At 53.6% G+C, this 70,526-nt stretch overlaps 1 protein-coding gene across 2 annotated transcripts; it reads right to left on the reverse strand.

Moving 5' to 3' along the window:
• Nucleotides 1-3,205: 3,205 nt before the first annotated feature.
• On the reverse strand, nt 3,206-58,325 carry ADCYAP1R1 (ADCYAP receptor type I). Of its 2 annotated transcripts, XM_075558214.1 has the most exons (17): nt 58,222-58,325; nt 55,558-55,689; nt 53,934-54,042; nt 39,683-39,790; nt 36,604-36,624; nt 35,431-35,472; nt 29,453-29,562; nt 28,661-28,758; nt 28,068-28,200; nt 26,544-26,697; nt 26,142-26,202; nt 25,427-25,496; nt 22,797-22,888; nt 14,278-14,361; nt 10,763-10,892; nt 9,343-9,384; nt 3,206-7,817 (listed from the first exon to the last, which is right to left on the reverse strand). In XM_075558214.1, exons 2-17 carry the CDS (start codon nt 55,615-55,617, stop codon nt 7,629-7,631), a joined length of 1,503 nt encoding a protein of 500 aa, XP_075414329.1. In that variant the 5' UTR covers nt 55,618-55,689; nt 58,222-58,325; the 3' UTR covers nt 3,206-7,628. The 2 variants fall into 2 exon arrangements, with proteins under 2 accessions (XP_075414329.1, XP_075414327.1); XM_075558212.1 differs by lacking the exon at nt 14,278-14,361.
• Nucleotides 58,326-70,526: the final 12,201 nt, after the last annotated feature.

Raw genomic sequence — 70,526 nt, forward strand, 5'->3', positions numbered from 1 at the left:
GGACAGTGGATGATACATTGGGCTTCTAACTGCAAGGTCAGTAGTTCTAAACCAGCAGCCTTCATGGGAGTAAGATGAGGCTTGCTACTTCTGTAAAGGGTGACACTCTGGGAAGCCCACAGGGCAGGTCTATGCTGTCTTAGAGGGCTGCGTTGAGTCAGAATCTGCTTGATGGCAGGGAGTTTGCTTTGAGATATTGGGGGTTGTACCTTTTTCTAGTGTCCATTCTAAAATATTAAAACATATACACACATTCATTTTGCAGCCAAATGTTAACTTAAAGTTCTGAGTGGTTTCTAAAGGCCCACGCAATTAAATGCACTTTATTAGAAAGTGGATTTTGTCATATCTAGTGAGTTTAAAAGTTAATGCTTTATCATTTTTCTCCCTTTGAGTCCATTTAAAAATTTTTACTTTCTTTTCCACTGCGTTTTTTCTGATTCACTTTGTTCTTATGTTTTCTAAACATGAAATTCAGGACAGATAAATCTGTGGAGACACTCACTGGACAGTGCCTTGGGAGTGTGGTAGGAGAGGTTGGGGGAGGTGGGGAGAGAATAACATGAGTGCAAGAAAGAAGAAAATGTTCTAACATGAATTGCGGTAATGATCGTACTATTCTGGAGCTAATTGAACAAATGAATTGTGTGATGTTGGATCATGTGCCAATTAAACTGTTTTTTTTAATTAAATGCACGTTGAACAGCATGAAAGCTGCATCTGACTTTGTTCACAAGAGAGAAATGAGGCCATGCAGGACTCACTCCCGCCTTCGTAACTTGGAACTGTCTGTGGTGCTGGCCGCCGAAGCTCAGTTGCCTCTCTCCATGGTACCAGCATCCAGGAGTGCATGCCACGCCAGGCGTCCATGTTTTAAAGGTGTCCGTGATTTTCACGGAGGCCATCGTTAACATTATAGGAATGGATGCCTTTGCCCAAGAAGAGAGAGTCTCAACATAGGAGTGTTGAAGGGAAAGCAACAAGGGATGGAAGCTCAAAGACAGGACCATCAAAGGAGCCTGGTGTCAGGGACACACTGAGTGCAGATCAGAGGGAAAGAGGCAGGGAGACCTGGGGTTTGTGAGAGGGGAGCAATGGTGTTGGCAGGTGGGGAGTAGGGGTGGTGGATGGGCTATCTGGGTAGGAAGGAAGAGGACAGTGACTGAAAGGACTAGCCATGAGAGAATGCCCATCACCGGACTAGGACAAAGTCCCCTCTCACGCAGTTGGTAGGAGATACACTGACTACAGTCCCTGAAATCCCAGCCCACTCAAGAATCCGGATAAACTTAAGTCGGTATAAATGGTGTGTGTGTGTGTGTGTGTGTGTGTGTGTGTGTGCTTCTGAGTCCACGGGTGTGGGGAAATACCGTGTGTGTTTTTCCATTTAAAGTAAATACTCTTCATCTACAAATGGGGTTTTGGGGGGCAGGTGAGAGGAGGCCAGCGTCCAGCCTGCTTGGCTGAGTTGAACACTTTCATCCAGCTTCCCAAGTGGAGACTGGGTCCCCCAACAACGTGGCTGCTGCTATCAGAGCTGAGATCTGGCAGGACATCGTCAGAAGCCAGGCAATTTTCACCCAACCCATGAGAAATCTTCAGCGAGTACCATACTAGGGCCAGGTGGGAGGATTTGGGATTAAGGTTGGTAAGTGATTGTTTATTGAAATGCCTTGGTTGTAATTGCAAGAGAGAGGGAGGTAGGATCCTGACTCACTTCACACACCCGTCGACCACAATCCGGGCCCAACCACAGGTCTCAGTCAAAGCAGGATGTAAGTACAGCCACCGCAGCGCGGGCTCTCTGGTGCCCCCTTGACCTTGCTGGATCATTACGCAGCTCAGTGCACTGCCTCTGGCTGGCACTCCCGCTCACCCCCTCCTTATTTACGGAGGAGGCGTAACCTGCAGGATCTGCCAGAAGAGGTTCTAATAAGGGTGGGAGGTTCCAGGTGCGCAGGCTTCTTCATCTCAGGTAGATCTTCCCTGGCTTTCCCACCCCACCCCTAGTTGTTGCTGCTATTAGCTGCTACTGAGCTGGCCCCCAACTTCCAGGAGCCCCAAGCATAATAAACAGAAATGCTTCCCGAGTCTGTGATATGCCCCTAGCCGACTGGACCGTTTTAATCCACTGGCTGATGTTTGGAAACAGACTGCAAGGCTTTACTCCCCAGTCAGGAAACTACTGAAACCTGTGAACTTCACACGGGGGGCATTGGCTAGGAATCAAACCCAGGTCTCAGGGGGTGATGGAATGCGAGCCTTCTGCCGCTGGACCATTACCGTGCCCCACCCCTCCTCCCCTCCGATCCGTCAACTTTATTTTCATCATGACACTCGCCTAGTCTAAGTCTCTTCCTTCCCTTCCTGTGGTTTTGCTCTGTTCTGTAACATTCCAGCAGAATTCCAGCCTCCCTTTTCACAGCTGATCCAATGGACTCGCGTGAGACTTTATTCAGATATGACCTCGTGTGAGAAAAGTGTGGGGAGGGCGGCAGCAGGACTCTCTGCTTTCAGGAAGAGTGCCAATTCTGTGGTTGCGTCTGTGGCACAGGACAGACCACTGGGCTGGAAGCAGCAGGCGTGCAGGCTGTACCCTCCTGGGCTCCGTGGCATGAAATGGCCCAGGAATCCTTTTGTGGTTTCTTCTGCCTTGGCAGAATTAAACTTCCCAGTATCCCTGCCTAAACTCCTTATCAACCACAATGACCTTCTGGTGCAAGCAACTGACATTTCTGATGAATGTAAACACGGCTGTGAGGGCACGTGGTGACCCAAAGAACCTCAATGGTTCTGAGTCCCTGGCTACTTGGGAGACAAGGCCCATTGTAAGCAGGCATTGGGAGTCCTGGGGGTCATTCCCATGGGGAAATATGAAGGCCATGAGCCATCAACCATTATTTGGTGGGTTTCTTCCATTTCTAGGAGAAATTTCCAAGTGACCTTGACTCCACTCCAGCTGCATGATCCTGGTGGGTATTTCGGCGACCAAGATAAGTTTAACTTCTCAAGCCCATGCTAATCCCACTCAAGCTCATTCTTCTACCTCTCGCATGGGCTGAGTATGACCACAGGGCTGAAAGACGCCATGACTCTGGAGTGCCCAGGTCTTACAGGACCCCACCCCTTCCACCACCTCTCCTCCCCACCCAGTGACGTCTGCCAACCCACTGGGAAAAGTGCTAAGACATTTATTGAATCATCTACATAAGTTGACATCCTTAAAATCTGGACCAAGTAGTCAGCACAGCATGAACGGCGACAGCAACAGCAGTGAGATCTGCAGGGACGTATCTTGACCGTGGGAGATGAAACCCAGGCTGGGCCAGCTCCCAGGAGTGAGCTCGGGAACATGTCGCTTGGGATGCCAAGGGCTGTGCCACTTGAGCCCTGACAGAAGCAAAGCTACAGCAGACAGACAGACACCAGACAAGCCACACATCCCGGAACTTGGAGCTCAAGGAAAAGAGGAGTTATGCATGACAGCCCACTGGCGAGATAGTCCAGATCCTTGAAAGGATTCTGAAAGGCTCACATGGAAATGTTGCATCATGTCTCCCCATCCTAACCCCAAGAGCAAAAGCAGACAGCTGACAAAGAGAATGCTGGAATTCTGTGTTTCCCAGAGCCTCCTGGCTGCCCCCTTGTCCCCAATGCTGGTGGTGTGAATGAATGGGGCAAAGGTTAATCTGGGAGGGCTCAAAGCAGTAGCCATAGACAAATAGCAAAGCGGTCTTCCAAGAGGGTCAGGGCTTCATCCCAGTAGCCAGTCCCCACGTAGACTGCTTCCAAAGGACGTTACACACAGGAAGATGTGACTTGAACCCTTTCTCCAACCAGTGGGGTAGACCAGGCAAAGCTTGTCTGCGCATGTCTCAGATGAAGAGGCTGAGGTCCAGAGAGGTGAGGCCTTGGACTCTCACCGGTGGGGAAGCTGGTTAGTAAGCAGGCTTCTCCCACATCGCACCTCATGTCCTGAAATTCTGTATCTCCAGCGCCCCTCCCATGCAACACTGCATGTCTATTGGATGTCTTACTGGGTGTGCCATTCTAGCTCAAGTGGGGGCTGTGCACATCCGTATCTGTGGACTATTACACAGCAGACTGGACACGAGCGCCATGCTGGATATCCCTGCAAAGTGTTTTCTTATGCATCAAACAGGAAACTTTGATCTGAGGAACTCCAAGCTTCCTCCCAGCTCTACGACTTTTGTGGATCCCGTCACCCCCACCCGTGCACTCTCTCTGTGGAAAATCAGTCCCTGACAAAACTGGGAGAAAACCTCATTCCCCATTCCCTGCTCAAGGCTCTTCCAACTGGGCCCGTGGATCCTGTGCTCAAGTAGGGACTCATAGTGACAAAGGACTCATGGCTTCCACTTTGAAGGGAGCAGGGGTCCTCAGAGAATTTCAGAGAAACCCCCTTTCCATTCTCCTTTCCTGGGACTGACAAGAACCAAGCGAGGAGGTGAGTCAACGGTGGAGGTGGGGGAATGGATACAGAGTATCCCAAGCCTTGGGGCTGACTCTGCTCTCCAGAGAACCTGGGTCAGGGACTTTTTTAGAGAGAAATAACTCTAGATCCATGGCCCAGATTCAAGGAGGGCACAGTTTCCCACTGAGACAAAGAACGTGACTGGTCTTAGCATGGAGACTCATGAAGCCTCAGCAGCACCCGAGTCCCACGCTCTGACCCCATCCCAGGCTCCCTGATAGCTTCAGTATCCCGGACTTGAAATCCTATCTCCACTTGGCGGAGGTCGCTCTCTGGACACTGTTCTGTGTCTGGACAGCCATGAGAAATGGCGCTGTCCCAAGCAGAAGCTAGCCTCCCATGGGCTGGAGTTCCGTTCTTCAGGATTGCATAGAACAAGAATAACCCCTTCGGAAGTACTGGTCCTCTAGAGACATGGAGACAGGCCGCTCTAGGGCTGCCCCTCTAATCCCACCATTCCCAAGTCTCCCAACCCTTCCTCACAAGACATGTGTTTCAGTCCAGAAAAATAGCTCAACCCTACTGGGGGCCCATTCAGAGTCCTGGGCTGGTGTTTAGACAGGGAATTTCAGAGCTGCGATGGCCTGTACAAACCATTCCGACGTACTGCCCACTTTACAGATTTGAAAACAGAGGGTCCAAAAGGGCAGAGTTTAAGCTGTCCCCACACTGCCTGTGACCCTGAAGGCCAGCTGCCTACACTCCTGGAACATTCAGTCACAAGGAAGCAGTCATCCATGCAGACGGGAACCAGAACCTCTGTGAGGACCTAGGCTCGGGCTCAGGCGGCAGCACAGGATCTGGGGGCCAGGGTGGTGTTTTGATCATTGTAGAAGGATACATCTATAAGGACAAGGGTTCCTCTCCCACAGGGAAGACCACTTGCTAGTGGGGGTCATGATAAAGGAGTGGGGCCTCTCCTCAGGGAACAGCTCCTGTAATCCCAAAGTGACCCCTTCCCACTCCACCCCCACAGGAAGCCCTGCTAGGGCCAGGTGTCTGACTCCGTCTGCACATCACCATCACATCCAAGACACCTGTTCAAATGCCCCTGGCCTGGCCCTTCCCTCTGGAACAGAGTACCCCCCGACCCCACCAGTTTCCCCGTGGTACTCAAATGGAAGAGACAGTTACATTTCTAAGAAAGAGAAATACACAGCACCCCCGTACACACACACACACACACGCGCGCGCGCACACACATGCATCTGTGTAGCACACAGCTGCACATCAAAATTGTAGATAAGACACACAATGATGTAACACCAGCCATTTGACCTGCCCGGCTATTGAACTGGATAACTGCCCATGAGCAGAGCCCGGGAAGCACTGTGAGTGCCTCATCTCACAAATGGGGAAACCGAGTCTCACACTGACGTGTTGAGTCCACAGTCTCAGCAGTAGAAGGCTGACTGGTCTCTGACCCCCTAAGCCACAGCACCCTCCATGCTGTGTCCAAAGTGGGAGCAGCAGTGGACGCCTGCCTGGGTGGCCCACCTGTGGGGGACTATGGAGTTGGGTGCATGGGCCCCTGCTTCCCCCTGGTCAGCCTGAGTTCAGGCTGGGAACATGGAAGGCAACTGCTCTCTTCCCTCCACCCCTGCTTTTCCAAAGGCTGGGGACCCAACTGGGCTCTACTGTGCAAGGACACGGCTCATCGAGCAACCGGCCCTTTCCCAGTCAATGACGGCCTCTCCAGGGACAATCCCACCAGTCCCCTAGGCCCTTCTGCTTTATGACACCAGCCAGAGCAGCATGTCCCTGGACCCAAACGCCAGACACTGCAGAACACGATCATGGGACAAGTCTGCACACAGACTTAGACAGACACGCCACCAAGGGCAGACATGGAATCAACTGGGCCCACACGGGGCCATGGCAATGCACAGCGCGTCTCTTTCTTCCCAGAAAGGAGCCCTGCCTCCTTCTCGATTCTTAGGGTAGTGGCCGTGCAGGTGCAGGTGCAGCTGGGGAAGCTGGGCAGGGGTGGGGGCGTGGCCACCCCGCCTCATCAGCATCATCTGCTTAATGAGCTTCTTCTCCAGAAATTGTCGTGCCCCCTGGTGGCCCAAAGGTCCCAGAAAGAGTTCAATAGCGGAGCCCAAGTCCCAGGAGCTGCTGGCTGAGGCTCCTCACTGTCCACAGATGGCGGGTGGGTGAAGAGGATGCTCGGCTTCGGAATTTGCTGACATCACAGGAAGGTGGCTGGCTCATTGGTTCATCCTAGTCATGGCTTTGACGTGCGAAGTGGGGAGCAGGAAGCTGAGGGGCTCTAGGGTGGGCATGTTCAGAGATACCACCTCTGGGGCCATCTCTCACCTGCTGTCACTGAAGCTGGGAGCAGGAGGGGCAGAAGGGAGACTGCAGAATCCCTGCCCGTCTTGAGGTGGTGGTGGGGGATGATGGAAATAAGAGGGCTTCTCCCACAGATCTCCCAAACTCCTTCCATCAGACCCTCCACATACCAGGCTCTCGATTCTTCTTCTTGGGCCACGGGGAAAGCACCAGAGCTTTCTCTGACCCACAGCCTCTGTCCATGGTCAAGTCTCTGTCCCACTGGCCAGTACCCAGCAGTCTGGCATCCAGAGCCCTGGACGCTGGAGAAGCATGAGGAGGCCCCTGATCTGGGGTCATGCTGCCCCTCTGGCCAGCTCAAAAGCTGGGCCCAGGACAGGAAGGGCAGTGCATGGTTAGCAGACTCCCACGGGGGCGCACCCGGAATCAGACACTGCTGGGGCAGGACTATCTGTTTGACCTCCGCTCACAGGGGTCAGGCCGCCATGGAGGCTGGTGGAAATGCAGTGGAGATGGAGCTGGGGGCCTAGCTGGACGTGAGCAAGGACACTGGACCAAGGGGCAAGGCAGGTGGCAACTTTTCCAAATTGGAGGAGTTATTTACAGGTCTGGGGTCAGGACCCAGGGAGCCAGGGCTGGAAGAGGCCAGTGTCAAAAATTAAGAGGGGACATAACGGTCTGTGCCCTGCATCCTTATCCCCTCATCCAGGAGCCAAGCCAGCAGCTCAGGCCAGCCAGGGGAAGGGAAGAGGTGCAAACACGCATGGGCCACGCACCACTCTCCTGCCCACCGCCCCCACCTGTGCTATGGAGGAGAGGAGGGGACACGGGGTGGGACTCAGGTGGCCAGGTTGTCAGCCGGGAGGCCAGACATGCGGATCTGGGAGCTGCTTTTGCTCAGGATGGAGAGTTGGGTGCCCCCATTGACACCACTGCTGGCCAGGGATGGGTGCCGGTGCTTGAAGTCCATGGTGAAATAGCGGTTCACCTTCCAGCTCCGCCACTTGCGCTTGATCTCCGCCTGTACCTGCAGGGAGGAAGCTAGCCGTTACTCCCAGGGACAGCCACCTGTCAGACCCCCGCACGGCCAACCCCACATCAAGCAGCCCTTGGCTCCCTGCTGATGTGCCCAGATGCAATCTGCTGTCCAGGGGTCACAGGGATGTAGCCACACAGTTGGCCTTCATACCACTAGCTGTGCAAAGCCCTTCCAATGGCGTCTGTGGACCTCGGCTCCTGACACTGAACATCCTACAGTCAGAAGCTAATCCCTGGTGGCCTCTCAAAGGATCTTTGTAAAGCAGCCCCCAGGACAGGTAGGTCAAGGAAGGGACCATCTGCTGTTGGCTGCACATTACAAGCCCTGGAAACTTCTAAATACCCAGAGGTTCGATACCAAGCCCCCAAATAAGTACATCAATCTCTCAGGGATACGTCCCAGGCATCTGGGGTCCCAGTGTGCAGACAAGGTGGAGAAACATGGCCCCAGGTAGCAGATCTTTGCTTGGTGAGGGGGTGTAGGGTGAGATCCAGTCTCCATCTCTGTGGTGCAAAACTGCCAAGCTGTAGCTTCCCCTACCCCTAACCCCAGCCTCTCCTTGACCTCCCATGCCCACTGCAGGTCCTTGACTGTGGTCACCTGGCACTGAGGTGGACCTCTAACTCATAACTAACTTTTTGTACAGTGGAAGGAAAGGCTGTCGGGCCCTGTGCCATCTCCGGCAGGTGGTAGATCAAACCCAGCCCTGAACAAGCTGCATACCATCCCCCTCAGGGTCTTAGCTTGGCCAGCCCCACCCTGGAGGGTCCTGTCTACCCTAATCTGACACTCCTACAGCGGACCCTGGAGACCAGGGAATCCAACCTTCTGGTTGCTTATAGGCCACAGAGGGAGGGGCTGCCTGAGGTCTTCAAGCCACGTAGTTCAGACCCAACCACTCATGCGGTGATCCCCATCACTCCCTGAACCCATCCCATTCACCAACAGCACCTCTGTTCTGATCACTGCTCCGAAACCTCACCCCAAATAAGCTAGCGGGCCTGTCCCCAAACCATAGCTCTGAAATGAGTTTCCTAAAGGGCCTCAGGCACCTCTTCTAAGGCCCCACTGTCCCTACTCTAGGGAGGCACCAGTTTGGTTGGGGCAGGCTGGCTCTGCCCTCACCCTGCCCATGGTAGCGGTGGGTACCAGGACCTGGCCCTTTTTCTACCTAGCTGTCTATGTCTCCTCAGTAGGCTGTATTGGTGACCACAGACCATGCGACAACCCCCGGCCCATCCACTCAATCCCCTGGAGAGATCCATCCTCTGCCAAACAGATGCCTTCCTTCCCAGCCTAGATGTGGGGCCTTAGATGCACCAGAGGCAAAGTAGGGCCAGAAGGTGTCCACCTGATGCAGGAAGCTGCCTCTTCATCCAGGGAGCCCAGCAGAGCCCTGGCCTGCAGAGGAACCTCTGCATTGGGCTGCCAGCAGGCCACCCACTGCGCTCCCTCCCTGCTCCCCCAGTTGGCCCTGTCTTCTCTGCTTAGAGCCCACGGGTCGGAGTCTTACCTCCCCGTTCAGGAAGCAGTACAGGACAGCCACGACGAAGCCCTGGGGAGAGAGTGCAAGACAGACATGAGAGCTCGCACGTGAGCAGTCTTCCAGCATGCTGCATGGAGGAGGGGCCAGGAAGCAGCACTGGCCTGGCTGCCCTGTGTGGAACGGGGCCATTCCTCCAGAGGCCTGGGGTAGGATGGGCCACGTTCTGCCCTGAGAAGATGGGCCTAGAAGTCCAGTAGTTGGCCACAGTCCCTCCCACTGCCCCCTGATCTGGGATGGCACCTTCCCTGGCTCCCCCACAAAGGCCCATTCTAGCACGTTGCCCACTGCCACTGGCACTGACCTCTGGGTGCCCCCAACCAGCCTGCCGGCTCCCTGAGGACCAGACCTTGCCTCTTCCTCCTCTGTCCCTCCAATCAGAACTGACCTGTGCCATCTTTAGCCCCCACCACCTCCCCTTTCCACCTCCCTCCAGCCCTGCACTCTTGGACATATACACACCCCATGTGGATGAAGTACTGCCCAGTGTAGGCATTTAGTTACGTGACATATATAGATTTACATACATTCCTGGCATTTAGAATTCTTTCCCCGTCAACAGACTAAAGAGAATTATCCCCTCTTATCCCAGAAACGAAGGTCCAGTCAGATCCCAGAATGTGTCATGAGGGTAGAGACGGGGACCCTAGCCCTGGACTCAGGCGGGGACCAGGGCTCTGTCCAGCAGGCACCCAGCCCCACCGGGGCTAACAATGAATGCTGCACTGGTGAAATGGCCTTGAATTGAGACAGCGGCAGGGGGAGGTCAAAGTCAGAGGCACGGAGCACCTTTCAGAGCATGGGAATCAGATGGCACCATCCACAGCTGCAGGAGATGTGTTTCCCGGGGACACTCAAGGAGGTCGCCGGTGCCTGCCTGGACCCACTGTCTCTCCAACCGCCCCTCCCTGGTTTACAGCTCTGTCTCCTTATTCCTTTCATTCGATGAGTTTCTATCTGAACCCCAAGTCGTTTATTTTCACACCACCCACCCAGGCCCTTCAGCTAGCTCCTTGTGTCCAGGTCCTATGCTGGGGACCACGCTCTGTGTAAGGAGTCCTGCCCACCAAAGCCAGTCTGTGGACAGACGTCTCCTGGGGACACTGCACCAGGCCAACAGTAAGGGCTGGGGACATGCCACCTCAGAGCACCCAAGAGCAGCCCAGCTTAGCCATCCAAATGGGTCCCCCACCCATGGGTGTGTCTCCCCCCCCCAGGAAGCCCAGAAGGGAGGAAAACAAAAAGGGTGCTCACAGCTGACCGATGCCTGCTCTAATCCTGTTTCACAGGTGGGACTGGGAAACCCAGAGCATAGTTTAGAGACATCTCCAGAGGCAGCAGCAGGTCTGCAGCCAGGCGCTCCCTGCCCACCCACCCCATGGCAGCCTACCTGGAAGGAGCCCAGCCCCAGCTCAAACACCAGTCTCTCTCTCTTGCTGACGTTCTCGGGGGAGAAGGCGAAGACCGTGTAGTGAATTCCAAACAGCGGGATGAGCAGCAGGGTGGAGCGGGCCAGCCGTCTGTCGGGAGAAAGGGCGACATCTGCCGGGGGTGCCAGGGACCAGAGTGACAGAGGGCAGAGAATCTTGGGCCCAGATCATTTCTCTCCCTAAGATCTGGGCAACCCTGCTGTGTGAACCCCCGCTTATCCTCACCTAACTGGGCCAGCCCAAGGCCTAGGAGAAGAGAGGGTGGCTAACAAAGTTCGGGGCTCCCCTGGACTCTTCTAGGGTGGTAGGGGGGAGACATTCATCCCTAGCCTGCAGAAGATTCTTCCCTGCAGCCACATCTGACCCTACAGAGGCTCCTGCAGTTGGACACCACTGAAAATGAACTTGGGTGTATGCAATTCACAGAGACCTCCCATGTGCTGTGCAGGGAAGTCAGGGCAAAGCCTGGGTGGCACCAGGGGTGTGACGGGTCCTCAAAGAGAACAGATGCCCTCCTGCTCTGCTATGAGGTCCCATAGGCCTCCGTGAGCAGCCCGAGGGTTTGCAGACACTAGGTGGGAACACCTGCTGGGTGATGGGGGATCAGAACAGGAAAGGCTTGGGATGGATTCTCAGAAGGACTTCCCAATGCTGGGCACAGAGAACCATATGTCAGCTACATCAGAGGGGTGTGTGTCAGCAGGAGAGGAGAAGGCTGCTCTGAGGAAGGAGAGGGGGGAGATGGGTCCACGGGGATTTGGCTCCTCCAGAGAAGGGCTCTCTGGGCACTCCCCTATATGCCCAGGGCCTCTGTAGACTGGGCTGTGAATTGAGGGTGCAGGGCAGAGAGGGGCAGGCTGAAACTTCATGATTGTGTGTTTTGATAAGCACATGATCGTGCACCCCAGTGAGGGGTCAGCGCGTTCTTAGAAGCCCTGCAAGGGTGAGATCTTATCTCTTCCCACCATCAAGCTGGCTTCCTCTAAAACTCCAAAACCGAATTCATGGCCATTGAGTCAATGCCAACTCACAGTGACCCTACAGGACAAGGTAGAACTGTCCCTGGGAGCTTCTGAGACTGTAACTCTTTACAGGAGTAGAAAGCCCTGTCATTCTCTCACAGAACAGCAGCTGGTGGTTTTCAACTGCTGACCTTGGGGATTGCAATCTAACTCATAACCCATATGGCCTAGACCTCCCCAAAGAGCCTACTCCTGCACTGAAAAAGTGGCCGGCCCTATTCAGGGCAGGCCCAGGTCCCTGGGGAGTGAGGTGGGAACAGGATGTCCCGCTGGACCTAGGGGAAAGCACAAGAGTGAGGGCAGCCACCGGATCTAACACCACCCCTGTCATCCTATCTCAGAAAATGGTCCCACAACAACGCTGTGAAATGTGGGGACTCTGGATTTCTGGAGATGGTGGCCCATGGTCCCCTGTGAGGCCTACGCTTCCTAGTGCCCATGGAAAGAGAAGGATGGGAGAGGGGCGCGGCAGTGAGGAGGATGGGGGCCGACAAGGAGGAATGGCCTGAGGTCCCCAAGGCTCAGCCTGGAAAATAGAGGCCCCTGGGGCTGGGCCCCTGCCCATCCCACCACCGTCGCCAGCTGCCTTGGTCATCTATTGTGCTCCAGGACACAGGGTGTGAGTGGGCCCCTCCTCTGGACCCAGACAGGGCCTGGGATGTCTGTCTTTCCTTTCCAGCTCTGTTTGTTTGTCTTCTCTCAGGCTCTGTCTCCCTGAAGGCAGGGGTGCTGCCTTCTGATGTCTTTTCTCACCCACAGTGGGTGCCACCCTGACTTCTGGAAAAATGCCTGTTCCGTGAAGGATGGAGTCTCAGATCCCAGAACCAAAACTGCACGCTGCCACTGAATCCACTCCCAAAGGCGGCAGCCGCGTGTGGCTTGGGGTCAGATGGCACTCCCCTCGGTTTCTAAGGGCTGGTTTCTTGGAAGCAGACACCCAGCTCTTTCTTCCAAGGTACCGCTGGGTAGATTTGAACCGCCAACATTTGGGTTACCATCCAAACATTTAACTGTGGTCGGTGAGTGCCACCCAGGGGCCACAGAGGCTGTAAACTTGAGCCTGACTGGGAACTCCATGCAGGCCACCCTGACCTTGATCACCCCCAACCCCAAACCATGCCCAGTGCCTGGTACCAGGAAGGCAGCAGAGAGTGTTTTTATCAGGAACGGACTCCAAGAAATAGCAGAGAGACCTGGTCATGCATTCCCCTGGACATCTTGGGGCTCCTCTGGGGACTTGCCTAGAGTGGTCACTCTAGGCAGAGAAGCTTAATGTAAGGGGCTAAGCAAAGAAAGCAGCTTGCAACACGACTGTAGCATCAGCTCCTACAGCCCTCCCTCCTCGCTTCTCCACCAGCAGGGCCTCATGCATCGGCCCGTGCCTGCAGGGGCTTCTGGGAACTGCAAGGTCAAAGCTCTCTCGCTTTCGTGGTGGCGTCAGACAGAACAGGCTTGGTGGGAGTAGCAGTGAGAAAGGCTCTTCCCCACACACAGGGCAGAGCAGGGACTGGCAGCAAAGGGACCCTACAGTAGAGTGCACGGACAGCCCCTTCCTGCCCGCCGGCGGACAGCGACCTCTGCAGAAGACCCAGCCATCCCGGGGTCCACTGGCAGATGGGGCAGGCCTGGAACCCCTACTCCAGGACTGATCAAGGTCTGGAAAAGGGACCGGATACTCCCCCTTTCAGAACAGTGTCTCAGATACCCCATAATCTGCTTAGGTCAGAGAGCATCCGAGCTCCACCCCAGGCCCTCCTGATCTCAGGGGCCTCCAAGGGGCAGAAAAGCCAAGCATACCAAGAAGAACTTCTATGGGGAGAGACACCTGGATGACAATGGACGGCCTGGGGATGCTGGTGCTCCCTCCTGCCCCCAAGAGGGGCATTGTCGCAGAAAGGTTAGCACTCCTGGGTTCAAGTCATGTGGCCATGAGGGAATCACTTAGCCTCTCAGTGCTTCAGTTTCCTCATCTGCAGCCCGGAGCTGATCCAAGTACCCACCTCCGAGGGGTGTTGTGGGGCTTAAATGGGCTGATCTCGGCTTGGCGTATCTGAGGGCTCTGTGGCTGGAGGCTCCCTGCCTGGCGCAGGGGACTGCCTTACAGGAACTCAGACTCCAGGACCCAGAAACAATGCAAAGACTGAAGCCCAGAGGATTTCCAGCAAGCCACACATCACAGAGGCTCCAGGGCGGATTCCTCCTAAGCCCGGGCCCCACTCCAGTTCCGGCAGCCCACAGTTCCATCCTGCACCCTCCCCTCGGCACCCACGGCACAGGCTGCAGAGGACTCACGAGACACACAGAGCGCCAACATGCAACAGCAGGGGCGGCCGGGCTGGGGGCACTGCTTGGCAGGACTCAAGCCTGAGGCAGCGGAGGTGGTGGCGGCGGCAGCATGCGGCCCCCCTCCCCTCCAGGAGGCCCCGGCCACAGCCACGGCCACGCACACTTACAGAGTAATGGTGGACAGTTCTGACATCTTGCAAGAGTGCTGCTCAGCCCGCTGTGGCTTGCAGTAGCATTTCTGCACGCAGCTGCTGGGTGTGACAAGATTAGCACTTCTGTCAGCTGGGGCATGAGGACAGTGGAGCAACTGGGTCGGGTTTAGGTCAACACAGTTTACGAGGAGGGCTGGGGAGGGGAGAAGGTGTACGTGGGGCCAGGGAGGTCATGGGAAGGATATGAAAGTTGAGGATCAAGACAAGGTCGGCTCTGGACACAGAAATACAAGACTGTTTGTGTGCATACGCACACGCACACGCGCACACACACAGAGACCACTGACCGGTGGAGAGGATTGGAGTGAAAGAATGTGCTTGGGAGGTGGGGGCTGGGGGCTGGTCTCGTGCAGGGAGCCAGAGGCTGGCTGTCTCAAGTCAGCTCCAAGCTGAGAGTACGGCCTGGCTGGGGGGCACTCAGTGAAATGAGCGTCCAGACAGTCATGCCACGGGCCTCACGGACTACACAGCCTGACCTGATTGCACTTGGAATCGAGCCAGCTAAGGGTTTGGCTGTGAAAGCCTCCAGGTGGCCCCTGCTCTGGCTCCTCTCTACCTGTCCTCTTCTCCGGCCACACCATCCCACCGCACCATCTTCTCTCTGAGCCGCAGCACCCTGAGATCAATCATCCAGGGTGGCAAGGGGACACTCAGCTCTAAAGCTGACCACAGCAGCTGCTACCCAACTAGACATAGCTCTTTGTGAGTACAACGGACATGGAGCATGATTGATAGCCTAGTCGCTCCATCGCAGGGACCACGTGTCAAGGGCTCAATGACCGCACAGACGCAGCTCTCCTACCGGGCAGCAGAGACAGGCCCTTCCCATCCCCTTGGAGAGTTCTGCTGGACACCACTGGACTGGGCATTGGAGCCTGCGTTCAGAGGGCAGGGGAAGGGGGTGGAAGCATCACTGGCCACTGTTCTGTTGTCTCGGGATAGAAGTCAGCTTTGCAAGGTCCACAGGGGAGCAGGGAGCCAATAACTGGCAAAAATACAGAGCTTCCAAGTCCTCCGAGAGGGTTCAAGCTAACTCTTGTGGTCTTCGAGGTCCTGCTGACGTCTCGGTTGCCACCAACTGCAGACCCTTCCCCAACAAACAAGAGGCAGATTAAGAGTTGCGCAGTCTTAAATACCCCTCAGAGAGGGTCTTTGGACATGCCGGCAGATTGATACAGCCGAGGAAGCTCCATGCAAGTGAAAACTGACAGACAGGACAAGGGGCCCTTGGCATTCGTGGATGGTTTGATTCCAGCCCGCTGAGAGTAGGCCTGAGGTCCCCCACATGTGGTGATGTGCCATTTCACTGAGGCCAAAATCCCCCTCGCACACATCAAAGGCGGATCCAGCGGGGGCCGCTCCCCCTGCATATAGCACTGGGCGGGCCTCCGTTGGATTTCCGCTTCTCGCTTCAGTCCCTACCACGCTGCCGCCTGGCTGGTGGGCACTGCTGTTTGTGCTTTGCGGCGGAGGGCCATGGAAGATGTTAGGATGCGTTGCTCCTCCTGGACCGCAAAGTGCGTACTTGCTGGGAGCGAGAGTTAGACGTGTAGAGTCTTGGGATGACCAGGTCCTGCTGACTCAGAATTTGTGACTTAAAATCCTGAGGGGTTTCAGATGCATATGAGAGCTCGAGAAGAACTATCTAGAGCAGGGGTCCTCAGACTTTTTAAACAGGGGGCCAGGTCACTGTCCCTCAGACTGCACATATCTTATTTTAAAATAAAAAAAACAAACGGGGCAAAAACACATGGCGGGCCAGATAAATGTCCTCGGCAGGCGGCATGTGGCCCGCGGGCCGTTTGAGGACCCCTGAGACAAGCCTGTGCTTGAGAAGTTGTTTCCTGTGCCCTTAATGAATGTCCAGGTCTGTTTATCTACCCACAAGGACAATGCAGATGAGTGTGTTCTTCTTGACAATTACAAATTGAGCTTAGTTGGTACTATAGTTTATTGTGCCAGCCTGGCCGATAAACACAAGTAGGATTAACTGAAGGGCAGAGGGATAAATGGCTCGGTGAGCCTCGCCTTGCTTGTTCTGTGCCTCAGTTTAAAGGGGTACACTACCTGTGGGATGCCTAGCCTATGGACTGTGTCACTGTAAGTTGAGGTCCCTTTAAGCCCACACGATTGGAATGTTCATCTCTGGAGCTGGGGACTGATAGTTGATGACAGTTTGGGACCTGCCTTGCTGTTTGCTGCCTGGATATATATAGCCCAGCTCTCTCTACAGAAGGGGACTGGCAACTGGCAGCTCTCAAGCCTAAAAGGACTGCTAGTGTCTCACTGCTTTATAATTTAACCGTTAATTTCTTGTATTATCTATCTGTATATAATTTAACAGTTCATTTCTTGAATTATATATCTATCTTTATAATTATATTTATAGATATAATTACTAGCAATCTGGTTTGTCTCTCTAGAGAACCCTGTCCAATACAGTTGGGTCTTCAGAAGGAGAGCTAATCTGGTCTTCAAAGGTGTTACCTTTCTTGCTCAGAATTTAAAAGCATAGACAGACCCCCTTGTAGCTGGTGACCTGACTGACTCATTTTCTTTGTGTGGTTAACTACTGAAAGCAATGTCTAGGAGGCCACAGCCACCTAGGGGCCCTGGGATTACATCCTATGTACCAAGTTCAGGTGTTCAGCCCCAAATTATAAGTATCTGATAGTCTCCTTTAAACCCCTTCTTCCTTGAGCTCCAGGAGTCTGCTGGCCCCTCCTGGGCCCTGGAGGCTTTCACAGTCAATGCAGGCTCTTCTCCCTGATTTCTTCAGAGTATCCTCTGGCTGTTTGAGGGACAACTTGGCTGGATAATCCTCCCCCTAGAAAAGACCCTGAGCCTCTGATGGGGAGGGCAGAAACCAGGAAGTAGCTGAAGGGAGGACCTGGAGCCTGAGAGGCTCTCCATAACCCGAAGCAAACCCACTGTCACTGAGGCAATTCCAACTCAGAGCAAGAGTGTCCAAGCCTCATCTTCCTCCTGTGGAGTGGCTAGTGGGTTTGAACTGCTGGCATTGAGGTTAGCAGCCAAATGCCTAACCAACAGCACTACCGGGGCTCTGTGGGAGGCTCTCTGGGGAAACCAAACTCACTGCCATCGAGTCGATGTCAACCCAAAGCGAGCCTCTAGGACAGGGTAGAAATGTTCCTGGGAGCTTCTGAGACTGTAATTCTTAATGGGAAAAGAAAGACCAGTCTTTCTCCCATGAAGTGACGTGGTTTCAAACTGCTGGCCTTCGGGTAGCAGCCCAATGTGAAACCACAACACCGCCAGGCCTCTTTTCAGGAGAAATCAAAAGCCAAAACCAAATCCCAAGCCCCAGCCTTTGAGTCAATTCTGACTCTTTGGGACCCTCCCAGATCAAATACAACTGCTCCCCCGGGGTACCAAGAGTTTACGGGTACTGCAAACTCCATCTGCCTCCCAAGGAGCAGCTGGGGGGTTTTGAACCATAAACTTGGTGGTTAGTAGCCCGATGCTTTACTTATTACACTACTGGGGCTCCTTCAGGCAAGACAGATCTGGATACAAATGGAAGAGGAGGCCCTTCTCTCCCACACATTCTCCCGGCCCCCAGACCCTCTATGTCCCTGGGTAGAAGGCCTGGGGCTGAACACAAAGCAGCAGAGAACGGTGGTGGCTGGGAAGCCTGAGACGAGGGTGTGAGAAAGAACGAGATGTCAGAACAACCGAAGACAAGGGAAGAGGGACTGAATCAAGAGGAATAAAGGGAACCCAAGGCTAGTGGAAGAGACCGATTCTGGGCTGGCTTGAAGAGAAGCTAAAGAGACTCCCATGAGGCCAGTGGAGGAGCTGCAGGGAACGCGGAGTCAGCCTGAAGCAGAGGGCTGGACATCCCATGGCAGGCGTAGGACCCACGTCCACATCCCGAAGCCAGTGTGCCTGCCCATGGCATTGTGGTGTGTCCGTAGCAAAGGGAACACCATTGCCCTACAGCCAGGGCCTGGCGTTTGTGGTTTCTATGGGCTCCTGCCTGCCTGTACCTCAGGCATCACACCAGGAGAGTCTCAGGTGCCCTTTGTGTGGGCATTGTAGCCCCAGAAACGTTGTTGAAACCTTAGAGGAAGGTACCCGTAGGGGGCCTCGTGAAGGCAGAAGCTGTCGTAATCATCAAGACCTGGCCCCAGTGACCAGCACAGCTCTGCAGTCAGCTGGTCCACAGGACATGGTGGTTTGAGCCGAATGTTCTCCATCCTTCACCCCCCTCCCCGTCCCGTTGCTAAGCTGCCAGATAGCCCTGCACCCATGCCCACAGCCCACGGATGCACTCTTGCCACAGCAGTGCCCCGGCCAGAAGCACAGCTCAGCAGCTCTTAGCAGAATCCCTGCCTCCCTCCCCTCTGGCTCCGCACCAAGCCTGGACCAGTCCCCGCTGGCAGTGGAGCCCCTGAGCTCTCATTTGACCACTGATTAGCTGGGTGGTCTTTGATGGTACCGCGTGCCTTCTCTGGGCCTGAGTTTCTCATCTGCAGAAGTTGGGTAACAGCTCCCTGCTGCCAACCTCGAACAGGAGCGGTGAAGATGAGTTCTCTTCTCTTCAACAGAGGTTGGGAGGTGTGGAGGGGGCGGGGCGGGGGGTCCTGGGAGTGGAAGATCAACATGGATAGGGTACTCCTGGCTGTAGGTGTTCTTGAGATGAATGCTTGCTTCTCTTGCCTACTCAGGGAAGACTGCATCCTGACTCCATGCCGCCACAACCCCGAGGGGACATTCTGCAGACCTCACGGGGCCTTCTGTTCTCCCACCTTTACTTTACGGTGCAGGGCATGGGCATTGTTCTGGGGAACCCCTTCCCCCAGAGGAGATAGAGATGGGCTCTTCCTTCCCCCATCCAGATCCCACATGCCCATCCCACAGTGGGAAAACCCTATGGGAACGAACCCAGCCCCTGAGGCCTCTCATCCCTCTCCTTTTGTGAGCCCACTAGTGTCTCTCACATGTCACTTCTTTCTACCCAAAAGGCAAGCTCACCCTACCCCTGCTTCCAGCCCAAGCACCGACAACAACATTGGACAGAGCTCTAGTCCTTGCCCAGACCAACCTCGCCCCATGCGATACCCACCCATGAACCAGGCCCCGACTCAATCCTATGTTGGCCACTGGCCATGTCTGCCCAGCCCTACACCAAGCCTGGCGCCAGCCAGCCCATTATATTGGGAGCACCAGGTACGATGGCTCAGTGCCCCCCTCCTTCCAGAGAGGCCCCGGCCCCAACAGTCCTCCTGAGGGGGGATCAGAAGCGCTGACTCGGTGTATGGAGGACAAGCCCTTTATCATCTGAGCAGCTGGAACCAACCTACAGAAAAGGGAGTGAATGCTGGTCTGAGGGCAGAGGCAGGGGATCCTCTCGGGCTTTCTTGGGGACTCCCAGGTTTAAATTTGTTCTGGAAACAGAGGGAAAAAAATCAGAGAGCGATTGTGGGCAGATCCAAAGAGGCTTCTCAGGTGTACATACAACTCTGGTGCCCTGAGGTAGAGCCTTTGGCCCCTGGGATCTTCCTTCCCCACCATGCCCTGCCATCTGGCCAAGGCTGACACCTCCCAGTCCAAAGCCAACTCCCCTGATAGGCACTCTGGGGAGCTGCGGGGAGAGGGGCGCCTGGACCCAGGCTGGAACACAAAGGGGCTCTTCTTCCAGGAGGACTTATTCGGACATTCACTTTATACTTGCTTCCCAGTTAGTAATTCCCTGAGGGCAAGAATGCGGGTACAGTCCAGCTGGGAGACTAGGGCCTGCCACCATCGCCCTCTGCCTTCCCTCCTTCCTACCTGATTCACTTCCCCTCCCAGCTCTGAAGTGGGGATTACATTTAACGACTGATGACCGATCCCCCCTCCGGGTGCTTGGAATGATTCTGAACATTAAAAGTGCGTGAGACGAGTGCAGGCGTTTTAAGTGCTGTGTCACTCCGAGCAGACCTGCTATTTGTGTTGCGGGCCCCCTTCCCCAACAGAGTCTCCCCGACCCTGGAAACATTCTCACGTGGGGGACCAAGTTGCCCGCTGTCCTGTATGAGTCCCCAGCTCCCACAGGGACCTAGCTTTCAGGTCACACCCACCTGAGTTTTTCATCTTTGGGTTTTAAGGCTAGCAGAGGCTGACCTTTCTAGAAAGAGCCGTCCGCTGAAACGGCAAGGGGATTATTGGAGACTGCAGAAAGAAACCTGCCAATTGGTTCTTAAAGGACTCTTAAACCTGCCAATTGGTTCTTAAAGGCTTCTTATAGAAACCATGTGCTAGTTGCGAATGGTTCTGATCTGGGGCTTAGAGCAGGCTGACAAGACTTGCTAGCTCCTAGGCCATGAAAATCTCTGTTCCATGGGTCTCTGCCACCAGAGGTTTGCGGGTTTCCCTGTCTGGGCCAAGATGCCTGAGCTGATACAGTATATGAAAACCAAGCCCGCTGCCCTCCAGGCAAGTTCGACTCATAGAAACCCCATAGACCACAGTAGACCTGCCCATTGAGGTTTCCAAGACTTTAAATCTTTGCCCTGTCAGACAGGCTTATCTTTCTCCTGAGGAGCGACTGGTGGGTTTGAACCACTGGTCTTACAGGTTAGCAGTTCAAAGTACAACCCACCCTGCCACCAGGGCTTCTCAAAAGTGCCGTCAAGGTTCAGGGGGGAAATCAAAGTTTGCCACAAGGGTACACTGATACGTGGCAACCCATGTGTGAGAGAGAGAGCAGAATGGGGCGCCCTGGGGTTCTCCATGGCTGTGACCTTCCAGAAGTAGCCCGCCAGACTTCTTTCCTGAGAAGCCTCAGGGAGGACTCGAACTGCCAACCTTTGCCTTAGCACCTGAGCATGTTAACCATTTGAGGCTCCCAGGAATTCCCAGGCTCACTTGTCTCCTTCCTAAGAGTGCCTGCGTGTGTGTCCCTCCCCTGGCAGAGTGAGGTGAAGCTTGGAGGGTCCCCGGGAAGTCATCCCAGGGGGCTTCAGAAGCAGAGGGTTTGGGGACTGTTTCCTACTATGTCACATATGCGTCTAAGCAGAGGGTTTGTCAAAGCTTGCAGAAACAGGAAGGAAGAAAAGGACAGTCAATGAAAGGAAAAAAAGGCATTTCCAGTGCAATGGGATCATTGTGCATGTTGGGAAAACATGAATAAACTCCCCAGACCCTCTGCCAACCCCCTACCTGCCAAGGAAGGGCTGGACAGACAGACAGACTAAGAGCATGGAAGCCACGTGGAGCTTCTGGAGAACTTTGGGGATTTTGTCTCTGCACAGCTCAAGAAATCCCTCCCCCTCAGAGAATGGCTGGGTAGCACTCTGCTGGGGCCCCTCCCCTGTCCCACTTTTTGTCCCACTGGGCAGTCATCCAGATTCTGAGACCCAGGTTGGGGTCTCTGATGCAGACAGGACCATCGAGGTGTGGGTCTGACCTTATAGATCCCTCTAATCTCCTGTTTCCAGGAGCAACTGAATAAGCACATGCTTCCACATCGCCCATGGATAGGTCCCAGAAACTGCCCCCAGAATTGGACTGCGCCCATCTAGCCCCTCCAGCTGACCACAGGGAACAGGTCCTTCTTCTCAGCCTCAGAAATGTCCCCCGCCTCACACACTCAGCTGGCCGTGAGCCTACCCTTGAAACCAAAAATGGAGGTGAAGGAGTCCTAGGCTTTCAGAATTCGATGAGGTTGGGGGTGGGGCTGGGGGGAGAAGAGCAAGGGAGGGAGGGCATTCCCCAGGATAGACTGGGAAGGACATGACTGCCAAACACATGGTGAAAGCAAAGGGCAGTGAAAAGCAAGGCCTGACAGTCCAGAGGAAGCGGTTGCCCCCAAGCCCCATCCATCGTAAGCAAATCTGACTCTCATCTGCTAAGGAAGAGGGAGGCTTCTGAAGTAGTATCGGACACCGAAGTAGCACTCCCTTGAAGGGAAGTGGAGAGGAGAGAGGCCATCTCCTTCTCACGCAGATTAGTGAGAGACTGGCTTTCCAGTGGGCCCGAGCACCTTGTGCAAACGGGGCTGTGCCTGGGGAGAACGGACAACCATGTGGTTCTCATGAACTTGCAGTAGAATGAGATCCCCAAAGGAATTCAACTTCCAAACAATCCAGGCCCGAAGAGCCCTAGGGAATCCAGGGCTTTCCAGCTCAGTTTTCCTAGAGCCTTGAAAGTTCTCTCTCTCTCTTTCTCTCTCTCTCTCTCTCTCTCTCTCTCTCTCTCTCTCTCTCTCTCTCTCTCTCTCTCTGTCCCTCTTTCCCCATGTACTGACCAGGGGGGTTAGGAGCTCCTGGGGGTGGCTAGGGGCTGGGAGGGTAACTGTATTTTGAAGGCAGTTTAATCATTAAACCAAACATCTTGCAATTGTCCCTGCTGGGTGAATGGTCATCAAAGCCCAGGCCTTGTCCTGCCAGTGACCGGAGGGTGGGATGGGTGAGGCCCACCCACAAGGCTGATGGGGGTGACGGGCGTAGTAACACAGTGGTACTTACAAGTAAATGCTGGACTCATTGCCCCCCATGTCTGGAGACTGAAGTTTCTGCACGAGGATGACGATGATGCCGATGAAGAGCACAAAGTTAACCTGAAGACCAAAGGAAACAAACAAACAAATGGAAATAACTCTGGGCAGTGCCCGTCCACACCCACCCCTGCACCCCATGGCTGTTATCCCCCACCCCCACCGCACTCTGTCGAGACCCCAAGCAGACCCCTAATCCAAGATGGTCATGGCAGGAGAACACTTGGCTGTCTTCCCAGCTGCCAACACCACCACTGGAATGGCCGATGACTGAGAAGGAAAAAGAGTCCCAGAGGAAAGAGAATTCCGCATCAGAAATGCCCCGGCCCTGGCACACGCAGCTGGCCACGCTCTCACGCTGGAGACCAAAAAGTTGAGGTGAGGGAGTTGTGTGCTTCCAGAATTAGATGAGGCCAGGGGAGGGATGGGGAGGAGCAAGGGAGGGAAGAAATAGAAAGGAATGTCCTGCATAAAGCAGAAGACTGAGAAACTTCTGGAAAAGAAAGAACAGATGAGATCAGGGAGATGGAAAAATGACCACCGAAAACAGAGAGAAGTTCCTACGGAGGGGAGAACTGATCTCAAAGGAACCCCAGTTCTGAGTCAGTGGTTTGGAGACCAGAAATGGACACCCTGGCATGACTCATCAAAGGCTGCCTGGAAAGTAGTGGTAGCCGCGTTCGCTCGCATACAGTTAAGGATCAGCAACAAAAAAATCTCGAAACAAAATAGGAAGCCGTATTTATGGTGAAAAGGGAGGGGGAGAGACCAAATAAATAGGAACTGGAGCAGAACCAGATCTTGAAATGTGGCCAAAGCAGTATTCAGAGGAAAATGAGGAGCCCGAGCCCACCGCAGGAAGTCATCCACATGCAAAATAAAATAATCAGGCATTCCGATGAAACGGCTATGGAAAAGCCATCACAAGCATAACATATAAAAGAAGAAAGTATCAATACAGATGAAAATTCACAGTCAAGGAATACACTTGATGAAGACAACTAAAGTCTTCAGATGTTTGTTTGTTTGTTTGTTTGTTTGTTTGTTCAGGAGGGCACTGACACCTGTCTCGTTCTACATGGTCTAGGCTCTCAACCGAGACCACAGCTCAGTGGGTATTGCTAAATGCATGCCTTTGTCAATCACCCAGGAGAAAATACAATTAAATAAATCTCAAAGTGAGAAAAAGGACAAAACAAACTATGTATAGAATATTGTTAAATCATAAAAAGGGGGGGAATGGGGGCATATAAACGAGCAAAATTAACTCCAGAAGATGTTGAAAATCTGAATTGATTTCAAAAGAACCCTTAAATATCTCCCAAAATGCACTGAAAGCTACCAGACCCAAAGAAATAGAATTATTGATCGGATTAAGGATGCACATATCTAGTCCACAATGTTATAAAATAATGTCTGGGTCATTCTGCTTATCTTTGGGGCTGTGAAAGCCCTCCATCAAAAGGAACAAGGCTCAGCATCCAAAGGAGGAGAGAGACAGACCAGACAACACCAAAGCTATGTGGCCTTGGCTCTGGACTTACAATGTGTGTAAGGGGGACTACTTGTGTAAGGGGGAAGGTGGCCGTGGCTCAGCTAGCAAGGAAGGAGACAACCTGCTAGAAGACGGAGCAAGAGAAATAAACAGATGAATGCAGAACAAAAAGCAAATTATCAATAAATGTCTGGGGGTTGGGGGAAGCTCAGCTGGACGACTGAACATGCAGAAATACATATTGAAGCAATGGTTCATTACTCCCTAGGAGACAGCATATAATGGCTAACACAAGGTCGGCAGTTCGAAACCACCAGCTGCTCTGTGGGAAAGAGACAAGGCTTTCTACTGTCTAAAGAATTCGTCTCCGAAACCCATAGCGGTGGGTCTACTCTGTCCTATAGGATCACTGAGTCAAGCAACTCAATGACTGTGGGATTGGTTTATGTTTGGTGTTTTAGGAGACTGTGCAAAACTGAAGATGATATTCCAAGTGAGGCTTAACAAGTGATTGGCTGCTAACCCCGAAGGTGGGGAGCTTGAACCCACCAGTGGTGGCAAGAAAGCGAGAGCGTGGAGTCGCTACGAGTTAGCATCAACTGGATTTCGACATGGAGACATGGAAACAGACATGATCGCGAGGTGGTCATCCTCAAACAGTTTTTCCAAAGAAACAAAAGAACCAACAACAAAATCTATTGGAATGGAGTCAATCCAGACTCAGAGAGCCTATCTAAGGTTTCATAAAGCTTTATGGAAGCAGGCAGCCTCGTCTTTCTCGTGTGACGCAGCTAGTGGGTTTGAACCCAAGACCTTATGGTTAGCAGTGCAGCGTTTTACTTGACAAGGCCACAGGGGCTCCTTAGAAAGTAACATTACAGGCATACCCCCTTTGAGCCAGCAATCCCTCTTCCAGAGATTAATGCTAGCTATGCAAAAGAAACCTCCCCACGTGCTCAAACTTGTGCACAGAAATATTCCTGGCAGCCTGTCGCATAGCGAGGACAAATGGAATGACAGGGAGGAGGGTCCGTGTGGGGATGAACTTTCATTCCCACCTCCTCCCGCTGAGCCTTCCCCCTTCTCCCCATCCCAAGGACACTCACCATGATGGAACCAACCACAGGCCCTTTGATCACCCACCACAGAGCCGTGTTGTCATTCATGTCCCAGCAGCTGAAAGATGGGCAAACAGAGGGGTGCAGATAAGGCGAAGTGAGGTCATGTCCGGGGACTGAAGAACCCGCAGGCTAATGTGCACCACTGCCTGAGCTCCCCGGGTGGGTGGGGCTTGGGGAGTGGAAGCAGGGTGCTGGCTGGAAGGAGAGCTCTCCAGCAACTGCAGCTGAGCCTGACCCTACTTTATCAGGTGTCCTTGACCTGAGCCTCGGTCTTCCCCTCTGCCTCCCTGGCAAGCCATCCCTAACTGCCTGCTCATGCAGCCAATGGAGAGAAAGGACAGGGTCTAGAGCCCAAAGCAGGGATACAGGCTCCTGGACAAGGGCTTAGTTTTCTCTGAGACCTGGGGCTCACCGGGGCCGACCTCACCCTCCACCGTCTTCTTCCACTCCTGAAAAGGACAAGAGCCATTACAACCTGGGCCTTAGAAGGAGGGAGGGGACCTGAAGCCTTTCACTTTCTGACACTGGGTTCCAGAAGATGCCTGGGTGGGTGAACCTGAGAAAGGGTTAGGGGTTCAGGCTGGGCCCAGTGCTGGATGGTTAGTTTGGGGCTGTTCCCCTAAAATCAGGTCAACAACGGAGAATTCCTCTGGAAGAATCTCTCTGTGCCTGGGGCCTTGGTGCACACAGGTGTACTCACCCGGAGTCATCGAAGTAGAACCTCAGCACAGCCCACACCGTCACACACACAGTGGGGGTCCCTGGCAGAACAAGGAAAGTAGTCTCAAATAGAAGGAAAACCAACGTGCTTGAGTGCCCCCCTAAGACTTGGTCTCCGGGGACCCACCACCCCCTTCCAGAGTCTAGGGACTCTGATGGATGGAGACATGCCTCCTACTCAGACCCAGCGCCTCTGGGGGCTCCATATCTCCCCTTAGGGCCAACCTCGCCTCTCGGGTGGGCTGTAGGCCACCTCTGCTCCCTCAGACAGGGTGCCCTCGAGGGTAGAAAGAGCAAAGGGGGAGGGGCACAGGAGCCAGCAGCCTATACAGCAGCCCCTGGCCCTGAGGCCTGAGCGAGCCTGACGTCAGGCGTGACCTACCCCAGCCAATAATGGTGTACCAGTAGAAGTATCTTCTCTCCGGGAAGAAGGTCTCCACCAGCAGAGTGAAGAGGTAGAGGCCCTCGATGAACAGCCAGAAGTAGTTGGACACCACGCAGTAGTGGAAGAAAACCATGATGGCCTTGCACTCCACCTGCCCAGAGAGCCTCCAGGTCAGCCTCATGGAAATCCAGCCGCCAGGTTTCAGTGCTACCATAGGAGGGCTACGGCCGCGGTTCTCAACCTGGGGGTCGCAACCCCTTTGGGGGGTCGGACAACCCTTTCACAGGGGCCGCCTGATTCATAACATTTGCAAAAGGACAGTGATGAAATAGCAATTAAAATAATGTTATGGTCCGGGGGTCACCACCCACCACATGAGGAGCTGTATGAAAGGGTGGCATGCAGCATTAGGAAGGTTGAGAACCACTGGGCCAAAGGATCCAAAGGTTCTAGGGATCACATCCTCCTTGGGTGTGAAGACTTGGACATTTCAATATCCTGTGATCCTGTGAGTTGAAGCCCCCCAGGCAAGCACAACGAAATGGGTCAGAGAAGGCAAAAAAGTAAGAGGACAGCCCAGTTCCCTCCCTATCTCCCCCAACTGCTCCCTCGGGGAGGTGAGTGGTTAGAGAAGTCGTGTGAGGTCCTGCAGGACCTGGGGTCCTTGGGATAAAGAGGACCTGGCCAGCACTATGGTGGAAGACACCGCAGGCCTGTCATGGATCAAAAACCAAATGAACCAACCTATGATTCCAACTCACAGCCGTGTACCCACCCAGAGTTCAGAGCCTTCTAGGATGCTCCTTCCACCCTACCACACCCAGCCCATCCACTCTGTGCACCCCCTCCTCCGAGGTACCAGGGGAGAGGGCGGCCTACAAAATCCCAAGTGAGTCAGCACTCCAGCACCAACATGGAGCAGTTAAGTGACTAGAATCCCAAACAAGCTTCCTCTTGGAGCTTGACATCCCAATAGCTCCCATTCCTCAACTGTTCTGCCAAGGACAACGCACACCAGAGAGGAAGAGGTGGACACCATGTGGCTGCAGCCGGTGTCACGTCAGCAACTCTACAGGAGTGTCCTGGCGGAGCAGTGGTTAAGGAGTCCTCCAGCTGCTTACTGAGAGGCTGACCCTTCGAGTCCCCCCAGAGACTCCTTGCAAGAAACTCGCAGCTATTTCCTTGCGAGAAGACCAGCCCTCGAGAACCCCGAGCGAGCGAGCACAGTTCGGCTCTTACACACACAGGGTCACCAGGAGTCAGAACTGCCGGGCAGGTAACTGGTGTGGTGTCTCAGAGCTTCCGTGTACATGTGGGTGTGCAATGCCTTGCTCTTCATAGGAACCTCTTCATAGGAACGCTGGGAGGGTGACATGCCAGGCAGGGAGAGGGGTCTTCTCGTGGTAGCAAGTTGGAAAGGCTTCCCAACACACACACACACACACACACACACACACACACACACACAGGCTGGCCTCTGTCCGGGGCCCTCATGCCTGCCCGTGGGCTTAGCTCACTCACAGTGGAGATGAAGCAGTGGTTGTTATCCTGCTCCGCGTACAGGATCCAGTCCTTGATGAAGACAGAGATGGCCCGCAGCATGAACGACACGAACAGGTTCATGTGGATGAAGTTCCGGGTGCAGTGCAGCTTCCTGAGTGGGAGGAAACAGCAATGAAGCAGCCAACCCAGATGCACTTCAGAGTCTCCACTCGGGGGCCAATGCCACAGCTTTGTCACAGGGGGGCCCACTAACTAGACCATCCCCTCTTGCCCCTGTCTAGCTCCTTACCCACTCCGAGGCCCCCGCCATCAAACCCCACAGCTCCATGCGGCCATATGCCTTCCCTCCTGTGGCCTCTCTGGGTGAGGATCCTAGTTCTCCTTGCCCAGGTTCTTGCAATGGAGCCCCAGACCAGTCAGCTGTCCTCTTGGGGGTCAAGTTTCTCATCTGTCATTCCAGGGATGGGGGCAACACCTTCCAAGGGACCTTTCAGGGCTCATGTCAAGGGGGCAAGTCGAGTGGCGGGACCGAGCAGGGCCTCTGAGACCCTGGCCAGCAACTCTGAGCAGGGGTGGGGCTGGGGAAGAAGCCATTCTGGTGGGAGTCTCACCGGAAGCGACACAGGATGACCATGGCCGTGGTGAGGGTGACGAGGGACGTGCTATAGCCAACGGTGTAGAGGGCTTTCACCGACAGGTAGTAGTAGTCCTGCAATGGGGAGCAAGATATGTGAGGCTCCACATGGTGCCTTGCATGGGCCAGGCCAGAGTTCCCTCCTTGGAACCACACCCAGTCCCCAAAGCCAAGACCTGCCCCCACCAGTCCACCAACCATCTCCTCCTCCCACTTTCACCGCCCCTGAACACCCATCAGTGTTTCCAGCCCCACCTGATGCAGTGTGTACCTCCCCCCCTCCCCCAACCCCCCCAACCCTGCACTGAGCCACTTATCCCCCACTGGGCAGTAACAGACACACAGCACTGTTTAATGCAAGGGTGCTATTGCAGTATGACAAGGGGACTGACCAATCAGACTCGATACCACTCATCGCTGGACAAGGGACTAGGAGGCCCTCTGCTGGGCGCAGTATAAACCCTTCAATTGCCAGGGCACTGGGAGGCCAGGTGTCCTGGTTGCTGATGGGGGCCACAGGATGGGGCAGTGGCTGTCGGGGGCTTGGGGACATTACCCACTGGTTCTCAGCCCTGGCTGAATGAATGAATGCCCTGATCTTAGTGCACTGGCTTGGACACAAGGCAGGCACTTAGGAATGTTGATTAATTATACACCCTGCTCAGAGAACTGAGTTTGCTACAAGTCCATCGGCAGTCAAGGTCCTCAGGGAAATGCTCACCATCCTGGCCTTCACCCCTGCTCCCCACCTGGCAGGGAAGACACTCACCTGGTCCCCAGTCTCGTATTCATACTCAGCAAAGCCACAAGCATCGAAGTAGTGAGGGAAGGGCTCCGACCAGCCCTCTTCTGTGCAGTTCCGGCTCACCACCCCTGTGTCTAGAGTGAGCAGAGGAGCCGGTGAAGCACCAAGGGGCTTCAACAGGCCCTAGCAAATCACTTCTTTAGTGGGAATTCCTGGAAACCCATGTGCCCATCTAGGAAGCTTGGGAACTGAAGATTCAAGAACTCCTCCAGGGTCTGGGAGAATTAGTGGTTGCTGATGGCCTATAATGTGTGAACTCGGTTCTCTTAAAGGGTCGGTGAGGGGAATGCTGAGACCTTCACCCAGGGTGAGAGGATTGAGCTGGGCTGAAATCAGCATCCAGCCCTGTATCCTGCCAAGGCCTGCCAGGGAAAGGCCTCAGCCCTGGGATCCCAGCACGGAGGGTGATGCAGGAAATCAGACTCCTCCAGGGATGCTCATTCAGAAGATGCAGGAGGAATCCCTGGGATCTTCTGGGGGGCTGCGGACTGCTGTCCTCCCCACACCTCACAAAGCACAGCCCCTGGTGATGGAGCTCAGGGCCTCACAGCTGCCGCAATACCCTTATCACCTGCTGGGACAGACCAAGGAGGACTGGCCTTATTGATCTCGGCACCAGACCTCCACTAACCTAGCAGGAGATCTGATTAAGCAATCTAGTTAAGCTTAAAAAAAGAAAGAAAGGTTTTGTCTTTCAGGCTAGTGGGATCTGTTTTCTGTCACTACATTCTCTAATGTTTTTTGTTGCTTTTTTTAATCCACTCTCCAGGCAATGTTTGTGGTTCTCCCAAGAGAGTGGAGCAGTCAAGGCTACTAAGGGTCATTTACTGGCTGCAGAGGGAACGCTGGGCTGCTTCTCCACTCAGCCTTTGGCTGTATTAGCGTTGAATGACTGTCCATTGCAGTGGGGCACAGATGTCCAGGGAGGATGGGGAGAAGGAAGGCACCTGACCCCACTCCAGCTTCTAAGAAGTCAGCCTGGTATACGAGGAAGGGTCATATGCTCACTTTATAAACAGGCACACGGAGATGGTTCTCCTTGTCATGAGTCGTCGCTGCTACTTGCCACCAGGTCATTTCTGATTCATGGCCACCACATGCACGAAGCATGAAACTCCTCCATGAACTCGTCAAGGCTGTGGCCTCTCTGAAACATATCTCCAAGCCAATCTTCAAAGGCGTCTTTGCGTAGGTTCAAGTAGTGGGCAAGCCCTCAACCCTTCACACGGCCCAGGGGTGCCCCTCCCTTTCATGTTGTGGTTAGGCAGCATCTTGTCAGTTCCAGCTTGTAGGGGCTCCGTGAATGGCAGACTGAACCCCTGCCTGTCATCATCAGTATTTCTGTATTTGAGCTCACTGTTGACCCATCTTCCCGAGGAGGGTCTCCCCTCTTGGACATTGACTCGGTTCCCTCCCTGATAACATGTCCAAAGTACATGAGATGAATTCTCACCATCCTTGCTTCTAGGGGGCCTTCTGGCTGTACTTCTCCCGAGACAGATTTGTGTGTGCTTCTGCCAGTCCATGGCATATTCCATATTCTTCAACCGCACCGTAATTCAAAAACATCAAGTCTTCCTCGGTCTTCCTGATCCATCACTTCACTTTTCCCAGCATAGGAGGAAACTGAAAACGTCATGGCGTGGGTCAGGCACACCTTAGGCTTCTAAGGCAAATCTTTGCCTTTTAACGATTTAAGGAAAGGAGATCTTGATGACAGATGTGCTCAGTGCACACTGCCACTTGACATTTTGACGGAAGCTGCTTCCATGGACATTGACAGCGTACTCGAGTAAAGGGGAATTCCCTGACAACGTCAATCTTTCTCTATTGATTGTGATCTTACCTATTGGTCCTGATTTTTGTTTTCTAATGGTGAGATGGAATCCCTTATGAAGGCTGTCATCTTTGATCTTCATCGGTAAATGCTTCAAGTTCTTTTTGTTTTCAGCAAGCAAAAGTTATGTCATTTGTTGTCTTCCGCTAACCTTGACTGATGTCCCTTTCATCTCCATATTGTCCAGAGTCTTGGATAACTTTCACAGTAGATTGATTACGCTGAAAGCACACCATTGTGAAACAATATAGCCCTGATGTTCACTGGTCTTTAAAAATAAACCAACAATTGGTTTTCTAACTCCAGGTTTTTGCAATCTCATTGTAATACTTGACTTTTTCTTCTCAAGCTGACCTTTGAAATCTTGTTTTGCTCTTTTGCGTCGTCATTTCTCTCATTTGCTTTAGACATGCTTTGGTCAAGAACACGTTTCAGAGTTCTTCTGACGTTTATTTTGGTCTTTCTTTTGTGTTTCTTTAATGACCTTTTGTCTTTTTCAGGCTTGATGTCTTTGATGTCACATCACTAGGTAAAAAGTATTCTTGAAATGGTCTCTAAATTCAAGTGCGATAGATATACTCCTGATCTTCGATCACTCCCATTTTACTTTTTAAATTCAGCTTCAACTTGTACTTGAATATGAGCGAGTGATGGTCTGTTTCAGTAAGCTCTGCATCTTTTTTCCCCCCAAACATACGTTCGATTTTATTCCCATGTCCATCTGGCTGTTTACGCTGTCAAAAACAACAGTATTTGCAGCAAATGGCTTCAGAGTAGTTTGGGGTGAATTTCTTTGCAGAGAATATATGAGTCGTTGCAAATTACATTTGCATTGGATGGAATTTGACTGAATCATAAGTCACTGGAATTGCAAAATTCTATAATTCAATCTCCAGAATTGCTTCTATCACCAAGGTCATATTTTCCAACTGCAGATGCTTCCTTGTTTTCAACCTTCGTATTGTAATCAGCAGTATTCAGCAGCAGATCTTGGTTGCATGTTTGATGGGTTTCAGACTGCACGAGTGGTTAAAAACCAGTCTGTTTATCTTGGGCACCAGTGGCTGCCAGGCACATTTGAATAATAGTTATGTTGACTGAGATCCCTTCCTAGTATGGGGATGAGTACTATCGCCGACAAGGTTGTACTTCAGGAGAGCTCATGAAATGTTCATTTTGATGATGGACGTGATGCCATCACTGTGTCCTGCCTACCATAGTCATGTGTGTGTGATTCAAAATGGCAGTCAGTATCAACCCATGTCAGCTCAGGAATGCCTGGGATATTGACCTTTAGTGTTCCGTGTCATGTTCCACAATTTCCAATTTCCCTAGCTTCCTATTTCATGCCTTCCACATTTGAGTTTACAGCGGACCTACGTAGCTCTTTCCTCTCCGTTTGAGCCCTCAGTAAGTGAAGATCCCAAAGCCACATCACAAAGATAGGCTCTGCTTTTAAGAGCCAGCTCTTCCCAGTCTGATCGTGAATGCCTTCCAAATGAAGCGACTCATCGTCTGGCACGCTAGCAGACACTGTCCCATAAAGTTGTCCCTGGCCAATGTTTCTTAGAAGTAGGCTGTCTGATCCTTCCTCGACTGTCTTGGGCTGAAGGGCCCAGAAACCTGCCCACCATGAGTAGCCCGGCTGGTCTTTGAATGATTGGGGTCTACCTTCAAACATCACAGCAAGAAGCCGGCGACTACAACACAACTGCACAGTGCAACAAACTGACTCCCTTTCATAGACACACACTAAAGGAGCACAACCCCCAAACCAACTTGCCATAGAGGCTCGATTCCCACACACGAGAACCCCAAGAGTTGCAAATAGAACTGTATCTTTGTTTTGTGTTGTTTTTATGACTAACAACAGACAGGGAGCCCAGAGACCCTTAGAGGACTCAGAAAATTACGTACAGCAAGAAACATTAGGGAGGAAGGAGCTGGTCCCCCCAGTTGCTGGCAGAATTCTCCTCTCTGTGACCAAGAGCCATCTTCAGGGAGCCAAGAAGGGGAGATGCTTGGGCAGAGGCAGAGGGCAAAGGAGGGGATCCCTCCACGTTTCCAACCATTGTGCCCTCACTGCGTGAAGCTGGAAGGTCTGAGGCCAGGGCTCTTCAGCCAAGAAAGCTAGAAACACCGGTCCAGGGTGTTTAGACGCAGCAAAAGAGGAGTGGGATGATCCGAACGAATGCAGTTTTGCTCAGAAGGAGCCCAGAGCAAAAGCCCGTCTCCGTCATCACTTCCCCCATGCTGAGTTCTCTGACGAAGGAGGTGCATGTTTGGCAGGCTCAGCGAGAGCCAGGCACAGAAGCTCGGCCATCTTTCAGCGCGGCCTGGCTCTGGCTTCCCCTGGCCACCTCCTGCCCAGTCCTCCTCTTTGAGAAGCTCAGAATTCCCTGGCGGCATCACTGAATCAGCCAAGCCCATCCCTCCCAGCCTCCTTGCCTCTGTACTGTGCTTTCAAGAGGGTGGTGGGAAGTGGAGGGGAAGCTGCTTGGAAACACAAGAATAAAAGTGCCCTAGAGATAAAAGGCACTTCCGTTCTCTTTCTTTCCTTCCTTCAGTCTTTCTTGTGTTCCTCACGCATGCAGTGTGGGCTGTGAACGGGTATAAAGGGTTCTGTTCGGCACTGTTCCGCGAATTTGCACCTCTATTGTTCCGACACAAACCTCCGGCACACAGAGTGCTTTCCAGATTGTCAGACCACCCCCCACCCCCCTTCACCCCCACCCCCGCAGTGGGGCAGGGTGGTGCCGAATCCTTGAGATCTACCTGGGTCAGTCTGCTCCAGCAGCTTCACAGGCGAGAGTGCAGAATCTTAGGGAAGGGCTTCCTCTAGGGCAGTGGTTCTCAACCTTCCTAAGGCAGGGACCCTTTAATACAGTTCCTCGTGTCATGGTGACCCTGTTTGTGGGCGTATCTGCGTGGGGGCGGACCCCCCTGGAGACGGACAGGGTTGTTTGACCCCCAAAGGGGTTGCGACCCCCAGGTTGAGAACCGCTGCTCTAATGGGTCCCTCAGCATCGGCTGGGAGAGCAATTAACCCCATAAAGAAAATCGGGTGCCCCTGACTCGATTCTGACTCTCGGAAACCCCTGTGGGACAAAAAAGAACTGCGTCCCAGAGGGCTTTCAACGGTTGGTCTGGGGAGTAGATCACCAGGCCTTTCTTTCAAGGTTCTCCCAGTGGACCCCAACCTCCAACCTTTGAGTTAGCAGCTGAGTGCTCAACTGTGTGTGCCACCCAGGAATTTCTGAGACTGGTTAGAAATTCAAGGAGCGTGAATTGAGCTGCTAACCACAAGGTCAGCAGTTCGATACCACCAGCCATGTCATGGGAGAAAGACAGGGCTTTCGACTGATCAGAGAGTTACAGTCTCAGAAGTCCACAGGCATGGTTCTACTCCCCCAACCCCATTTATGGGTTACCTTGAGTCAGAATTTACTCAGTGGTGCTCCCTGTGGTTTTTAGGGTTTTCTGCTATCAGAAATGCAAATTACCAGGCCCCATCCAGAGCAGCCTAAACCAGAAACTCTGAGGGGTGGGGCCCAAGAGTCTGTACTTTAATCCACTCTCCAGGGGCTCCTGATACACAAGCCAAGCCTGAGAACTCAGCCAGGCTTTACAGAGATGGAGCCTGAGGGCACAGTGGTTTTGTACTCAGCTGCCAACAGCAAGTTCAGTGGTTCAAGCCCACTCCATGGGAGACAGATTGGGTTGAATGATAGTCTGATACCACAACCTTACAGCTTGGAAACCCTCTGGGGGCAGGTCTTCTCTGGCCTAGAGGGTCTCTCTGAGTCAGACTAGACTCAGCGGCAAGGGTTGGGTTCTGCAAGTCAGGTTTTCAGAAATGGTTAGGGACCATCTGAGCCACGAGTTCTTCACTTGAAGTCCAGGCAGGGGCTTCGCAGTGTACGAGATGCTCAGTGTGGGTATCTAAGTGCCATGGCAGCGAATAAAGCACCCAGCTTGAACAGAGAAGGAAGGCAGCTTGCCAAGAATCACAAGCCACCAAGGGGCGGGGCCGGAACCCGAGCTCAGAGGCCAGTAGAGGCTCCCCTCCATCCAGCCCACCCACAGCGCCAACTTGTCCCCTTACCTGAGAGATCCAAGGAGTTACTGTCAGCAAAGTCAAACTCTCCTGCAAAAACAGAGACGTGGCCGAGTCACCACTCCCAGCCTTTCCGTTTAGTCTCCAGCCAGGAGGGTCAGGGCTGCCTGGGAACCAGAGGGGGTGGTCTGGCCCAAGAGACAGCGACTCACACATCAGTCCTGCGCCTTTGCAACCCTGGGCTCCCAAAGCTCTCCCACTTGGCTTGCCTTTCTCAGAGGCTCAGGGTGGTTCCTGACTCAGTTTCCCCTCTGCAGCTGCAGGCAATAGGATGCTATCAGCGAGGTGTCAGGGTGGAGGGTCCCCTGAACTCTGTGGGAGAACATGTAAAGGGCTAACTGGACTTTTTTAAAAACGAGGCCTAAAATGGACACCTGGGCCCAGGTCTGGCCTTTCCTCGTTGGTGCAGAACACTCTCTCGGAGGCCGCAAGCTCATCCCAGAGGACACTGAACTCCAAAGGCATCATCCTCAGAATGCTCTTTTTCTCTGTACTGTCTACTCCCCAAGGAGCTCTGTGGCATAGTGGTTACATGTTGGGCTGCTAACCCTAAGGTCAGCAGTTCGCACCCACCAGCTGCTCCGTGGAAAAAAGATGACGCTTGCTGTTCCTGTAAAAAATTACAGCCGCCGAAGCCTACAGGGGTGGTTCTCCCGTGTCCTGTAAGGTGGCTACACCTTGGAATTGACTCAATGGCAGTGAGTGAGTGATTTATTCTCACTTCCAACCATTCTTTACACCAAATCCTTTGCTAACAAGGAAGCCCCAGCTGCACTACTGAAGGCCCAGTTGGAGTCCCCCTTCCTCCAGGAAGCCTTCCCTGCTCTCTCCATTATCCCGTGTGCAGGCTGCCTAATCTCTTCTGTTCTCTCTGTTGTTTTCTCCAGCTGCCCAGAGGTCAGTATGAAGCTCAGCCTCCCGAATAAGCCTGTGAGGACCTGGAGCTAAAAACAACTGTCCTCCATCTGCCAGGGTTGCCAGCCAGGTTGGCCGGGTGGGGTGAATCAGGCAGGTGGGGAGGACGGCAGGGTTTGGCCCGTGATGGGTCTATCCTTGCATCTCGACCCGATCCCTGCAGCTAGGCATCGAGATGTCCTGAAGCTGGGTTCCCACTGGATGGACAAATGGACAGCAGTCTGTCCTCACGAAGGTCCTTCTTACCGATGGATCCAGTCTCCCAGGCTGAAACACACACAGAGAAAGAAAACACTGTGGTGAGAGAGGGGACGAGGTTGGGGCTCTGCTCTCACTGGACCCCACAGATCACCCTGGGCTCCAAGCCCCACCTCAAGCTGGACAGGGGCTCTGCTGGGGAACCTGAGGAAGTGAAGACTGCATCGCGGGGAACCCAGCTGAGACACTGGAGGCTTGTATCTCTATCTTCAGGAAAACCAACGTTAAAGAGAGCGGGGTCAAGGCATCGGAGAGCAGGAGAGAGACCAGCATTCGATTGATGTCCAGCAAAGAGACAGCCACCACAGCAATGACATTCAGCCCTGAGCTTCCAGGAGACTTGAGTGGTCACCTGAGAAATTCCAGGCCTGCCCTTCGGAGCATCTCAAGGCCAGTCTCGCTCACCAAGCTTTGGGGAAGAGAGGTGCTAAATGGGCCAGTCTTCCTGAACGCCTAACCCGCAGGTAGGATTGCCAACAGGGAAGGAGGGCTGGAGAAAAGTGTCGTTGGAGCAAGTCTTTCCCTGCTGCCTCATTTTGGGTTTTGTTTTTCCTGTGGACATCTGGCTTTGGTGTCTGACACATCTTGGTAACCGAGCCCACTGCCTTCCGGGGATCCCGACTCACGTGCAGTTTCTGTATGTGGCTGAATGGAAGGACTGTATGACTGAAGGCAGTGACTCAGTTGGGGTCTCTGGGATGAATCAGAGATGACGGCATCCTGTCTTCCACAGGGCTCGCCATCCCTGGTTCCTCACACCTGCGGTTCAGCATCTCCCTGCCCATCTCCTCGTTCAAATCCCCCCCCCCCCAGTTCCAGCTCTGAGTCACACGCAGTCCCCAAGCCCTCAGGGTGGGACAGCTGAACTGTCATCCTCCTTCTGGTCTGGCCACCAGGAGACCTAGGACAGGACGTGTGGCCCAGAGGCCCCAGAGAGGAGGGGGGCAGAGACAAGAGTGGGTATACCATCCATAAGCCTACACTCTCTTCTCTCGTCCCTGGGTGGTACCAACCATTAATGCACTTGGCAGATAAAAGGTTGGAGGTCCTAGTCCACCCAGAGGTGCCTCTGTAAAAGGTCTGGTGATCTATTTCTGAAAAGTCAGTCACTGAAAACCCCCTGGGATATTCTACTCTGACATGTATGGGCTAAGCCTAAATCAGAATCCATTCAGTGGTTATTGAGGTTGAGGGTTTAGGCTTGCTTTCTTCTTTTTTCTCTCTCTCTCTCATCTTGGGAAGGAACTCCTGGTGGCGTGATGGATTACCCACAGGTCAGCAGTTCAAACCCACCAACTGGTCCACAGGAGAAAGAAGAGACCTGTTGCTCCCATAAAGATGTACAGCTTCAGAAGTCTCCTATAGGTTTGCTGGATCACAAAACCCAGGGCCGTGGGCCCCAGCCTAATTGCACCTGCTTCTGCAGCCTCCAGCCATGCCTCCCCCCAGGCAGAGCCGGTCGTGCTGGAGTCTAAGGTGAGAGCAAAATGTGCTCTTTGCTTCTCACGGGACAGAACGAGCCAGCCAGGTGGGTGTGGCCAGCAGGCAGGACACCTGAGCTTCGCAAGCCTCCCTTAAAGGAAGCCAATGTCAGCCCTAAAGAAGGAAGTGGAGGCCTAGGTCAGAAGGGACCTAGGACCACTCAGTCCCCTCCAAGGTCCGTCCATCTTCCTCTAATAGACACCCATCCTAGGGTTCAGGGGTCCATGGTGTTGCCACGTCACCCACCTGGAGTCCAGCCCACAGTCAGTGATCTCAGGGGCCTACCCTGCCTCCCTGGACACCCAGGGAGACCGGTAGAGAGGATCCATTCCAGGGTCACAGTCACTGCCTAAACACCAACTTTCTTTGGCGTCCACAGGCCTTGGCCGAATGAATGGCTGGGACTGGTCTGAGGAGCCCCTGAAAGGAGGGTCAGGGGCTCAAGACCTATATCTGAATGGATCTGCAAGCGTGTATGTGGGTGTGGTAGTCACATAATCTCATGTCATCTTGTGGCTATTAAGATAGATGAAGTTTAGCCTGTCAATCAGATCACAAGGTAATATCCACCAGGAGGATTCTTAAAACTTCCTCTTTTGCTCCTGGGAAGAGGACCACACATTCTCTGCTGGATATTCCTGCTGACAAGCCACATGGAGCCATGCTGATGGCAGCCAGAGCTCTGGAGCTGGAGAAGCCACGTGGAGAGCCATGCCAGTGCTGAGATGCTTCCACCACCACTGGATCCACAAGACTTTCCACCCACAGGCCTGTGTTGCATAAGTCTGAAGAGGAATTTATGGACTGGTAGAGGACATACGGCCTGATATTGGATTTATGGACTTGAGTTAGACTGAGCTGGGATGTTTTCTTAAAAAGAACTTACTCTTTGACATAAAGATCTTTCATATACATACACGAGTGTCCCTGGAATTGTTTCTCTACTTGACCTGATTAACACAGTGGGGAGGGTCTTCTGGACCCAGCTGCCTTCTCCACCACTCTCATTCGGCATCTGAACATCGCATGGTGAGAATGAGTGATGACGGTCTCAGGTGGCTCCCGTGATGGGTCTAGTAAAGTGCGCCAGGCCCTCCAAGCTAAATGATGCCCATTTGTATGGGGGGCACTTCAGAGAGGTTGTGGGAAAGGGAATTGAAACAGCGGGATTATGCCACAGATTCTTTTCAAGGCCGCTTGTATCGCCTCACTCTGTGCCTCACGAGGCCACCTGTGATGTAGTAACCATGCGGTGCATATTCCCCTTTTACAGACAGGGACCTGGGGACCAGAAAGGTGAACCATCCCGGCCAAGAGCTCTAGGTGCATTAGTAGAGCTGAGAGCAACCAGTCTAGGAGCATAGCTTTACTCTTACCAGGGACACCGGCGTCAGCACTTGTACCTGGTTCCACATCCGCGGGTCACACCCATGTCCCTGTGTGAGCATGCCTGCGGGTGGTTTCAGCTTCCCCAGGAGCATGGGGCGGAGAAGACCGGCTGGCAGGGCAGCTCGTGTCCTGCTGCCTGGAAGGCCTGGGCCCAAGTTCACAGAGCAGGTAAGGCTGCATACCTTGGGTAACATACCTTGGTCTGGGTTGAAGATCCGGAAGAGCTCAGGGCAGCTGACAAGGACCATCTCCCCCACATGGGCTGGCTTCCAACACGTGATGTTGTCCCACATCCCGGGGCAGCCTGGGAGGAAGAGCACCTTACTGAGTGTAGGCTCAGTCACAGACTCCCTGGAGGAGGGAGACCTCCTCACACACAGACACACCCTCACACACACAACGCTGTCTGCGGGAGGACTCACGCGCACACATACATGCAAACAGAGAGTGTTACATACGCACATACTGAGGGAGATTTTATACACACACACAGAGACACACACTGCGGGAGATGGTTTGGTGGGTGTGAGCATGAAGGGAGAAGATGTCAGGTCTGCCTGGATCTCCAGGCCTGGATACCTAGGTGCATCCTCAGACTCTGCCATCTGCTGCTCACCTCCTTCTCCTGGCCCTGCCAGCCTCTCCGTAGAGTTTTCTCTCCTCCCTCTCACCAACTCCTCACCTCGCCTTAAATGCTGCAGGCCTTCAGCCTGGCTTCTGCCCCTCCCCTTCCCCAAAAGCAGCTCTTACTAAAGTCATCAGGGATGTCCGAACTCCCCGATCCAGACAACAGGGTCAGCCCTTACCTTACAGCCACTCCAGGCCCCACTCGCCCCACAGGCCCACCATCTCTCTGGGGCCAGTTCCTCTGCCAGCCCCTTCAATGAAAGCACTGCCACCACCCTGACCTTGACCCACCTGCCCCTCACCCGGGACGCACTCATCATGTTCAAGGGCTCAACAACACAGGTGGGTTCCATTTCCAACCATGCCCCAAGGGCTGACTCGGTTGGCCAGCTGCCTTTCGGGTACCCCCCACCTTGACAAACCGGGGCTTTGCTCAACATCCTCCGACTGACAGTGGTCTAGCCCCCGGGTGGCAGCCTGGGAGTCTGCCTTCTGTCTCTGTATCAAATCAGTCACCAAGTCCTACTGGTTTTACCTCTAATGTTATGGAATCCTCCCCCTATACTCTGTCTTCCTAGCATCGTAATGATGGTTCTCATCACTTTCACATGGTCCATGCCGAAGACCCATGGAGTGGTCTCCTCACTCAACGCCCCCGCACACATAAAGTTGAGAGTGACCTCTCCCAGATGGTGTCATGCACCTCTCCACCATCAGCGGAAGCCTTCCAGGGTCTCCCCATATCCCTTAGCATGGGGCCTTATTGACCTTGATCTCACCTCAGGGATCAGGCCTACCATGACTTGATTTTCATTCCAGCACAATGGGAAGAGGTCCCAGCCAGAGGTGGGAGACTTTGCTCCGAAGAAGAGTGTGCATGGAGAAGAGCTTGGGGAGACAACCCCCATATTAATGAGCGGAACATATTTATGAGGACTGGCATCTAGTGAGGAAATAGATGAAGCAAACAGATAAAGGCATGGCGGGGAGGGGTAGCAGAAGTGTGGCATGATGGAGTTCCATAACAGGGTTATACCTTGCTGAGGGCGACTGTGAGGGTGGGCCGTGGATAGGGAAAGTGGACTCACATCCCTTCACTGGGGAGTGAGAGACTCATGGTCCAACCATGGAAACATCTTAGGACCATGCTGGGCCATTGGGATAGGTAGGTTTATTGTGCCAACCTGGCCAATAGGAGCACGTGGGATTAATCAGGTCACAGTTGGATTGGAAGGCAAAAGGTAAATGGCTCAGCAAGGCCTCCCCCTGCCCCCAGCCTCCCCCTTGATCTCTGGTGATGGTAGCGTGCTGGAGTGTGTGTACTATTACTGTAGCTAGTTCTCTGCCTCAACCTGTGAGCTACACCACCTGTGGGACAGGCCAGCCCAGGGATTATGTCTAGGCTAGGGCTCGAGCCTCTTTCAACAGTCACCCCTGTGGCAGAAGAAGACACCAAGTCTCATTTTCTCTCTCTTCTGGGGTGCGACCAGCTCTGGCCTCAAGGAGCCTGAGCTCTGATCCATTCAGGGGCTCTGTTCCTAGAGCCTTGGAGAGTTGGAGTTGGGGTTCCTTCGTGCTGTATAAACCTACATTTAAAACCATAAGTGTCCTGGTTTCGTTTCTCTAGAGAACCCCACCTAACACGGCCCTCAGCCCTCAGGGCATGGGCAGTCCAGTTGTGACTGTCATTAACTTTATTACTACAATCAGGTGGTTCCCTGGGAATCATTCCCCTGAGAGAAGCCTGACCAAAGCAGATGCTGGGACAGTCCTGAAAGTCGGGACTGACAGGTCCAGCAGGAACTTGAGTGGAGGCTAGTCAGGCAAGCAGCCTGGGCATTTTCTGTTGGACTCTTGAACTTCTAGGTGCTGTCTGGACCAGAAGATGCCCTGTGGCACTGTCCCTCAGCCTTTGAACATGGCTATTTTAGAATTCACCCCATCTTGTGGGCATCTAGGCTACCTCCTGCTCATGGAATGATAGCTTGTGGGAGCCAGAGCACCAAGGAAAGTATGGATCCAGCAAATCAGGACCTAGAGGGAGCTAAGGGCCAGAGGAGATAGACTGGGCCCCGGGGTCATAGCAATGGGTCAATTATAATTACCCCAGTATACCCATCATCCCAGGACATCACGCCAGCACGGGGCCGCCTGTGACATCGTTGCCTGAAGGAGGCCCAGTCGCCCCGTCTTTGGCTGCGTGTCCTGTGTTGACCATGGAACGGCTGTGAAGCGGAGTCATGTTGGGCCCATGCCCCGGGAGCCCTAGTCAGCAGATGCTCCCTTAATGTGGAACATTAGGCCCCAGCCCGGCCAGCTGCTACTGCCAGCTGATGTTCTCTGAGGTCACAGTGATACTTTAGATAGAGCGAGCAGACACTTGAGGGTTGGGGGTCAGAAAGGAAAGCAGGGGCCAGGCAGAAAGAAGAGCCAGTCCCCAGGTTGGGGAAGTCAGAGGTGCAGAGACAGGGCAGAGATTCATCTCTTTCTTCACCAATTATTTACTGAGCACCTATCATGTGCCAGGTACCATCTAGGCACCAAGGCTAGGGTCAGGAAGATGCAGAGATGTAAAGGTTATGTCTGAGGGCAAGGGAAGGGGGAAAACCATGGCCAGTATCTTCTCACGATCTGTACCAGAAAGCTACAAGACTATTTCTGCCCTGAGTTCACTGCATAAACCTGGAAAGTCTCCACTCCGGCACACACACACACACACACACACGCACACACACGTGCGCACACACACACATACGCACACACGCGCACACACACACACACGCGCGTGCACACACACGCACACACACACACACTCCAGTTCCCCCAGGGGCATAGTAGAGGCTGGGTCTCTTTAGAGCTCCATTCTGGACCAGAGCATCACTCAAGACGTGCGGGTGCCTGAAAGGATGACTCAGGGGAGTCTGGGGCTCCCCTCCCTGGTCCAAGGAACAATTTGGCAAGGTCCCCCATCTCCATCCTGTCCTGAAACCTAGAGACAGTCAGGATCCACCTCCCACCTTAACTCTCCAAAGACTCCTGGGGCTTCTTTCTGTTCCCAGCAGGGTGCTCTCTGGAGACTGAGACCTAAGGACATCTCTGTTCACACCAAGGCAGGTAGAAGCCTAGAACTAAAACCTATTCGCAGGGGTCCAAATCCTGGTGTCTGGGTTTAGGCAACAATGTCCCTAACCTTATCTGGAGCTCACAGTCCCTGCCTACCCCTCCAGCCTGCATCATTGGGGTGAAGGGAGACTGACAGTCACCCCTGAGGCAGAAGTAGACACCAATTCGCATTTTCTCTCTCTTCTGGGATGAGACCAGCTCTGGCCTCAAGGAGCCGGAGCTCTGATTCATTCAGGAGCTCTGTTCCTACAGCCTCGGAGAATTGGAGTTGGTTCCTAAGAGAATGTTGGGGTTTGTTTTTCTCAAAAAACAGGCAACAGCTTCTTACCCTTCCACTCATACAGACAAGAATGCACCTTCTACAAGCATATCCCCAGCGACACCCCAATCACCACAGCGCCTAGTTGTGTTGGGAGGGGAAGCTTTTAAGATACCGCTCCTCCTCCTTCGAATGGTCCTTCTCCACCATCGCTTCCTTCTCCACCTCCTTCTGTCCTTTTCCTCCTGGCTTTCTCTTCCCTCCCCCTGGATCATGAATGTATGCAGGAACGATGAAGGCCCTGCCAGGAGTCGCAGTCCCTGGGCGGTGCACATGGCTCACACACGGGTGGCTAACCAAAGGTGGGTGGCCAACTGCATCCAGATGTGGGTCAGAAGAAAGGTCTGCAGAGCTCCTTCCCGCAGATGGAGGATGGGACACGAGGCAGAGCACAGTTCTGCTCTGATACACACGGGGTCACCGGGAGTTATAACCAAATCAGCAGCTGGTTTGGGTTGGGTTTTTTGGTGGGGCATGGTTAGGGATGGGGGCGTGGTTAGGGAGGGGCGTGGTTAGGGATGGGGGCGTGGTTAATGGCTGTCTTGTTCCACGCTGTTGTTAGATGCTAGGTCCCAGCTCACAGCAAGCATGCGTACTGCGCACCACGCTGGGTTCGATGTTACATCTGGGCCCCTTGTTGCAGCCACCGCGTTAATCCACTCCATGAAGGGCTTCCCCTCCTCCGCTACCCTTCTCCTACTTTGCCAAGTGGGATGTCTTCTTCTGCTTCATTTTTGTTTTTTCCAGCGAGTGACCTCTGCATAACAGCATGTCCATAGGAAGTGAGCCGATGTCGCGTTCTGGTTGTTCTGCTGAGATGAGGTATCCGCTCTTCTGGTGGCCAACATGTTTTCCATACCCTTCACCAGCACCCACACTCAACTGCATTCAGCCTTCCAGTCGTCCAGCATCATCTTCTCATCCCGAGACCCTTCGTCGCATCTGCCATGTAAGGTCGTGATGTTCACAGGCTGTGTGGTGTAGGACTATGGACAACTTTGGCTCATCATGGGCGGTGCTGAGGACAAGAGTGCTGCGCTTGGGCGAGGCTGAAGGGAAAAGAGTATCGTTCCAAGGCAGGAAAGCAGAGACTGGGAGACGCCTTCGGATCTGGCTCAAAGTAGGGTGTGAAGAGCTTGAATCAGCGTGACGGCAGCCGATGGAGGGAGTCTTCCATGGAGGGAGGGCTGACAGGCTTGGGGGCTGGTTGGGCGTGATGACCGTGCCAGACAGAAGGCGTGCTCCCTGGGGTGCCAGGACCAAACCCTCGCCAGGGAAAAGCAGGTGGGAATGACAGGAATCACCGCTCACAGATTTCTCACACCGCGCCTCTCCCTCCCTTCGGCAGCGTCCTGGGAAGCCACATGCCGAAGGAGGCAGTGGACCAAAAAGGGAGCCAGGACCCCTGCCTGGTTGTGCAAAGGGGAGCTCACCAGCCCTCACCTCTGTTGAACCCTCCTGGCTGCAGAGACTCACAAGTGATCAAGGCTATTGTGTTACATTCATGAGACGGTAGGGATTATCTGTTACTACAGCAGCATCTAGGTGGCCCTGGCTAATCAAGGAAGAGGAGAGAGATGGCAAGGATTCCCCCCACACACACATATCTGGCTTTAGTGTCTGGATGAGGAGAGGGAGGACCATGTCAGTCACTCCAGTGGGGAGGGCTGAAGGAGGAGCGGCTCTGGGAGACAATTGGGCACGTTGGCATGACGGTTCCTCTGAGATGGTGGTAGGAGCCCAGTGGAGACAGATGTCAAAAAGGCAGTTAGACAACTAATAGTCTGCGCTCCAGAGGGGAAGTCACAACTGGACGTCAGAAAGAGGACTGAGCCGCGAGCACAGGGGTGCTGTTTAAGGCCATGGGATTGGAGCTGGGGCGTTCACTGAGAGAGGTTGTCCATTGGGAGCAAAGAGTGCCTGGCCCCAACTTCGGAGACAGGCCAGAATGAGAAGAGGGGCTGGCACAGAAGGCCCAGGCGGAATGGCCAGAGCCACGCCAAGTGTGGGAAACAGAAAGATTTCTCCCAAGTTGTCTCCCCCAAATATGTTAGACTTGGGACACTGCTTGCGGCTAATAGTAAAAGTTATTTCCCTTGAGGCCATCAGCTGCCAGACTGCTGTGGGGGTGGGGGTGGGGGCTCTTCCATGCTGCTGGGGACAATGAACTACTTCTCCCTGAGGCTTGTGACCATTAGCTTCTTTCCTGTAGGTGGGGGTTACCCCCTACTGATAATGGTTCCTATGGAGATCCAGAGAACAGATCAAACCTGCTCAGTTACATCCAAAGTTAGCTGCCATCCTGACTCTAGGATCTGCCCATCTTGTCACATGAATACTCCCAGTCCCTCCTCTTCCTGATGCGTGTGTGTCCCTGGATTGTCCCCCTCTCGTTGTATAACCTGTAGTGTAACCCCTTCCTGTGACGTATGTCTTTACCTGTAATTAGTGGGCTTGCACTGCCCACAAGGATATAAAGGCCTGGGTTAGCAATAGAGCTCTCGCTCTCGCTCTCTCTCTCTCTGCTCCTCCCTTGACCTCTTGTTGACTCCCTCTCCTCCCCTGTTCCCTTTCCCCTTGTCCTCCTTCCATTCCCCCTCTCTCCATGTAGACCACCAAGAGGGGCTGAGGTGAGCATGCTACTATGAAATGTGTTTGACTCCATTATTTCTATCGCTCATGCTCTCTATGACATTAATATAATATTTATATATCTCAACCACACAATTGTGCATATTGAACCCGTGATTAGTGGTGGGGGGCTGGAATCCCCCCTTCCAACCACAGCCAAGAAACACAGGCTGGCTAGGTTCCCGGCAGGCTGGACCCAAGGTTTCCAGGAGGAGGTGGCATGGCGTGCATCTTAGCAAACACCACTGAGAGCCTGAGAACGCCTTCCCCAGCCCCGGCCTCCTCCAGGGAAGTCCAAACACAGAATAGGCCCTGCTTCTTGGGAGACTCCCCACCCCCCACTCCCCAGTCCTGACACTGAAAAGGTCCTGCCATTGACTACCTGCAGACGTGTGGGTGACTCGGTGGAGATGATCCACAGCGGTCTCTTGGCTGCAACCTTCACAGAAGCAGGTGGCCAGGCCTCTTCCATGGGAGACCCAGCGAGCATGAACTACCAACTTTTGTCACAAACGGCACCCCCTCAACATTTTTCTTCACACATCAAAACACAAACTTGAATCCTTCACCATCACGGGACACAGGAACATAGCCCGGTGGGATTTCCTAGGCGGGGATCTTTAGGCAAGGAGGCCGCCCCCCCTTTTCCACAGAGAAGCTAGTGGGTTCAAACTGCCAACCATGTGGTCATAGCCCTGTGCTCAGCCATGGCACCCACACAGTTCCTTACTGCTAACACAGCTCACCCAAACCTCTCTGTTCATCTCTGCCCTTCTACCACCACCTCGACGCCAGCCGTAAAACTGCATTCGCAAACACCATCCCCTGTGCCCTCCCAGTGCACCTCCCTGGGCCGTCTGTCTGCTTAGGAGCCGGATCCCAAGAAAGCAGGCTCCTGGGGCATTCTTACTGCAATTGAGAGAGTGCTGTGGCCAACCTCTGAGGCTGCTCTTTGTGTAAAACATCACACAAAGCAGTCAAGGAGTGGGCAGGGAAGGAGGGAAATGTCCATTCAGGGTGGTTGTGATGATTCGATTTTATGTCTACTTGAACCTGTGTGAAAGCTGGGGTGGAGACCAACCAATCCATCCAGTCACAGTCTGATGCTGCCTCCTTAGAGTGTGGCCTTTTATAAGAGACAGTGAGAATGGCTGTCTCCCTGTCTCTCTCTCTCTCTGCTCCTTCACCATCCCTGCTTGCTGGGATTCTGTGGCTGCCTCCAGGGCTGCCTCACAAGAACCACTGACCCTGGGAGCTATAGGTGCACTGCCATGCTTCCACTGACCTCAGATCCCCGAGACGCTACACCCGCCAGCCTGTGCTCTCCTGGCTGCCCACTGCTGCTGCGTCAGCCTGCGGCTGTGAGGGCCTGATGAAGGCACCCACTAGCACCAGACCCACTGCCTTGAGTTGGACTGGGCTGGGCCGCCTTTCGGATAGGACATTCCTTCCTCATAGAAAGCTCGTCCTCATACGCAGGTGAGGGTCACTGCTTGTGTTTCTCCAGACAGCCCAGCCGAACGCCGAGCCTCTATTCAGAGAGAACGACAAAGCTATTAGCCCTGGGAGGCGAACAAAATAAGGAGCTGATCTTGGGTTGTCATGGTGATGGTTTTGGCAGGTTCCACAGTGTTCAGACCAGGGGCATCAAAGAGACACAGAAAGAGCCAAGGCCCTGCTCTGAGCGGCCCAGAGGGCGCTGGAGTACAAGGGTAACAAGCCCCCCACCCCCACCCCACGTTGGCATGTGATTCGAAGGAAAAAGTGGTCCAAGTGGATGGAATTAATTGTATAGACACAATGAGGACCACCAGTCAGCGCTGGGGACGCAGGCCTGGGAGAGTGGGGAGCTGGCGACCAACAGGCATTAACGGTGCCAGCACCCGCCTTTGAACATCTAAAACAGTCAGCACGGTGCTTCCCCAAGGACGAGCCCCTGAGCAGCTACACCCCACGGGGCTTGGCAGAAATGCAGATGCTCAGACCCACCTGAGTCATAGTGGGGAGTATGCTTGCTGTGGGGTGCTATCCCAGCTATCCCGGTGCTGTGGGGTGCTACCCCAGGCTGCGGCTCTGCTGCCAGCTAACCTTGGAGGAACACCAGGCTAGAAGAAGCCAATATAACCGAAATACAGCCCTCGGTCAGATCTGACCTCAAGTTGTCCACAGAATATTGCTCCTCAGAGGGAGGGTCGTCGTGGACCCTGAGTCTGGAATAGCTGTGGGGCCCACACAAGAAGCCTGGCCTCGCTCCTCTCCTCCAGCTCCCCCTTCTCCTCAAAGGCCCAGGGTGGGCTGGAGGCAGAGGATCAGGGCAAGGCCTTCTGTTCCTGGACAGGTTTGATCAGGGACAAGCCAGCATTCTTATGCTCTTTCCAAGCCTGCTGCCTCCCACTTCTGCCCAGACCATCTCAGGACTGGCCCCCTCCCCTCCTCATCTTCTCCAGAGGGTGGGTGACCCCTAGGAGGACCATGTAAGCAGCCCTGCTTCGACCTTCCAGGTGGGTAGAAGGTCAGTAGCGCTGCACAGAGGAGGTGCCGGCAGCCCTGTCCACAGGATGGTAGACAGGCAGGCCAGCACGCAGGCAGGTGGCTTGGGCTGAGCAGAGAACAAAGCAGTGGGCCCAGCAGGCAGTGCCCCTGGCTGTTTGGGTCCTGAACCAGGAGCAGCAAAGTGCCAGTTCCCATGTGCAGATGCCCTTTTCTCTCCGGGTACCAAGCACTGCGGCAGAAAGGGCATTCCCTGGTGGACAAGGGAGCTGGACAGCCTCCCAGAGCTTGGCCTTGGCCCTGGCTGTGACGTGGACCAGTGACCGCCTTCCTGGGGCTTCAAACTCGCCGTGTGTCACATGACAGGGCTGGACTCACTGCTGTCTCAGGCCCACTCAGCTCTCAGGGGCTGGGAATGAGGCACGAAACCACCACGGGAGCCAGTAAACATCTTCAAAGTGTGCCAAGGATGCTGTGGGTGGAGCAATACAGTCAGCAAGTGTGCCTTCCTGTCACATAGTCAGTCCCTTTCCCTAGAATCCTCACTCCCTATAGCTGCCTCCTGAGTCCCAGTGTGTCCTCTAAGCATGCGTGTGTACCTCCACGTCTACATGGAGGAAACTTACATCACCCTGCCCAGTCTCCCAGGAGCCCTGTGGTGATATCTTTGGCTGCTTAGTGTATGGTCAGCAGTTTGAAACCACCAGGTGTTCCATGGGGGCTTTCTACTCCCACAAAGAGTTACAAGGTCAGAAACTCACACGGGCAGTTCCACCCTGCCCTATAGGGTTGCTATTGAGTTGGCATCTGTGTCAGTGAGTTGAGTTGGTCCTTTGCACTCTCTGGAGCAGAGGTCCAAGGCCAATGGGGAGCAAGGATGGGAGAGAAGGGCAGGTGCCAAACCTCCCCTCGAACAACACCACACATTCCTCATTTCTACCTGTTCGACTCATTAGATTTAAAAGATAGGGGGCACACAGGAGATATACAAAAATATACATGAAAATATGTTAGAGTAACTTTTTTTGTGACATCAAAGGTCAGGTCGCTAGGTGACACAAACAACTGGTCTGCACTCAACTGCTACTCTAAGAGTTCATGAAGCCACCCCCGCGTCCTGCGCTGCAGAAGAAAGTCCTGGGGATCTGCATCCATCGAGATTCTGAACTCACTGTCTTCGAGTCATAGGGACCCAATAGGACAGAGAACTCCCTTTGCGAGCGTCCTAGACCGCCACGCTTTATGGGAGTAGAAAGCGCCATCTCGCTCCTGCAAAGCGTGTGATGGTTTTGCTCTGCTGACCTTGTGGGTCGCAGCCAAACACCACACCACTTCACCACCAGCGCTCCTCCCCCAAACGGTCACAGGCAAGAAGACTCTTGAGCGGCCCCACTCTATGACGCATGCAGATTGCCATGAGTCAAAAGTGACTAACAACATCTCTATCTACCCATATCCCCATGTAGACACGTTTATATTTGACTGTGTAAACAAATAAGCCATAGAAATACACATCTGTGTGATCTGTGCACACGGCTGGACATATAAGCACTGCTGGTCATCAGGAACTGTGACGTGCCACTAGCCTGTCTCCTTTTCAATTTCCGAGTGTATGTATTTCAGGACTTCTGCTGACCTTTGGCTAATGTTCTGGGCTGGGGCCTTCATGAGGGTTTAAGGGCCAGGGAAGGTGCAGGGGAAAGGCAGCAGGTATTGAACTGACTGCCCACCTTTCATACGCCTCCGACGCAGACAGATAATATAACATGCAGCTGTGGATGTCTATCCGGAACTCTAGTACATAGTGGTTATGTATTGAGCTGCCATCCTCAAGGTCTGCAGTTCGAAGCCACCAGCCTCTGTGCTATAGAAAGGCAGGGTTTTCTACTCCCGTCAAAGAGTTACAGTCTTGGTAGCACACAGGGGCAGTTCGATCCTATCCGACAGGGTCACTATGAGTTGGCATCAACTGGGTAACAGTGATTTGGTTGATGTTTTGTTCACTCAAGTTTAATTCACTGACCTGGGATTACCGGTTCCTTGAGGCATGGCAGGGGCTTCTCAATGGTTTGAGGTCAGGGCCATTGTGGATGCTGCCCTCTTGCCAAGCCAGTGGAGTGCCACCAAGAGTGCTATTTAGGATCATCTGGAAGCTTTGAACACATGCCTGCATCCAGCCCGTCCACTCCTGAGTACCAATCCCACAGGTGTGGAGAGGGGCCAGACATCAGCATGTTTAGATATTCCCCCTGAAGCAGCTTCCTTCAAGTTGACCCCTGGCCTATCAGAGAAGAGGCATGCTCCTCGGGGTCTGCCTTCTCTCCTCATTTCCTTTCTTGGACTTTTCATTGTGACCGGGGTGGAGGTTTCCAGAGCTTTTCCCATTTAGCAATTCATACCTCTTGGGGTGCATCCCCTTCATTGCAATACCCTCAATGGAACATCACTTATCCTACTTCCTCCCTGGGCTTCCTGTGTCCACCGACAAACCCTTCTTTGTCCCTGGGTGAAAGCTGCACTTTGCTCTCAATTGGTTGGTGACTCTAAGGCGCTCATACCTCACTGGTGTTATGGTTCCCGATAGATCTGTCTATGGTTGGGCTGAAGATGGAGCCAGGGGGTGAGTTTGGTTCCCGACCTGCAGGGTGACTACAGGCCAGAGTCTCAGGGGCTCAATATTGCCAGGTCTTTCCTCTGAAGACCTCGGAGCGGACACAAACCTCCAACCTTTTGGTTCATAGGCAAGGGTTTTCTCTACTGGTACCCCAGGGATTCGAAATGCTCCCCAGGGCTTTGAATGGGCAGCACAGCTGTTTCACAAGCCCGTTGAATGTGAGGCCAAGACCTCCGGCTCAGCTGGAAGGGCCCGGGCTCTTAGCAGACACGGGGGCTGGGAGAGATGGGGCCCTAGCAAGCCTTTCCCCAGCAGCTGTCAAGCAAGGTCAATGTTCCCCCTGAAACTTCAGCACTAACTAGACCCCGAGGCTACCTGCTCCGAATGGAAACCCCCTGGAAAGGGGAGCCCTCCCTGACAGAGAAAAGGCCCTCCCAAGGGAAGAGCCAACCTGAGAAGCACAGCTTCCTGGGAGCCCCCTCCCTCGGCCCGCCTTCTACAGGAGCTCCCTAAAGAGGGGGAGGCCTGGGCCGTGCAGCTCAGCAGCTCTATAGAGGCTGCGGCCTTCTGCTAGCCCAGCCCTTAGAAAACAAACACCCCTTGGCCTGGCTGTAGCCTTTGTTAAGTGCAGGTCTCTGGGGTACACGGTCAGGCCCTCCTCTCCCCGTGTCTTTCCAGCCCTGTTTCCACTTCCTCTGCTGTTTGACCTTTCACTCACCCCAGACAGGAGGAAATCGAGGCTGTGTGTGTGTGTATGCATGTGTGTGCGCGCCACGCATGCGTCCTTGCTCTGCACAACAGCACTGCAGCAGCACAGTGCTCAGGAGCACTCACGGAGACCCGCCGTGTGTCACAGTAGAGCGGTGCTCCACGGGGTTCACGCGGGGGGAGGGGGGCTGCTTTTTTCTGAACCTCATTGCCAAGCCTTTTCCTTGAACCACTTCTGGGTGAATTCAAACCTGAACCTTTCCGCGAGCAGCCGAGCATGGGTGGTTCACCATTCTTCCCGCTCAGGGACTCCACTCAACTCGCCAGGTTGACAGCCAAGGACCCGACTAAACTCTCTGTGATTGACAGCCCCTTGAAAAGTAAGAGTAAAATTCCACCTTGCCCCTCCTCCTGGTGTGCGGTTTCAATACATGGTGTGTGTGTGTGTGTGTGTGTGTGTGTGTGTGTGTGTGTGTTCAGAACCTGGGAATTGGAAGGGAAGTACTGGCCATTACAACTGCAGACCACCGGACTCCTGGCTCCCTCTCTGCCTTTACTCCAAGAGACACTATTCAGAGGAGGACCAGGGGTAGAATTAAAGTGCAGGGCGGCCTCGCCCCACGGTCCCTATCTCCACCCCATCTCCCACCTACACGATTTCATCGCACAACGCTGTCTGAGCCAGAAAGACCACATGATGTAGGAAAACCCTGGGACCGGGAGGCTGGCTGCCTGGATTCTCGACGCTGCCTTGGCTGGGCTGCCCAGTGGCCTCAGCAGCTACTTACCCTCAGGGTTCCATGTGGCCCTTACCAAACCAAGGACACGTGTCAGCTACCCTCTCCCTCTCCTCCAACTGCCTGCCCCACTCTGCTTGGTTTGCTCGGTCGGTGGGGCGTCAGTACCCAGGCGCTAGGTGAGGGCGGAGCAAGGGCGGGCTGCAGGGAAAGGCAGGCGAGGCCCTAGAGTGGCTCCATTACCAGGTAATGGTCACCCAGAAGACCTGGGGCCCGGCGGGACTCTTCCATCTAACTGGACTGCAGATTAATCAAGCATTTATAGCAACGGGGCTCTGGGGGAGGATTCAAAGGAAGAAGTAGACCCCTTTGGTCTGAAAGGAGGGGCCAACCCTGAGGCTGGTGGGAAGCCGGCCTTCCATCCCTTGGGACGTTCCCCTCTAAGAGTCAGGAAGTAGAGTCAGCCTTTGCCCCCATCTGCACTGTGTGTGTGTGTGTGTGTGTCTAGGAGGGGGCGCAGGAGAGGGACCCCTGATTATCAGCCATGGGCCATACCACTCCCTAGGGATGATGATGAATGTTGCTAAGCGTTTGGGGTTGATTTGGGGTTAGGAGGTAAGGTCGGCATTTAATCTGGGTGGGCCGGAGGATGCTAAGTGTCTGCATTGCGTGACCCCACCAGTAGACAGTAGCAATATTCCTCCCCAGGCGCTCCTGGCACCTCCCAGTCCAGCACTGCCTTGGGCAGCCTTTAGCTGGGTAGCTCCCATGCTTGGTCCTCTGACCTCTGCAGGATTAAGCAGAGGACCCCCTCCCCCTTCTGCCCTAGGTTGACCAGCTGCTGTCCATCTCAGCCACTGGGAGCAGCTGTGTCCCTGCTGCCACCAGGCCCAGGCTGGCCCAGGCTGCCTGTTAACACGCTCTCTGACAGCATCGGAGAGTCCAGGAAAGCCCTGGGGAAGAGAGGGCAGCTACATTCAGCGACCCAGAGCAGCCCCGGGCAGGCTGGCCCCACGGAGGGGGACCCCAAAGTCACTGCCCAAAGCAGATCAGGACTCCACCATCCCAAGGGGCTTCATGAAGGGTAAATGAGCAAGCAGTCTCCATCACTCCCTAAAGAGCTGGGACATCAGAGCCTGAGACTGGCCTGGGAGGTACTGCGGAAGCCACGCCCTCCCCCTCCTGTCATCCCTCTCACCAGGGGAGGAGTCATTCGCGCTCAGCATCAGGTCATTTGCCCTCTGGATCCTCTCCAGGCACATGGCTTGTTCCTTCTTGAAGATGCAGTCAGAGTGCATGGCAGTGGCCTGCAGGAGACAGACACACAGATTGGTGGGTGGGTGGGTGGGAGGGAGGGATCTGGGAAGACCATCTGTAAATCAAGGTCAATGTCCCAGGCACGGGTTTGCGGTTGGGGGTCAGTTCAAAGCAGGAAGACAATAATGGCAGAGGGATTTACTTGCCAGCAAGTCCCGAAGCCTAACTTTGTCGCACATGCTCACTGACATCCATTTGGTTCTGACTCATATGATCCTATAGGGGTCCTACAGTGACCCAATGTGATCCTATAGGGATCCTACAGCAACCCTATATGGCAGAGCAGAGCTGCCCCTGGTGGATTTCCAAGACTGCAACTCTTTACAGGCCTAGAAAGCCTCCTTTTTATCCCAAACTTTGTCACAGATGCTGTCAAAGCTTGTCTCAGTGACCCAGCCAGCTGTGTGGCTCTGGATGGTCCCGTCTCTACCCTGGGACATCAGTGTTTCATGTTAGCAAACAAACAATAAAGCATGTCACCGGGTACGTCATCATCCTCAGCATCTGACGCATATGTGTTAGGAGCACTGTGGTTAGACACTGCGTTTATCCTTCCCCACTTCCCAGAGGCTGAAACTTCACCACCCACTCGGGGAAGTTAAGGTCCTTGCCAAAGCTGCACAGCTCGTGAACACTAGAGCCAGGACCCAAAGGCAAGCCTCCTGACTCTTAGGAGGCGCATTCTCCAGCAGCCACGCGCGAGGCATCAAGGAAGTTTGTGGGTAGCTTCCAGCAAAGGCCCTGCTTGCTTCTTTCATTTACCCTTGTTCCGTTTTCCAGAAGAGGAAACTAGGGATCAGAGAAGTAAAGAAATCTCTGCCCGAGGCCACACAGCCAGTTAGTGACAGATGTGAATCCAAGCACAGGACTAAATGACTTCAAAGCCCCTGTCTTGGTAACGGGGCGGTGCTGTCCCTTGGTCTCTAAACCCCAGGGCAGGGGTAGCTCAGCAGCGGTGTCAGTGGGCATAGGGGCAGTCGCCAGGCATCCCCAGCTCTGACTGTCCACAGATGTGCAGGCAGCTTCTACAGGAGGGAGGGAGGCTGCCTGTGGTCATGCGGTGAGTTAGGACGAGCACCCAGGGCTCAGAGTGTTAACAGCGTGGCTCGCTGCTAGTCTGAACTCCCAGCTTGAGGGGAGGCACCAAAATCTGAGGACCCTCCCTTGACCCTGATCTTGCTCAGAGAGTGGACAGGCTTCTGAGCTCTAGCCTGATAAGAGCCTCGTACACTGGGAAATGGGAGATCAAACGGGGCCTTCTGAAGCCCTGTCCCTAGGGCTTTGTGCACAGCCCCAGGGTCGCCGTGTACCGCAGAACGCTAAAGGCTTACACACATGTGGCTATCATCTCATCAACTCCATACAGAGTCCTGACCAGGACACTCCTTTTCTCATTCCCACAGAGGCACTGCAAGGTGCAGCGGAGATACTGCCCCTGATTAAGCTGAGATTGCCCAGAGCACAGGAGAGAACAAGACCTCCAACTGGTGGCGGCGGTCCCTTACCATAGGCAGCAAGAGCACAGCGACAGCAGCCAGGCAGGCCTGAAGAATGCCAGTGGCCATGATGCGGCTCCGTCGGGAAAGCGCGCAGGTTTCACTGTCCACGCAGCTGCTGGGCCCCCAGGCGTCTCTCTGCTGAAGAGGAAGAAAAGGCTTGGCTCCTGTGGGTGCAGGTTGGAATGAGGAGCAGAAACAGCCTGGGGTGAGCCTTTGCCTTGCCTACCCTCCCTGCAGCCAGGCTGCAGCCGCCAGGTGGAATCCTGCTTCCCTGCTCTCGTCCATGCTGCTCTAGATTCTCTTGGGCAGCAGACTCTATGCCAGGCAGCAGGATGCAGTAGGGAGACAGGCGAGCTCAGCCGAGTGAGGTAGTTGGAGCTGGTTCTCCTCTGCAGAAAAGGCATGACTTCCCGCCTCGAATCTTTTCATCCTCGCCTCCTCCCACAGGGAGATGGTATCTGGGACCATGCACATCCCCTTAGAGACCGTGGCATGCGGTGCCGTTCTCACCCGGGGGACATGGACAGAAACAGCAGATGCCACCTCAACGTCCCATGTTCACAAAGACAATGCACGCCCCCCCATCTCCCCCCACTTCTGCTCTGGCACTCTCCCCATGTGCTGGCCCAGCTAGGAACGTGCAGACACGGACAATGCCTGAGAAGAGAACGGGGAGCAACATTTGGAAAGAACTTGAGGTCACCGAGTGACCTTTTGGAGCACAGGCGTCCCACCAGCCTGAAAAGACTATCCATTCTCCAGACGGTTCCATGTGAGATGAAGAAGCTCTCGTGTAACTGAATGTGCCTTGGAGGGTCACTTTGTTACAGCTACCTAGCCCTGTACCCTAACTACCAGACCCTCTTCTCATCATTCCTCAACTCACAGATGCTACAAGAGAAAAAGCCTTTCACGCCATGGGCTATGAAACACAGGCAGCGCTGAGAGTGGGTTCCGACCTCAGAGCTGCAAGAGCTCCCAGCAAGGATGTCTGTGAGGATAGAGCACCATGAGGACCAGACTGATCACAAGGCAGGAAGCTGGGCGAACCTGGGCACGTTCCCAGGGGAGAGTCTGGCCTGCTACTAAAAGCCATCATTGGTGTGCATACCCTCAACCCAGAGATTCCACACCTGGGGATCAATTCTATAGAAACATTTCTACGTGTGCAAAAATAAATCCAATAAAACCTGCACGTGCTGACAACTCTATAAAGTGGAAACCCATCAGAGTAGGAAAAGCCAAATGTTTTTCACTGCAACAAGCAACAGAAACATGGTAAGGCCAATGGGTGCAAATTTTACAGCACCCAGAAGAAAGGAAGCAGTCCCACAGAGTTCCAGGTCACAGGCTTCACTGTGCACACAGGAAGTGCACTGCAGCAGGATTCAAAACAGCAACATACGCAGCACAGCATCCTCATGACACTGGTCACCATGACGCTGAGACCAGAAGCACTAGATGGTGCCCAAGGACCGTGGCCAACTGCTCAGAACGGATCGCATTAGAACAGTGCTTCTCCACCTTCCTGATGCCGTGACCCTTTAACACAGTTCCTCATGTTGTGGTGACCCCCAACCATAACATTATCTTCATTGCTACTTCATAACTGTAATTTTGCTACTGCTATGAATCGTAATATAAATATCTGGTATGCAGGATGTATTTTCATTGGTACAAGTTGAACATAATTAAAGCATAGTGATTAATCACCAAAACAATATGCAATTATATATTGTGAAATATTTGTTTCTAATTACAAATAAATGAAATTTTGCCTTGAAGCATGGTGTAGCATGAGTAACAGTCTGAATATAACAACAGTAAATTACATTGCTACATTTTGCGACAGTATGCATAACAAGCCAACATCTCGGTTCCTAAGACCATTGGAAATATGTTTTTGATGGTCTTAGATGACCCCTGTGAAAGGGTTGTTTGACCCCCAAAGGGGTCACGCCCCACAGGTTGAGAACCACTCCATCAGAAGGTCCTGAATATGGGCAGGGAGGTTGTCCCTCCCATGCCTGCACAGGCCCCCTACAGGAGGTTGGGAAAGAAATCAGGGGACCATTAGCCACCCATGAAGACCTTAACAGGGCATGCTTCAATTCAGGCCCCCGAGCCAGGTGGAAATGTATTACGCCTGGGTGGTCCTAACTAGGCCCAGGTGGGCTTAATTCAGCCAATGGAGTCAACCAAGACCTTCAACCACGCTTCCCCAGACAGAGGTCTGAAATACTCTGGCAGCTAGAGAGCCAGTCTCTTTGTCCCCCACTCCAGGCAGTGGCAGGTCAGAGAGGATTCTCTCCTCTTTTTACCCTGTTCCTGTGCCCACTCAGCCGTGCCATGCTCTCTCTGGCCTCAGTTTACTTCACGTGGACACGCAGTCCCATGAGGTAGCCCGTGTTCAGTTGTGGGCCCCAGCCCGGCTTCCTCACAGCTCAGCACATTCCCTGTAAAAGTCTGTATGCTTTTGAGATTGTAAAACCTGAAGCTTCTCCCGTCCTTCATAAAAACCCACTGAGATTGCGAACGGGCTTTGGCATGAATTCTTTCTCACGAGAAGCCAAGAACCAAGGCATTACCCCCTCAAGAAACATCACAGATAAGAGTTGGAGGAAAAGGCAGAATAAAATTTAAAATCATATGCAAAGAGGGCAGGCTTACCGGTTAGCTGGAGACTGGTAGAACTCAAGATACGACGGCCCTTAGTCACCCTGCAGGTCTGGGACTGAACTAACTCATCGTCAGTGAAACGATAGACAAGTCTGTAGGGGAACAATAACACTGGTCAGGTGCCCCCATCTCAGAATCATTGACCATTTGATATCAAGGGGGCAGCATTTGCTCAAGGCCCAAGTTCAGAAGGGTGGAGGCGGAGAAGTCAGGGTTAGGGTTCGTGGCATTGATGGGGGTGTCGCATTGAAGGAAAGGAAAGGAAATGTGTAGGAAGTGTTCATTGGGAAAGCGATGATCTGTTCGGCGAACCTTCACCTAACTCACAACGAAAAGATAAAAGCAAACTGACAGACAGACAGATTGCCCATCATGCGTGTTAAGTAGGCCCAAGGCCTGGCTCCACAATGGAGTACTATGGAGTTGTTAAATAGATGGAGGAGGCGCTGCAGGCTCACAAATGCCTGGTTCAGGTGGCACATGAGGGGGAGGATGGAGTGAGCCTGTTCACTGGCACCTCTGCCCATCGTCCCTGCATTCTGCACCAGCGGGTAATACTGCCATTCCCCACTGAGTCCCCAGGACCCCGAGGCTCTGCCTAGGCACACTCCCCTCCCTTCTCCTCTTGCCACCCTGAGCGTCCCCAAGCTCAAAAATCCAAACAGCCACAGGCAGGCTCTGCAGCCAGCTGCCCTCCTTCCCCACACCCCCCCTGCCTGCTCACCTTCCCTCAGACGTGCTAGGAGGCCTTGGGCATCTCTCCTGGAGAAGCCAGGGGCGGTAACATGCCCATGCACAGTGCACACTAGACACTCGAGCCTCCGCCTCTGTGCCCCAGGCATGCCCTCCAAGTCCCTGTCAGTGATCACTGTGTCTGTCTTGACCCTTAGCAACCGTTTTTGCACACAGAACAGAAAACTGCCCGGCCCTGCACCATCCTCACCCATCGCTGCACCTCCTGTAGAGATGCGATTAGAAAGCTTCTAGGGATTTGGGTGTATTTGTTTATCTCTGCCTGGCTTTTTGTTTTGTTTTTCCTGTGAGGTAAATCACCTCCATATCTAGCTCTTTATTGGGTCAAAAACCGTGTCTGCGTGTGTGGCAGCAGAACATTTCCCACTTCATCCATCTTCACACATCAAGTTCTGTGACATTCAAAGGGATCGTCACATTGTCCAACCCACTCCTGAATTCTTCCAGCACCCGAATCAGGAACACACTGTCCCCCTCAGCAGGGAGTGTCCCTTCTCCCCTCTCCTGCCCCTCCCAGGAACCACTACTAAATGTTGATCTCTCTGGCCTTGTTGATTCTAGGTAATTCAGGTGAGGCCTTTTAGTGAGAGACTTATTTCACTCAAGGGCCATCCAGGTGGTATAGCACGTGCCAGGACTGCTTGATGGCTGTGTCATAGCCCATTGTCTGTGGGGCCCGCACTGGCTTATCCACTCCTCTGACGACGGATCTTTACGCTGGTCCTGCTCTTTGTAAAGCCTTCATCTCCACCCGTCTAGGACCCTGGGGGCTAGCCCTGAAGTGCTAGTGGTCTGAATGGTTCTGGGGACTCTAGCGGGCAAGCAGGTGGCAGGGGTTGGGAAGACTGAGTCTGTGCTTTGAGGGTGGTTGACTTCTGATTTTCTTATCTGTCTTTCGCCCTCTTACACACACACACACACACACACACACACACACACACTGAGACAGAGAGAAGGGAACAGGTCCACTGGGACATGTTAACCCTATAGAGAGACATTTATCTCCAGGTATCAATTTGAGGAAATCAATGCAAACAACCAGATGGAACACAAGAAAGTGGTCCTCGACTGCACACACACACACACACACACACACACACACAACACAACAAAGAAATGCAGACACCGCGGCCTCACTCGCTGAGCAAAGATAAATGCAGACACAACCCCGAGGTGACTGGGCTCCTCCGATGTATCCCTGCACATCTGTGCAGACGTAAGGAGCCGCCTTTGCAGACGTAAGGAGACATCTTTGCAGACGTAGGGAGGCGAGCACGCTCATCCAGCACTGGGACTCCGACACAGAGAAGCAATCAGCCCCATTCAGACAGATTCGTGAGTGCACCACGAAGCTGCCACTACGAAGCTGCCCTGGACTTGCAGGATGCTTGTCACAGTCCCAGGCCTGGCGGCTCCTGGGCCACAGCTGCGGAGCAACCAGCCCCTCCCACTCCCAGCTCCGCACAGTCAGCAGGCTGCTGAGCAGTGCTGGGCACAAGCAGGGGGGCTGGTCCAAGCGAGGGTAGCAGATGGAGAAGTTGACGCACTCTTCGCACGGAGCCGTCTCTGGAACAGAACCAGGGTCCTCGATTTCCCCCTCCCGGCTCCCAAAGGACAATTACTGACCCCCGCGCCCACAGGTCAGGGCAGTCAGCAGCGCCCAGGTTGAGAGAGGACACCCAGGAGGCGCTGTGCCTTTGCTTCGCCCTGTGCATATCCTCAGTCCCTCCGGGCAATCCTGTGACCACTGCTCTGCTCCCTGGGGCCGATGGTCCAAGGACTATCCTCTTACTGTCCCAAACTTGTTCTCTGCAGGGCCTGAGCAGGACTCCTCACACCAGCAAGTCCTCCAACAGTGTCCTTGGAGGCTGCCCCTGTCAGCCTTGCCAGCTGCTCCTCTTCCTCCACTCCCAGCAGTCCCTACCCTCTGGACCCTTCCGTGCAGTCTGTGACTCCTGTCCCTGAGGCCCAGAAGACCCGGCCCCTCCACCGCCCCATTCTTCTGTCTCTTGCCTTCTCTGCCCTGGTCTTCACGCCTCTCCTCTTCTCCTTCTTCACCCCTTCCCCTCCTCGCCCTCTGATCGCCTGCCTCCTCCTTTTCCTCCTCCTCTTCCTCCTCCTCTTCCTCCTTCTTCTTCTTCTTCTTCTTCTTCTTCTTCTTCTTCTTCTTCTTCTTTCTCTCTCTCTCTTTCTCTCTCTCTCTAATTTTTCGAGGTAGTGGACAGACTTTGGGCCTCTGCTCATGCCCTCCCTCAACACAAGAACCCTTTGTTCTAACAACCTGGCATTCTGTGAGGCTCACCCTTCTGGCACAATTGATAAAGACAAAACGGGTGCATAAATAAATGTGGTGAAGAAAGCTGATGATCCCCAGCCATCAAAAGATATAGTGTCTGGGGTCTTAAAGGCTTGAAGTTAAACAAGCGGCCATCTAGCAGAGAAGCAACAAGCCTACATGGAAGAAGCACACCAGCCTATGGGATCATGAGGTGTTGACGGAATTGGGTAACAGGCATCAGAAGACCCAAAACAGAGCAGAGATCACAACCTATCTGTAGACAATGGGCATCCCCTCAGAAGGGTCACAAGGAAGGAAGGAGTCATCCTGGGCTCAGTATAGCACTGATGAAACACATAATATTCCTCTAGTCCCTTGAGGCTCCCTCATCCCCCACTATCATGATTCCAGTCCTGCCTTTCACTGAGGGCTAGACTGGAGCAAGTGCACTGGTACAAGTAAGAGATAAGAGCTCAGGACACACAGAATCCACAGGGACAGGAATGGGAGTAGGGCTACCAGGAGGATGGGGGGGGAGGTGGGGAGAGGAGAGCAGGAAGGACAAAGATGGCAATGATCAGCACATAGCCACACCCCCCAGGGGGACGACCAACAGAAACTGTGGGGGAAGGGAGACAGCAGTCAGTGTAAGGTATGAAAATAGTAATAATTTATAATTTATCAAGGGATAATTAGGGTGGGGGGGACAGGAGCTGATACCAAGAGCTCAAATAGAAAGTAATTGTTTAGAAAATAATGATGGCAACAGATGCATAGATATGCTTGATACAATGGATGTATAGATTGTTCTAAGAGCTGTAAGAGCCCCAGTTAAATTATCTTTTGATGATTTTAATAAAATAAAAGAACAAGGTAAAAAAAAGAATCTTAAACAACTCTACATCCTGATATTTATAGCCATGGATCTGGGACCCTTTTGTCACTTTGTAGGCTTTCAACCTTGGACAAGCCACCAGTTTTCGGTGGCTCAGTTTTGCCATCCATAAAACGGGAAGAATAGCCATGTCTGTCTTGTGATCTCACTGCAAGGCACCCGACAGGACAGGCTTGACTGGCGGCAAGAAAGGGCCCAACGTCTGGTGACTCTGAGGATATCTTACTACTTTGCATCTTTTCACATATCACTTGCTGCCATCTCCACCCCATAGTCCTGGGTGCACATTCAACATGGAAACAGCAGGCTGGCTCTGCCTTTCCTTGTCAACGATGAATGGTCATTAAACAGCCTTCTGAGCAATAAATACGTATTAACTAATCTAACCATCCCAAACCCAAGAAGTAGCTGCTGGCAGTCCCCTCCTTCTCTAGTGCAGGCAACTAGGACAGAAGCACAGAGAGGCTACACCACTTGCCAAAGGCCACACAGAAGTAGGTGGGAAGTGCACCCAAGCAGTTGGCTCTAAAGCTTTCCCACTTCATCTCTGTGACCCTGCTACCCTCGGTTACTGGCTCAGAAAATCAGGAGAGACCCATGGACACCCCACTGAGAGAGAAACCACCCCCACCACCCGCACACACGCAGGCCCTCACTGCCCTCCACTCACATTTCTCTATCTGAAACCCCCACCTTAGGAAGAGTTCTATGATAGGCCTAAGCATGTGAGACCTGAAATGGACCTCAGAGGTGGGTACACTGAGACCACAGAAGGGGGAACGCTGCTCAAGATCACACGGTATGAGCCCTGGTATTCCACCCGACAGCAATGCAGTGTGTAGTCAGGGATCCCAAAGGCACACGAATCTGCTCTTCAGACCCAAGAAGATTCATCCTCCTGGGACCTGACCACTCCGGCATCACCCGAGTGGGGGTTGGCAGCACAGCCCATGTGGTCTGTCCCCGTCATCGATGCACCAGACAGCTGTCCCCTCTGCACACAGGAAGAAGAGCATCATCGGTCTGCTCACCGGAGCCGTGACTCACCAGACTGGTCCACCCCCTGCTCCTCTGAATGCCAGGGGACCCAGAGGTCCATCACATCCACCCCCACTGCCCGAGCCAGGAAGGGCCCACTGCAGCACCCTAATGGCTGCTGGGCCGGGAAGCTCAGTGCCCTCCAGCAGGTGCTTCCAGGGCCCTTGGTGGGAGGCTGATATCCTCCTGTCCTGGCCAGCCCTGACAAGCACTCATTCCTTTTGCCTGGGGGGGAGTCTCACAGAGAGGGAGGACAGCCCTTCCCCTTACCTCTCCTTTGGGTCACACTGACCTGGGTCCCTCACCTGCCCCTTATGGAACTGAGACCATGAAGCCACTTCTTATGGGAACCCTCTAGCTGCTCAGTAGCCCTCCCTCCCCAGGGCAGTCTGGAGACCAGACGCCAGGCAGAAGATTGCTCCAGGTGAACAAAGGCCTCACAGGTTCTCTTTAGTAATGAAACCTGAGCAGGACTTCCCTTAACCTCCAGCCTCTTCCTTGGCTGGGATCCAGGAAGGGAAGGCTGAAAGAGGACGGGAAACTCCCTAGGAGCTCTTTCCTCCTCACCGGGACCAGAGTGGTGAAGGAGCAGAGCCCGATGCCTGCAGAGGAGGGTCCAGCAGCCACGGCGTAAAGAAAGGATTTGAGGGAAGTTCCTCTTTGCTGTGATCAAACCTTTCTTACCCTGAGCCCTGGCCACCAGGTCTTGTCCATAGTAGGTGAGCGAGCCAGGGCCCTGGGGATAACCGCACCTGAACCCTGCATTTCACAGAGAAGCAATGCGGGAGCAGGGCGGGGCCCCCTCGCAGTGCATATGTGGACCTGAAGCTTGAGCATCATGGGACCAGGAAAGGCGCCCAACATCACACCTCAAAGTCCTCTTCCCCACAGAGAACGTTCTGTGACAAGGAGATCTCCCCAACTCTCTCTCTCTCTCTCTCTCTCTCTCTCTCTCTCTCTCTCTCTCTCTCTCTCTCTCTCTCTCTCTCTCTCGGACAGCTCCGGGCAGGGAGAGGCGCCTGTGTGGTGCTGTGGACCAGCTGATGTTTTCTGCCTGCAAGTCTCCCTGGTCGGAGGTGTGGCTCCACAGTATGGATTGACTCTAACCCTGCAGATGTCACCAGCTACGTGAAGTGAGGTTACACTGAAGTGCAGAGTCCTAACCGGAAGCCCTTCTGAATGGTGGCTTACAAAAGGGGAGAAGAGTCCCCAAAACGGCATCACTCCTAAAGGAAGGCGCATGACCACAAAGGCGGGTGCACCTGTAGACAGCAGAGGAATGCCTCAGACTGCACTCACTGCCACTGAGCCACTCCGATGCACAGCGAACCCATGGGACAGGGAGGAGCGGCCCCTGTGGGTTTCTGAGACCCTCACTCCTTATGAGGACAGAAAGCCTCACCGAAGGAAGCGAGGAGCCGGCAGCACTCGGCCTCAAAGCTCTCAGAAGGAATGGTCGGGACAGAGACGTGGATCTGGACGTCCAGCCTTCAGATCTGACGGAAAGGAGACTTGGAGGCACAGGGGTTAAACACTGGGCTGCTCACCTCAAGGTCAAGCAGCTCCTTGGGAGAAAGACGAGCCTGTCTACTCCTAGAAAGAGCGGCAAGGCCTAGAGGCAGTTCTACCCTGTCTTAGAGGGTTGCTAAGATTCCAAATTGACCCACTGGCATTGAGTCTGAGTTTTTGCGCTTTTTTTTTTTTTTGAGAACAAACAAATTTGGTTTGGGTTTCGGTTTCGGTTTTGGTTTGTTTTTGGTGTGTTTAATTTTTGAAGCACATTTTCTGGTCTTTTGAGGTAGCAGGCTTAGGGAATGAATATAGTCCAAGACCAGACCAGAGTGCCTCTCCATGCCCACTCGGGTGTCTGGTCAGCCAGGCTGAGCCCTACAAGAGTGGTCAGAAACCTGGTGAAGGCCTGGCAGGTCGTCTGTGGAATGATTTCAGCATGTTGGGCGTACAGCAAGCTATAGATATACTGAGGTGGGCAAGGGGGCAGGTGAGAGGGTGGGAACCTCCGGAGCCAGTGCCGAGAGCCTGAGAAGCTGAGGCTGTGCAGAGGGGACAGGGACAGGGCCAGTGAGGAAGTGGGGGTTCCTGTTTAGGGACTTAGCCTGGGAAGGCTGAGAGCGAAGTGAAGGGGGATATCCCCAGCGGACACCATTTTCTGGATGCAGGGCAGAGGTGATGGGGGTTTGAGTGGACAAAGCAGGTGGGGCAGAATGCAGAGTCCTGGGGATGAGGGAGGCAGGGACATCTGCTAGCTCCCACCCTGACCCAGCACAGGAGGTGGCAGAAGAAAATGTCAGGGGGCAGCAGTAGGGAAGGGCAAAAACACACAGTAGGATGGTTTATGGACAAACAACTCAGAGCGTTAACTCCAAGGAGAACCTCCAAAGTGCACATATATATTCACCCCAACCCACCTGAGAAAAACCTACCAGGCTCCTGTTTGTCTGGTGGAAAACCAAAACCAAGCTCACTGCCATTGAGTCAATGCTAACTCACAGTGTCCCCTTTTCGGTTTCTGAGACTATAACTGTTTACAGGAGTAGAAAGCCCAGTCTTTCTCCCACAGAGCTGCTGGTGGTGGTTTCACACTGCTGACCATGTGAATCATAGTCCAACATGTAACCACTGCACCACAGGTCTCCTGTCTGGGGTGCAGGTGTATGGCAACACAGAGTCTGAGGAGCCCTGGTGGTGTCATGGATTCTGCACTGGGCTGTTAACCACAAGGTCAATAGTTCAAATGCACCAGTGCTTCTCCTTAGAAGACAGATGGCCATTTCTAGCCTGAGAAACCCACAGGGGCAGTTCTCCTCTGCCCTATAGGGTTGCTATGAGTCAGAATGGTCCCTATGGCAGTGAGTGGAGAGCTATGATGAGAGTGTCTGGCTCACCCTCAAAGCTAACTAACCCCTTACCACCACCAGGAGGAAGCCCTCCTGGACTGCACCAGCCTGCTGACCACCTCTCCTCCTCTGTCTTCCCCCAGCCCTGGGATGATGAGCCCCTCCCTCCTGCCCAGACTGTTCCAAGTCTTGCCCTGTCATTTGTGAGTTTTAAACCTTGAACAAGAGAGGCTACACTCAGGTTTTCCTCTGGTCTCCCTCCCAAGGGAAGTGGACACAGAGGGTGAACAGAAGAGGGGCTCTGGAATTATAAGGGGACCTCAAGGGACTTGTGATAGGTTTATTGTGCTAACCTGGCCAATAGGAGCACGTGGGATTAATCAGGTCACAGTTTGATTGGAAGGCAAAGAGATGAATGGCTCTGTAACGCCCACCCCCACCCCACCCCTCTCTTGCTCTCTGGTGATGGGAGCGTGCAGGAGTATGCATGCTGCTGCTCTAGCTAGTTCTCTGCCTCAACCTGTGAGTGACACTACCGGTGGGCCAGGCCAACCCATGAATCGTGACCCTAAAGCTTGAGGCTCCTTTGAGACCAGCTTTGCCACGCTGCTGGTGCATATGTTGCTTGAGCTGGAGGCTGGTGAATCCCATCGTTTTGCATAGGTTGAGTTTGATATCCCAACTGGTCCTGCTTCACTAAGTTCCCGAGCTACTGACTGTTGGTGACCCACCCTGCTACTTGTTGTTTGCCTTGCCCGAGGGGGAACTCTGCTGTCTGCTTCCTTGACCTTGGACCCTGCAGTCCACATGAGTTGAAGAACTTCCAGTATATTAACTGTTCCATGGAAGTGAATTGAACGGAACCTTCTGTACTGCTGTGTCGACTCATTAGCTATTATGTTCCTTCTTGCTGAATAAGCCTATCCTCATATATATATGTAACCATAAGTGTCCTGGTTTTGTTTCTCTAGAGAACCCTGCCTAACACAGGACTTCACTCAGTTTTTCACTCATGAATCTTCCCGAAACCCAACCCACTCCCATGGAGTCGATTCTGACTCAAAACAGACCAACAGGCCAGGGTAGAACTACTCCCATGGGTTTCCAAGACTGTGAACCCTTTCAGACGTAGACTGGCTCATCTTTCTCACTCGGAGTGGCTGGTGGCTTGGAATTGCTCATCTTTTAGTTAGCAGCCCATGCTTAACCCACAGCGCCACTAGATGTCCTTTTTTAAAAAGGCAAACCCATTGCTGTCAATGCCAACACACGGCAACCCTACATGCTTTTTCAGAGCAGAGTTGGCCTGTGGTCTTAGAGTAGATCACCAGACCTTTCTTCCATGGTACCATGGAAGTACACTCAAACCGTCAACCTTTCCCATGGGAAAAACCAAAACCTCCTTGCCATCAAGTCAATGCCAACTCCTAGTCCCTCTGTAGGACAAGGAAGAACTGCCTCTGTGGGTTTCTGAGACTGTAACTCTAGAGGAGCAGTCAAGTGCAAACCGCACCATCCAGGGTCCTTAGGTATCCCCAGGGTAGGAGAGGTACCCTACGTCTGCCAAGGAGGCCGGACTCGGGTAGAGTGCTGCATTCAAGCTGACCCACTGCACACATGGGCATCTGAGGTCCAGGCAGAGTAGAATGAACCATCTGCCTGTCAAGGGCATCTCTTCAGCTCTCAACTCCAACCCCACCCCCCAATTTTCAACCACTGATGTTTTCTAACCTTTGACCCAGGGATTAGCAAACCCTTCTTGCAGACAGATCCCACCTGCTGCTTACTCTTATACAGCCAGCAGACCAAGAACTTTATTGATGGATATATTCTGAGTTCTAAATAGTAAGGGGGAAAAGATGATTCTTGTTCATGACACGAAAATTGTATGAAATTCAAAGTTCTTGAATAAAGTTTTAGTGGAAGTTTAGCCTTGTTCATTGTTTGCAATCATCTAGAGTTGCTTCCCTGCTCCAGAAGGGAAGAGCTAAACCCTCGCCACCACGCCTATGGCTAGTAAAGCCCCGAGTATGGATTATCTGACCCTGCGCAGAACAAGTGTGCGACACCTCATCTCGCCTCAAGCAACACTCACACGCGCACACACACATGCACACACACACATGCACATGCACGTGTGCATCCACCATTCAACATACACCCAGACTTTTCATTAGGAAGCCTTCTATGGCTTACCTGAGGCCTGAAGTGCCAAGTCTGTCCAGATCCAGGACATGGCGTGCTTCTCCATGTTCATTTACCCTTGTGCTGTTGTTTGTCTCCATTTCGTCCCAGCTCTCAGGTGTCACAGGAAGCCAGCAAGCCTCCCTAGGAGTGTGTCACCCTTCCCTGTGTGTCACTGTGGGGGTGGCCACCACATTGCGCTTCTGACGGCATCCACAGCTTGGCACAAACATGCAGCAGCAAAGGAGTCTCCTGCTCTGGGTTGCCAGGCAGCTAGACCACTGTGTCCAACCCATCTAGCCCCTGGAATCTTGGACTTCTATGCTCAAAGGAGCCATGGTGTCCGGCCCTTCCAATGTATAAGAAGCCTTCTGGCAGCCCGGGCTGGGGCACCAGTCTCCTTCTCACTTACACTCTGGGACAAGACACTCACGGCCACCCCAGCCATCAGTTCCCCAGTGGGTGGCTCTCAGGTAATTCAGACCCCTGCTTCAGTGCTTGATGTACCTGGCCCCTGCAGCTGTCCGCCATTAGTGGTGCCATCCCCCAGAGCTCAAGCCAGAGGCTTGGACCCCAGGAGGAAAGCCACCATGCAGCTTTAGCTCACCTCTTTCCTACTTCTAATATCACTTCCCAACCTGCAAACAAACACCCATGTCGGGTGTTTATTTATTCAACACAGGTTGAGAAGATGCTCCACGGTAGGTGTGTGGCAGGGAGGAGAAGTCTATCCCCAAGTGTTTCTCCAATCAACCCCCTGCCTGCCTGAACCGGACACAAAATAAACGACTGCCATGCCCCCGTTTAGCTTGGATTGTTCCTTCGTGTGCAGAATGGGCCCTCCAGGAGCGCTTCAATCACTGCCCACCCCCTCTTGACTGTAGAAACAGATCATCTGTGGCTGAGGAGGGAAGGGGCCAGGTCTCCTTCCGCCTCCCTGATCACTACTCACACACACACACACACACACACACACACTTGTTGATGGACTGGTAGGAAGGTCTGACCCAGGGCCGGTTCCAGGGTGCTCTGCCTCTAATTTGCATCTTCACATTTCAGCTGCTGTCCAGACTAGCGCCTCTACCTGACCTCCCCCAAGGTCAGCAGGAAGGAAGCAGGAGCCCCAGATTCAGCTTGATGACTTGGCGGGGAGAGGGGGGGTGTCCACTAGCCCCACCTCCATCCAGCACCCATTTCGGATTAGGGCCTCCTAAGAAAACCTGGGGGTGTCTGGCTGACCCTTAGTGCCAGGCCCTCATTTGAAGCCCAGGGCCATAGAAGGCCTGTAGCCTGACCTTCAGGATGCCTGGCTGTCTCTGTCCAGCCAAAGCTCTTGTGCAGGTACTCCACACCAACTAGGGGTTACCCCTCCATCCTCCACCCAACAGCCCCAGAGCTACTCCCAGGAAAAGGCAAATACACTTGTAATGTTTTGGTTGAGAGGGGGTGTTGAGGAGAGGATGGCCTTGCAGGGCATTCGAAGCAAAGAAAGAGACTGGTCCACGGACACTAAAAGACATGAGATGGCCCTGAAATGCCAGGACGTGAATAGTTCTCCACCGCCACTCCCACCCCCAGGGTCTTCCAGTAGACAGACACCACTCCCCAGCTCCAGTGAAATGCAACGGCTTCCATCTGGGCCACATCCAGGAGTGCCCTGCTCCCTCCAACCTGGCCCCTCATGCTATGGCTCAGCTTTGAGCATTTGGCCACCTCCCCTTCCTGCAGCTGCCGCAGGAGCCTGTGCCTTTAAGATGGCCAGCCAGGGTCCATCAGGGGTCTCTGACAGACCCGATTCAGGGCCAGGAGGTCTGGCTTTGTACCCCCACCCCCATCCCCCCAACCCACCAGCGCCGTCCCGCTGTTCCTAAACAGGTCCCCTTCGGGTGTTTCCTCCAGGGACCGCCAAGTCCCTGGTGTCTGGACCCCAGCCCTCTGCACTGTGGGAAACCGGGAGACGGCGCTCATTTGCAAGATCCTGATTTGTAGCCCCATTAGCGGGGCATTTCTCCTCTTGTCCTAATAGCCCTTACCTAATACACCTTTTGCCCACCTCCCCAAAACCCCTGAGGCCAGTGATATTCAGCTTTCAAGGACCCTTCTTCCGGATCAGCCTAATAGACGCCTCCTTTCGCTGGCTTAGGGGAAGGAAAACAGGTCCCCATGTCCCCCTGGCCCCAGTGCCCTCCCTGTGCCCGGCCCCCCTTTCTCTGCACGGGGAGAGGCGAGAGGTCCCTTAGGCCGACCCCACCTCCCACGGGGTCTGCAGAGATCAGGCGTGCCTTTGACTCCA

This window comes from Tenrec ecaudatus, chromosome 9, assembly GCF_050624435.1.
Source record: "Tenrec ecaudatus isolate mTenEca1 chromosome 9, mTenEca1.hap1, whole genome shotgun sequence".
NCBI classification, from domain to species: domain Eukaryota; kingdom Metazoa; phylum Chordata; class Mammalia; order Afrosoricida; family Tenrecidae; genus Tenrec; species Tenrec ecaudatus.

Excerpts from the sequence above, each read along its gene's own strand:
- ADCYAP1R1 (XM_075558214.1), bottom strand. The coding sequence starts at position 55,617 with ATGGCCACTGGCATTCTTCAGGCCTGCCTGGCTGCTGTCGCTGTGCTC. Across the intron at positions 28,759-29,452 it reads AATACGAGACTGGGGACCAG|GACTACTACTACCTGTCGGT; the intron begins GTGAGTGTCTTC and ends TCCCCATTGCAG. Across the intron at positions 10,893-14,277 it reads GAACTGTCCACCATTACTCT|ACGGCTGGCCCGCTCCACCC; the intron begins GTAAGTGTGCGT and ends TTCTCCCGACAG.